The following is a 72089-nucleotide window of genomic DNA, read 5'->3' on the forward strand; positions in this document are numbered from 1 at the left end:
AAGCACAAGATAGACAAAAATCTTATGCAGATGCTCGCAGAACCGATTTACAATTCAAAGCAGGAGACAAAGTCTTTCTGAAAGTATCCCCACCGAAAGGGATAACTAGATTCGGCGTCAAGGGCAAGATAAAACCGCGTTTCATCGGACCTTACGAGATCCTAGAAACAGTCGGCCCTGTGGCGTATAGATTAGCACTCCCTCCAAGCTTCAGGAATGTACACAATGTGTTTCATGTATCACAGTTGAGGAAATATGTGTTTGACCCCAAGCACATAGTACCCAAGAAGAAATGGTGTTAGAACCAGATTTGAGTTATGAAGAAAGCCAGAAGCAATTCTGGACAGAAAAGTGAAAGAATTGAGAAATAAAGCAATTGTAACAGTAAAAGACTTATGGAAGCACCACGACCGCGAAGAGGCGACGTGGGAGCTTGAGGACCAGATGAAAGAGAAATACCCAGTGCTTTTTACCTAACCGAGACAAAATTTCGGGACGAAATTTTTGTTAAGGAGGGTAGAATGTATTAGCCGAGACCTAGATTCTCGAATTATGAAATAAATACTAAAAATTTGATGAAGAATGAAAGAGCTTTTTTTTCTTAGATAAATATCAATATATACAATATGAAGAATTTCAAGCTAATAAGTTACAAAGAAGGACACACCAACTAGTATCGAGTTTTGCATACAAATTGAAAAGAAATTTGTAGGCGCACTACGCTAATACAACTCGAGGTCCCTAGCAACTACGTTGATCTTCATCACTAGGCCGTCTCGGCCCCAGTATCTCAGACAAGCCGAGAGGGCGAGACCGCGAGGAAGGGCAACCTCGGTAGCCAGCCTCTGCTCCTGCCAGAAGCGCACGAAAAGGAGTTGGAAGGCATGTAATAAAATGCAAATTAACATCATATATTGAGAAGGGAAGAGGGACATTACCTTTCAGAAAAGTGAGTAAGAGCTAGGCCGAGAGAAGCAAGTCAGCCAACAGAATTTCACCTCAGTGGCTGCACTCTGCAAGGCTGATCCCCTGCAGCTCGTACCTGCCATATTGTTATGGAGAATCAATCAATTGTGGTGCACCTGCCATAAACCAACAAAAGCAATAAATAAACCCCGAGTACACCTGCAATGTGCCACCAAAATCAGTTAAAAGGATGCTGCAAGGCCAGCCAACATATAACCAACCAAGGACCCATTGTCAGCCAAGCACACCAGCCTTTTCTCAGGCTTTCAGTTAGGCAACAAGCATAAATAGATCCCAGCCCCTTTCTTCCCTCATTATCACAAACAATCGCACAGTGAGTCGAAGAGAGGGAAGGATTGAGGCAGTGAAAGGGACCGGGGCAGTAGGGAAGACTGAAGTTTGAGCCAAGTGATGGAGGTAAGATTTCATTTCCTCTCAAGCTCAAGCAATGACAGTATCATCAGTTCATCATGTAGTATTCATGTACTGAGAAATAGTGATGAATGCCTCACAACACAGTTTATGCACCATTAGAGCCTTACTAGAAACGAAAGAACAGCATCACGCTCGATATGGCAGGGAAATATTCCCTGTCAAGCTAAGACCATTAATCTCCTCTTGTCGCATACACTAATGAACCAAACCAGAGGAAAACCATCGCATAACGAGAGTCGACAACAGTTTAAGGGATAAAAAAATTACCAATCCCACAATCTATCCAAAATTTAATTAAAAGAGAAGAAAAGTGTAAAAGAAGGGGGGGGGGATAAGGGGGACTTACCTGCTGTCAACGGACGGCGGGGCTCGACCAGAACCGGAGCTCGGAGGGAGCAGATGCTCGCTTCCCCTCTGTCGAACGTGATCAGGCGACGGAAGTACAAGCGACGAGAGGCGGCTAACGGTGACAGCGGTTCCACCGGATGAACGACACTTCTCCCTCTGCAACAACGGCGCCGACGCGGCGGGACGATTGCGACAGTGACGCCTCGGCAAACGTCGCCGCTCGTTCCTCCGATCCGGACCCCTTTTTCTTTCGATTATGGTTTGCTCGATTTTGGGGAAAAGAGTATGGATGTGGGGTGAATTAAACGAAGATGGGGGGAGAGTCCGGAAGAGAGTGGCGGAGACCGCCGATAATGACGGGAATGACGGCGGTGACAGGGCTGTTTCCGGCGGTGTCGACGAGATAGAGAGGCGGTATAGGGTGTGTGGTGAATTGTGGAATTTGGGAGAGATTGAGAAGGAGAGAGAGAGGACCGATAGTGTGAAAGGAATTAGATTTTGGACCTTCTCATTCGGGCCATCAGAAATTGTGAGGCATTTGGGCCTTTGCCCATATGTAATTAACCTGGGCCAGTTGGGCCAAAAGAATAAAAAAAAGAAGAGGATGGGTCGAATGATGTCTGGGCCGATTTAATTAAGGAATAAACATTCTGGGCCTGAAAAATTATTTAGTAGGACCATTAATTTGGTTGAAGCCATTATCTTGGATAAATTCAAAAGTGTAATGGAATTAACTCCCTAAGCCACGGAAGAAAAGAATTTTTAAGCTGTGTCAAAATAGTACTCAGTAAATGATTAGATTAGAATTTCATTAGTCGCAGAAAGTGTTTCAAATACTTAAGGAAACTAATCCGGGAATTTATTATACCCGAATAGATCGGCCAGATTCAGAATAAATTAGATCGCCGATTTAATTAAAGATTTAAGACTTCTAAATTTAGAAGGCAAGAAGTAAAATAATAAGAACACGCTTAGGCATGCATACATACAAGATAAATAAATACTTAAAGCCTAATTTAAGTATATTATTTTTGTAAAGGAAAGTCATCGCTCGACGAGTAATCTCAAGTCAGGAAGTACCCGTTTGAAAGAGTTAAGCAAACGAGGTGGGCCTTTCTCTTCTTTATTTTAAAGCGTGTTTTATGTAAAAACATGATTATTTGAATGAGTTGTCATGCCATGTTTTGTTTTTTGATTGCCTATCTGTTGGCTATGCCAAGTAAGTTAAATCGAATTCGGGTCCCAGTAGGTCAGTAAATCCTACTTGGACTAGTGTACACATATGGACCGTGAGCTAGCGCCAGGTTGGCCGGTCCAGGGGTCGTGAGCTAGCGCCAGGTTGGTCGGCCCAGTGGTCGTGGAATGTGGCCACATTCCCGATTCACGCAGTTTGATATGGCATATCATCAGAAGTTTAAATGACTACAGTCTATTTTCATAAAGAAATAACAGATTTTAGTGACCGGGACTTATTTTCAGAAAAAAAAACCCCGCGTTCACTCAGCTTGGCTGACAACTAAAAGAAAACAGTTTTCGGCTTAAGCCCACTGAGTATATCAAGTACTCAGCCCTGCATATTGTTTTCCTTAATGTGCAGGTTGATCGTTGTCGAAGCCGAGGAGGTGTTGGGACAGAAGACTAAATAAGTAGAAGGATAGCCGGTGTAGTATGTCTTCATACATAGTACATCTGTCTTGGTACTCTTCCGTTGCGCAAAAATTTAGAACTTGCTTTTAGCAAAGACAATTGTTCCATAACTACTCTGATTCAGTATGATTTGTACCCTCAACACATTTCAGACAATGTTTCCTTTGATTAAGCATCTTATGATAAGTTGAGACAACTTCAGTAAGTTTTAGTCGCGGTATAGCTAATCTTTCTTTGACTAGGGAGATGTGGTCGTGACAGAGTGGTATCAGAGCGCCTTTCTTTCGCTCTGACCCAAGAACCTTCCTTTTAAGCTTCAGTCCAGAACAGTAGTCCTACGCTAGAAAGTGAACAGAATAATCAGTACAAGATCCCAACACCTCAGCTCGACACGATCAACTGCACCAGAAACAGGGGTCGACGCCCGCTCGTCCAGAAAAGAGTTTTAAAGAAAGAAAATATTTTCCATTTGAGAAGGAAATGAAAATTTTGAGATTTTCAGGAAAAGAAAAGAATTTTCACAGCCCTATATGGGAACGAAAATGTTTATTTGAAAAAGGTTGCAAGATGCAACGTCATAGCTGATACTTTGCATGAGATATGCTTAATGTATCTGTGATTTATGTACAAAGAGCTTGACATGAATGTATAGATGTCATGTGGACTATGTATGCGAACCTAGAGTGCTTTAGAAAAGTACCGTAGGTGAGACATATGCGGCCAAGTGCTAGTATAATGAGAATTTATTACCGCCTTCCAGGGCGATGAAACCAATTAACACCCATCAGTTTGGGAGAGCTTCTAATTCCACGGAATTACGAGAAAGCAACAGCGAACCAGAAAGTACAGTCGTACGACCTATAGACAGCAATGGAAGGAAGTCCATTTCCTTTGAGCACACAGATAGTATATATAAATATACATATATACTAAACGATGAACCAAGAAGTTCCCAGTGACTTTATAAAGACCCAGTCATAACGAAAATAGTGTACCTTCGATCCTGTTCGGGGAATACGTCCCTACACGAAAAGTGATCGTACCCGCGATCTAGTAAAGTGGTCTAAGCTGGCGTAACAGGCCCAAGTGGCTACGTGTCCCAGAAATGATACTTATAGCGTGCTATGAAGCACGATGAAGAATGCAATGTTTTAAAAGAATCAGCGTTCTAAGTTATCGAGAACGATATGAAAGTATGACCTCCAGATACGGTTATCAGTTCAACAGCACGAGAAACCCCATCTTGGAATGTATGGTTTCCTAGAACGCGTTTAACGTGTCAGAGCTCCACAAGAACAGATAAGGGAGTGTCACATAACTAGAACCGATGATTATAATCAATAGTACTTACTTGGATTCCCAATGAAATTCCTTCTAAGAGTCCTCCCACAGGACGGTACCCCCGTCTATTCAGACTTTAGTTGGACTCGCAAGTAACATGTCAGTATTCCTTTTCCTATGTAAGATTTGATTCACTTCCAGTTTTTTGGACTACAGTCCTTGGACTCATCGTTCATAAAGAGTAAAGTTTTGACAGTGTAAGCTCCGGTCATAAACCTTAAATTCTAAAGTTGTTTATATCTATGACCTTCAGAATGAGCTTATTCTTCAGACCTTCTCTGAACCTCCTGGACAACGATGTCCTCTCGTCTATTTAAGACTTGTGATTGACTCACAATTGTTGCAAGAAATACACCACTTTCATTTTTTTTCACGAAAGCGGTGATTCAGTTTCAGTTCCCAAATTTGGGATACTCCTATGTTTCAAGCATCGTTATTTGTTGTTGTCTCTTTTGAGCCACAATATATGAGATTTATATCCCGATTTCTTGGACCCATGCAATGAAATTTCATTCTACGATGCTACGTTTGTGATCTCCAGAATGATCATGACACTTAAACAATTTTCCTCAGGGAATTTCATGTGGTGCTAGAACTTTTGTTCACCTCCCTATTTTGAAACCCTACAGAGGTGGAATTATTCTACCTCAGTTCCAGTACATGTATTATTCCTAGTCTCGGAATTTTTCTGCAACTTGAAGTTAAGGCAAGCATATTGCACTTTTCCCTAACTAGCTTAGCCTAGCTGATTTTTCTGAATAGTTCATTACAGTGTATTGCCTTAATGAACCTATGAAATCATTGATGTGATTTTGTTATTCCATATCAAGATGCCTTTGAAGCATGATCAATGTTCCTTCATTGCAATCGCCTACGTTTCTAAATTTTCGCGTTTGATCATCTTAGGCAGTGACATGTTTGAACCGCTATCCTTGTTGCTCAGATCCTTTCAGTTCAATTGGACAACTGTACTGTCCTATTTGGCAGCTCACTATGGAAATTTGCAGTTAATTCATTTCCGTCCAGTTTTCATGACCTATCTCATGATTATTTCTAGCTCCCACCAGGGGTGAGCCTAAGCTTCTATGAGTTTATCTGAAACCAGTTGAGCTACGTAGTTCTTTGAATGAACTCAGTACTTACCTTCAAGGTCGATTATCGACGAAAATTCATATGAGTTGAACAAGAGATGTTATTCTTGTCTAGTTGGGTATTCAGGAACCCTTCAAATTTTCAGTCATACTCTCTTGTGTGAATAATAATCCAAGTTAAGACTATTAGATTAATCTTCGAGTTCTTGACACAAAATTTGCAGGGAAGACACAGTCTTAATCCCTTTCAGATACGCATGATAAATACGTCTCTATTGAGACACGTGCAGAAGATGAGGCACCAGCCAGAAGCGTCGCATAACCGACGGCACAAAACGTTAAATATTTCACATTTACGTACCGCTTGTAACAAGCTGGTAGAAGATCGAATATTATGTTATGTAGAGAAGTAACTAGCCTTGAGAAGAGAGACATCAAGGAATATACAAGGTTTAAATGACGTTCGATGACGTAAAAACCTATACATATGTATATAACTGTTTAATCGATCGAAATGCTTATTCGAGTAGGATAAGTAAGCCACAAGAACAAAGACTAAGTCATGGTTATGTAAGCAAAGCCATGGAGAAAATGTGAGTACATGCGTAGCTTATGTTTGGCGAAACAGATCCCATCAGCAAGAGGGATTCGTCTGAGAGGTGGCCAGGAAAAGCTAAAGCTGGAGAGACATTCGGGAAGAGGAACGCGTGATAGCACCGCTACCCTCACCATCCCTAGTATGAAGGGGGAAAAAAATCAAAATTTTTCCTTAAAGAGTTGTCGCAAGAGAACGGGTTTAGAGCCCTATAATATAGAACAAGGGCAAACGTTGGCAATAAAATGCGAAGAAGTATTCTATGATATGCCACGCCCCAATTAAGCGGCCCATAAATGAGCTGTCGATAGAGTTTTGTGTTTATCTAGACATGAGATCTAGATCACTTTGGAAAGTCATGCTAGATTATTTCACCACGAATCGCTCAGTCGAACCAAAAGGGCATGGAGACAGTAGGGTTGGGAGAAAGAAGCCATCACCTCCACATGCACTAATCCAGTATTCAAGGGTTAATGCGAGTAGAACAAAGTGTGTGCTAGATCATGACAAAGAATCGCGGTAAGAACAAAAGCATCTTGGAAGCGGTGAAAGTAGACTACCTCAGCTAAGCGAGAGGTTACGAGGTCATTATGCCAGCTTAATGACTACGATTACAATCGATGCAAGCGTTAGAGAACTCAATATCTGACGATGAAATTTGAGATTAGAAATGGCTTCATCAGCCAGATGAAATAAATTACTAAATGAATGACTTGAATCAGTTATATTATCTCAGTCACCATATAGAATGGCGCTTAAGGAATAAGAAGAACTTAAGATCTAGATACGAGAACTACTAGACCTGCGTTATTAGACTCAGTGTGCGACCAGGTGGTACACCAAAATTCTTCGTAAAGTAGGATAGAACGTCGAGAGTTGAACAAGTTAACCCTCAAGAACAAGTACCTTTACCGAGAATTGACGACCTCTTCGACCAGCTGCGAGGAGCTGGGGTCTTCTCGGAGATAGATTTGAGATCGGGTTATCATCAGCTGAGAGTTCGACAGGACGATATACCTAAGACATCATTTCACACCAGATATGACCATTACGAGTTTACTGTAATGCCTTTTGGGTTTACGAACGCTCCAGCTGAGTTCATGGACCTAATGAACCGCGTGTTCCACCCATACTTGGACAAGTTCGTCCTAGTCTTTATAGATGATGTGCTCATCTACTCGAAGAACGAGAAGGAATACGAGGATCATTTGAGGGCCACTTTAGAGATGTTAAGAGCTGGGAGACTCTATGCTAAGTTTAGCAAGTGTGAGTTCTCACTTAACGAAGTGATCTACCTTGGACACATAGTGACAGTAGAAGGGATCCGAGTGGACCCTGCTAAAGTTGAAGCCGTGCAATGTTGGCAGTCACCAACGACGCCCAATGAAATTCGGAGTTTTCTAGGACTGGCAGGATACTACTGAAGATTCATTGAAGGATTTTCTAAGATAGCGAGACCAATGACTTAACAGCTCAAGAAAGGAGTTAAAGTCAGTTGGACCCCAGAATGCGAAGCAAACTTCCAGTTGCTAAAGGAAAAGTTGACCACAGCGCCAGTCCTAGCCGTGCCGAAAGCGGGAGTCGACTATGTGGTGTGTACAAATGCATTGAAAGTCGGACTCGAGTGCGTGCGGATGCAGAAGGGCAAGGTGATTGCATATGCATCACGCCAGCTAAGGCCGCACGACTTGGAATTGACGGCAGTGGTGCATGCTTGGAAAATCTGGAGACATCATCTCTATGGAGTTCGATGTGAGATTTTCACAGATCATAAGAGTCTCAAATACTCGTCGAGCAGAAGGATCTAAATGTGAGACAACGCAGATGGCGAGAATTAGTCAAGGACTACGACTGTGGTATAAATTACCACCCAGGCAAAGCCAACGTGGTAGCAGATGCCTTGAGCAGAAAAACTGCACCTCAAGTGACTACTTTCCTCACACAAGAGGAAGAGCTTATCCGGGAATTCGCCAAGATGCGACTGGAGATAGTAAGAGCCCCGGAAACGGTGGACAGCAGAATTTCCACCATAGTCATAGAACCAGACTTAAAAGTCAGAATCATCGACGCCTAGAGACGCGATGAGGCCCTAGAAAAGACTCGTCTCAAAGTGAGGACCGGCAAAGGGGACAGTTACCGCGAAGAAGTGGATAACGCCCTCACTTTCGAAGGAAGACTATGCGTACCCAACGATGAAGCACTCAGGAACGAGATCATGAGGGAAGCTCATGAGACGCCCTATACTGCCCATCATGGGAGTACGAAGATGTATCAGGACTTGAAGAGGCAATTTTGGTGGGATGGCATGAAGAAAAGCATAGCCTCGTTTGTAGAAAAATGCATGGCTTGTCAGCAAGTGAAGGCATTACATCAACGACCCTATGGGGAGTTGCAGCCTCTCGAGATTCCAGAGTGAAAATGGGAGCAGATAGCAATGGATTTTGTGACAGGATTGCCAAAATCTCAACGAGGAAATACTGCCATCTGGGTGATTATAGATCGCCTCAGCAAGAGTGCTCATTTCATACCAATTTGTATCACATACGGATCAGACAAGTTAGCACAGATCTACGTGCGAGAGATCATACACTTACATGGCGTACCAGTAACGATCACTTCAGATCTAGATTCGAAATTTACTTCTAGATTTCGGATAAGCCTGTAGCGAGAGCTAGGTACTCAGCTGAATTTCAACACAACATTCCATCCACACACGGACGGACAGTCCGAAAGAACAATTTAGACGCTAGAGGATATGTGGACAGCCGTAGTGCTCGACCGTGGGGTAAGCTAGGAGCCAGTACTTCCACTTATAGAGTTTGTGTACAACATTAGTTACTAGGCAACTATCAATATGGCCCCATATGAAGCACTTTACGGGAAGAAATGTAGATCACTGCTTTTCTGGGATGAAGTTGCTGAGAGAAGAATTCTTGGACCAGACTGTGTAGAGGAAATGATAGAAAGTCCGACAGATCCGAGAGAGGATCAAAGAAGCTCAAGATAGACAAAAATCTTGCGCAGATGCTCGCAGAACCGATTTACAGTTCAAAGCAGGAGACAAAGTCTTTCTGAAAGTATCCCCACCGAAAGAGATAACTAGATTCGGCGTCAAGGGCAAGCTAAAACCGCGTTTCATCGGACCTTACGAGATCCTAGAAACAGTCGGCCCTGTGGCGTACAGATTAGCACTCCCGCCAAGCTTCGGAAATGTACACAATGTGTTTCATGTATCACAGTTGAGGAAGTATGTGGTTGACCCCAAGCACATAGTACCCAAGAAGAAATGGTGTTAGAACCAGATTTGAGTTATGAAGAAAAGCCAGAAGCAATTCTGGACAGAAAAGTGAAAGAATTGAGAAATAAAACAATTGTAACAGTGAAAGTCCTATGGAAGCACCACGACCGCGCGAAGGCGACGTGGGAGCTTGAGAACCAGATGAAAGAGAAATACCCAGAGCTTTTTACCTAACCGAGACAAAATTTCGGGATGAAATTTTTTTAAGGAGGGTAGAATGTAATAGTCGAGACCTAGATTCTCGAATTATGAAATAAATACTAAAAATTTGATGAAGAATGAAAGAGCTTTTTATTTCTTAGATAAAAATCAATATATACAATATGAAGAATTTCAAGCTAATAAGTTACAAAGAAGGACAAACCAACTAGTATCTGAGTTTTGCATTCAAATTGAAAAGAAATTTGTAGGTGCACTACACTAATACAACTCGAGGTCCCTAGCAACTACGTTGATCTTCATCACTAGGCCGTCTCGGCCCCAGTATCTCAGACAAGCCGAGAGGGCGAGACCGCGAGGAAGGGCAACCTCGGTAGCCAGCCTCTGCTCCTGCCAGAAGCGCACGAAAAGGAGTTGGAAGGCATGTAATAAAATGCAAATTAACATCATATATTGAGAAGGGAAGAGGGACATTACCTTTCAGAAAAGTGAGTGAGAGCTAGGCCGAGAGAAGCAAGTCAGCCAACAGAATTTCACCTCAGTGGCTGCACTCTGCAAGGCTGATCCCCTGCAGCTCGTACCTGCCATATTGTTATGGAGAATCAGTCAATTGTGGTGCACCTACCATAAACCAACAAAAGCAATAAATAATCCCCGAGTACACCTGCAATGTGCCACCAAAATCAGTTAAAAGGATGCTGCAAGGCCAGCCAACATATAACCAACCAAGGACCCATTGTCAGCCAAGCACACCAGCCTTTTCTCAGGCTTTCAGTTAGGCAACAAGCATAAATAGATCCCAGCCCCTTTCCTCCCTCATTATCACAAACAATCGCACAGTGAGTCGAAGAGAGGGAAGGATTGAGGCAGTGAAAGGGACCGGGGCAGTAGGGAAGACTGAAGTTTGAGCCAAGTGATGGAGGTAAGATTTCATTTCCTCTCAAGCTCAAGCAATGACAGTATCATCAGTTCATCATGTAGTATTCATGTACTGAGAAATAGTGATGAATGCCTCACAACACAGTTTATGCACCATTAGAGCCTTACTAGAAACGAAAGAACAGCATCACGCTCGATATGGCAGGGAAATATTCCCTGTCAAGCTAAGACCATTAATCTCCTCTTGTCGCATACACTAATGAAACCAAACCAGAGGAAAACCATCGCATAACGAGAGTCGACAATAGTTTAAGGGATAAAAAAATCACCAATCCCACAATCTATCCAAAATTTAATTAAAAGAGAAGAAAAGTTTAAAAGAAGAGGGGGATGAGGGGGACTTAGCTACTGTCAACGGACGGCGGGGCTCGACCAGAACCGGAGCTCGGAGGGAGCAGATGCTCGCCTCCCCTCTGTCGAACGTGAACAACGACGACGGAAGTACAAGCGACGGGAGGCGACTAACGGTGACAGCGGTTCCACCGGATGAACGACGCTCCTCCCTCTGCAACAACGGCGCCGACACGGCGGGACGAGTGCCACAGTGGCAGCCTCGGCAAACGTCGCCGCTCGTTCCTCCGATTCGGACTCCTTCTTCTTTCAATTAGGGTTTGCTCGATTTGGGGGAAAAGAGTATGGATGTGGGGTGAATTAATCGAAGATGGGAGGGAGGGAGAATCCGGGAGAGAGAGGTGGAGACCGCCGATAATGACGGGAATGACGGTGGTGACAGGGCTGTTTCCGGCGGCGTCGACGAGATAGAGAGAGGCGGTATAGGGTGTGTGGTGAATTGTGGAATTTGGGAGAGATTGAGAAGGAGAGAGAGAGGTCCGATAGTGTGAAAGGAATTGGATTTTGGGCCTTCTCATTCGGGCCCTTATATTTTAATTCAAGTCTGGGCCATCAGAAATTGTGAGGCATTTGGGCCTTTGCCCATATGTAATTAACCTGGGCCAGTTGGGCCAAAAGAATAAAAAAAAGAAGAGGATGGGTCGAATGATGTTTGAGCCGATTTAATTAAGGAATAAACATTCTGGGCTTGAAAATTATTTAGTAGGACCATTAATTTGGTTGAAGCCATTATCTTGGATAAATTCAAAAGTGTAATGGAATTAATTCCCTAAGCCACGGAAGAAAAGAATTTTTAAGCTGTGTCAAAATAGTACTCAATAAATGATTAGATTAGAATTTCATTAGTCGCAGAAAGTGTTTCAAATACTTAAGGAAAATAATCCGGGAATTTATTATACCCGAATAGACCGGCCAGATTCAGAATAAATTAGATCGCCGATTTAATTAAAGATTTAAGACTTCTAAATTTAGAAGGCAAGAAGTAAAATAATAAGCACACGCTTAGGCATGCATACATGCAAGATAAATAATTACTTAAAGCCTAATTTAAGTATATTATTTTTGTGAAGGAAAGTCGTCGCTCGACGAGTAATCTCAAGTCAGGAAGTACCCGTTTGAAAGAGTTAAGCAAACGAGGTGAGCCTTTCTCTTCTTTCTTTTAAAGCGTGTTTTATGTGAAAACATGATTATTTGAATGAGTTGTCATGCCAAGTTTTGTTTTATGATTGCCTATCTGTTGGCTATGCCAAGCAAGTTAAATCGAATTCGGGTCCCAGTAGGTCAGTAAATCTTACTCGGACTAGTGTACACATATAGACCGTGAGCTAGCACTAGGTTGGCCGGTCCAGGGGTCGTGAGCTAGCGCCAGGTTGGCCGGCCCAGTGGTCGTGGAATGTGGCCACATTCCAGATTCACGCAATTTGATATGGCATATCATCAGAAGTTTAAATGACTGCAGTCTATTTTCGTAAAGAAATAACAGATTTTAGTGACCGGGACTTATTTTTAGAAAAAAAACCCCACGTTCACTCTGCTTGGCTGATAACTAAAAGAAAACAGTTTTCGGCATAAGCCCACTGAGTATATCAAGTACTCAGCCCTGCATATTGTTTTCCTTAATGTGCAGGTTGATCGGTCGAGGTAGAGGAGGTGTTGGGACAGAAGACTAAATAAGTAGAAAGATAGCTGGTGTAGTATGTCTTCATACATATTATATCTGTCTTGGTACTCTTCCGTTGCGCAAATTTAGAACTTTCTTTTAGCAAAGACAATTGTTCCATAACTACTCTGATTCAGTATGATTTGTACCCTCAACACATTTCAGAGAATGTTTCCTTTGATTTAAGCATCTTATGATGAGTTCAGACAGATTCAGTAAGTTTTAGTCGCGATATAGCTACACTTTCTTTGACTAGGGAGATGTGGTCGTGACAATAGCTACCAAACGGGCCCTTAAAATCTTGTTCCACATCGATCGACTTGGTCATGATCCTAGCTTGTCTATATAAGTATGGATAACCCTCCCCCTTATAAGGCCCTTTTAAAGGGTGAGTGACCCATTTCTAATAGACCTCAATGTGCCCTTCGACGACAATCAGAACATCACTGTTAGGGCTAAAGTAACTTGGTGAGTCCGATATAGCTCACGAATGCACTCTCTCCAGGCTTTGGGCGGCCACATGAGGAAGCACTTCGACAAATTGAAACTCGCCGGAAAAGCCACGAACTCTGTCGACGAGGCCGCGCTAAACCAATATTCGACTTGAACCTGCCTCCGCCTCCGGAGTAGGATTATTGTTTAATACTTTAATTTGAATCCTAATTTTGTTTGTAGTTGTTGGAGTTGTAATGCATCGATTATGTTGTTTAACAATGCTATTGAACAGCAATTTTTTGTTCCATATTTAATTCGAACGGCAAATTTGAATGGATTAGTTTGGCAAAGGTTTTGATTTTTAGAATAATACTCCCTCCGTCCCGCTTTAAAAATCTCGGTTGAGTCGGATACATGTTTTAAGAAAGTGTTTGGGTGTTTAATAAATAAATGTTGTAGTGGATGTTGAGACCCACTTTTAATTGTGTGTGTAATAAATATATATGTTGTGGTGGAGGTTGTGACCTACTTTTAATACTTTTTTACTTACTTTATAGGCATTTTTTATTAGTTTATCCCAACCAGGACTCCTAAAGCGAGACGCCTGAAATTGATCAACCGGGACTTCTAAAGCGGAACGGGGGGAGTAATTTTTATTTTTGAATAATTAAAAAATCTAATAAAAATGCTTAATTCGGTCAAAATCGAGCTAAACAGCCGTTGACCGTTACTTTTAGACAGAACTGTCCAAAATGGACTGATTCCAGCCCGAGTTCAAATGTGAGAGATGCAATAATTCAAAATTTAATGTATAGGATCAAAATCCTAAAAGCGGCATATGTTTAGGACCACATTTGGCCTTTAAATTACATAATGATCACAATTGAATTATAAAATCATATTCATGGATTAATTAATAATAAGGATAGATTATAGGGAAACAAAAACTATTCATTAAAAATGATCACAATTGAATTGTAAAATCATATTCGTGGATTCATTTAAAGTTTGAAAATCGATTCTAGAATATTTTATAGAAGACGTGAGTGGGTCTATTTTATCGATAAAGAATTTTAATAATGTTCGTTTAATTCTACATGTAATGTAGTGTATAAATAAATTTTCTAAAAGGGTCTATTTTATCGATAAAGAATTTTAATAATGTTCGTTTAATTCTACATGTAATGTAGTGTATAAATAAATTTTCTAAAATTTAAGGGTGATTCCTCTTTTGTTCAACTCTTTATTATAATAGGTTCTTTATCTCTTATGATTTAATATTGGAATATTATAATTAGTGATTAATTGTTTCATCGTCAAGTCTGAAAGCCAAGACTGGGCAAGAAGAGGGAAAGGATACCTGGATTGAAAACCTCGCTCTTGAAGTGAGTCCTCTTCTCTTAGATTTATTATTGGTTTATATTTTTATGTACATTTTTGTTTAAATTACATAATGTTATTGTTTTTAATTTTATTTAATTAATATGTATCCTGAAATTAATATTTTAAATTTATTTTAGTTCGTGAATAGCACGGGTGTAATACTAGTTGCATTAAAGGGGAGGGGAGAGAATTTTGTAAAAATAAAAAATAAAAAAATTCTGACTTAAGGAAGAGGCACTCGTTATCCCTCACAAAATGTCAGCATATCAATTATGTGTTTCTGCATTAATAATGGTAATGTGGATGGCTACTAATAACACTTAAACTCGCATCGTTTGATTTTATGTTGCATGAGTATAAAAAAATTATTCCACCTTATGATCATCTTGATGTAAATCAAATTATTATCTTTCTTCATGCATTTTAAGGTTAAATTTAAACTTATTTTGGTGTAATTTCAGGGCCAAAACTATAAAACTGAACAGAAGAAGCAAGAGTGAACTAAGAGCATCCACAATAGGGCGGCGAGCCGGCCGCCCCAGAGACGCCGCAGCCACGACGAACTATAGTGGAGAAAGCGTCTGCCCCGGCGTGGACGGATGGGAGGGGGAGGAAGGGCCCTCGCCGAATACATCGCCGAGTATTCGGCGAGGACGCGGCGATGGGGAGCGGCGCGGCGGTTTACTGCGTGGCAATTCGGCGCGGCGGTCCGCCGGGTTTTTTTTATTAATTTTGAAATTTTAATAATTTTTATTATAAATACCCCTCCTCCACACACATCTTCACACCCATTTCACTCTCTATCAACTTTTCACTCTCTAATTTTTCTATCTCTAAAAATGCACTGTGGAGACGAAGAATCACCTGGCACCGACGAATCGGGATATGGCAACTATCCTCCTTCCCAGCCGTGGAGATCGAGTCCAACTCCCCCTCCATCTCAGCTGTGGAGATCTAGTCCCACTCCCCCTCCATTCCAGTCGTGGTCGCCAACATCCCCGATGTGGCAACAGATCCAATTTCGGGGTCAGTCCTCTTTTCAAAGGAATTTGGGTCGATCGGCGTTCGGAGATTACAGACCCAACATAGACGCGGTCAACCATCCGCGATCGGATACCCCTTTCCCCAACCAATCTTCTCTGTCTGATGCAGATAGATTCACACTAGAGCAGATGATGGGTTTGCTGAGTCTGAGCTTACCGGATACTCCGCCAGCACGCTTGGATACGCCGGTTTCGACAAGAATCGGCGGGATCAGTGGGGCGGGCGGAATCGGCGGCGACGGTGGGGGAGGAAGCGGCAGCGGCAGCGGCAGCGACGGGGGCCGCGCCGACAGCGAGGCGGCGATGGCCGACAATCGTCGGTCCACGCACTACACCAAAGCGAAGTCCATTGCTGTGGCAAGGGCCTGAGATGCCATCACATCGGACCCTATAGTTGGTACTGATCAGACCGAGACAAGCTTTTGGAAGCGCGTCCTGTTGGTCTACAACGAGTTCAAGCCGAGAGGTGCCAAACCGTGTGACGCGGAACAGATCCGCAAAAAGTGATCTAGGATTCTGAGAGCCACCAAGAGGTTCGCGGGCATATACCAGAACAACCTGCTCACTGCTGAGAGTGGCCGCAGTGAAGCCGACGTGAAGGATCTGTGTATGTCCCAATTCAACACAGAAGGCTTTCCTAAGTTCACCTGCTGGGAGTCCAGAGCCTTTATCCTAGCGACAAGGAGCTTAGACATTATTGCATGAGGTGCCGAGTTCGAGCCATCTTGACATCAGTTGTAATTTCCTCCTATCTATAGTATAGGAGTTTATTTGTAATTTCCTTCCTTATATAGGAGTTAATTTTTAAAAAAAGTTCACCTGCTGGAAGGAGTATCTCGTTTTCAAGAACTGCCCAAAATTCAAAGGCATCTGTGCGGAGGAGCGGGATGCTCCTGTCGCAAAGCGAACTAGACACAACAGAGCCGAGGACTACAACAGCAGCAGCGGCTCACAATCAATCAACCTCAACGACGCCTTAATGGAGGAGCCCTCCGCTACACACACTAGGCGCCCACGCCCTCTGGGGCAACAAGCCACTATCCGAAATGCTAGAGTGGCTGCAAGTTCCTCCCGCCTCTCGCAGCCCGCTTCTAGATCGCACTCCGTGGGCAGTGGTCTCACTCGGTCTTGAACAAGAACCTGGATGTGCAGTTGATGAAACAATTGCAAGAGGACTGCCGTTTCTACGAGTCCGTAACCGACCCGATCACCAAGACGATATACTACGAGCTCATGTGTAGGATCAGGGAGCAGCTGGGGTGGTCTGGTGCAGCGGCGGAGGCAGCGGGCGACAGAGGTGGAAGCGGTGGAGAAGATGCGGCGGATTCCGACTCCGCCACTGAGTAGACTGTGGCGGTGTTTTTATTTGTGTTTTTTTAAATGTTCGTTGTATAATCTTTCCGTATTCATAATACAACGAATATTTGGTCCCAATACTTTTTTAAAATTTTTGTATTATCTCATTTTCTAATTATTTACAGTCCGATAATTTTAATTATAATTGAATTAAAATATACAAAAAATAAAATATAGTGAAATGTGGCAAAAAAAGTGTCCACTATTGCTGTGGAAACTTTTTTTGTAGCCGCGGACAAATCAGAAGTGGCTGAGGACAAAAAAGTGGCTTGTCTAGGGGAAGTGTCCTCCCTATTCTGGATGCCCGAAGAAAAAGGATGGAGTAGCGCTTCTATGAAAGTGGACCCAGCCGGGTAGAAGAGGGCATAAGTACAGAGAAAGAGACATACTCCACTAGGATTGGTCTTTAAAACCATCCAACAACCAAGTGAAATTGAGCAACAATCCAGAGAGTGCAACTTGGCCGGGTAGGATTATCCTTAAAACCATCTGGCCGGGTGAAAAGTGGTCGACAATACAGAGAGAGATCTGACCTGGTGAATTTGGCATCAAAATGCCAAATAAAATTGAAATGCGGAAAATAAAAGAAACAAAAACTTTATTGACTACATTGTACTCCCTCTGTTTCTTTATAGTTGAATCATTTTTCTAATTTGAGAATTTCTTTTATAGTTGAGTCATATCCAGATATGGTAATAATTAACTCACTTTTTCTTTACTACTCCATTCTCTCTATTTTATACTCACTCCGTCCACGAAAAATATGACACATTGTGAAAGACACGAGTTTTAATGTGGAATTGGTAAAGTGTGAGAGAATGGAAAAAAGTAAGAGAGAAGTAGTGCTAGTGGAATGTGGGGTCCATATTATTAGTAAGAGAGAAGAAAATAAAGTAAGAGAGAAATTGTTGAAAACTTTACTTTTTTAAATGTGCTCCATTTTTCGCGGACAACAATGTGCTCTATTTTTCATGGACGGAGGGAGTATTCTAATTTATTCTGGATCTCTATTTTTTTTCTTTTTCTTTCTTTATATTTTTTTACCTACCCACTTAACACACTAAACATTCATTTCTTAAACTCTATGCAAAAAAAATGTCTCAACTATAAAAAAACAGAGAGAGTATTAGACTTGAACGATTTCTCAAAATGGTTAATTCTAGATATACATGGAAAATATATTCTAATTTCACAAGTATATTCTTGATTTGATTTTTCATAATCTTTAATCAATTTCCTCTTTATTCTTGTTAGCATCCACATCCATGCTCTTGCCAAAGAGTATGGTTGTGGGCCCGAATCCACATTTATTCATTTTTAATTCTCTTCTCTTCCGTAAGAGCACAACACCCACATACATACTCTTCCGTAAGAGCATGCTCTATACTATTCAAGGGTCCCGCCATTTTATTATTCAATTTAAATACTTCAATTACTAAAAATATTTTTACAATATTAAAATACATTCAAAATACCAAAAATAATAGTACTACAAATTACTAAAAAATTAAAAATTACATAATTGATGAATCTTATTGCTTCCTAATTGAAGACACAAGAGCATGCTAATATATATAGGCTACAAAATTGAGAATTGCAACCATAAACATAAACCTATCTATCTAAGTAAAAATTGACATTTGATGATAAAGATTGACTGATATCACTACTATTTGATGTAAAAAAATCAATTTTTTTTAAAAAAAAGGTCGAAAAATGACTTTATTTTTGGGAATCTGATTTTTTTTAGAATTATTTTCAATTTTTTTATGAATTTTTCTTAAAATTTTTTTATCAGAATAAAAACACGTCCAATTGCTCATGGGGCGATTAGGCATCACCGCCCAATGGAACGCTGCCACGTCGCCCTACTCTTCGGCACGATGGAGCTCTTCGGCAAGAGCACGTCCGTGCCGATGGCACGGCACTTGCTCTTCCGCAAGAGTACCGATGCGGATGCTCTAACTTCATCTCTTGTTTTCTTATTCTTCAATTAATTGATTTCTCTATTCCCACCCAAGTGGCTTCCTCGAGAAAAGTAATTCCGACCCTAAAACGGAACACTTAATTAATAAGTGGATTGTGTTTTAGTAAGTTGGTGTAAAAATAACTAAATCAAGTTTTGGAAAGCATACATATTCTGTAAACCAATTGAATGAACTTATTCTAATTTTTGCTCTAAATTATTGTTGTGTTTTCTACACGCAACTGCTATAGGGAATTAATTTTCGATGTCCTTATACTAGAGCAGCTTTCTCACATGATAATTGTAACTCCTCCTCATCATCATCATCTTATGTTTAATTTTACATGTTATATCTTATTAATTGTTAGGATTGGTCATTAAATCCACAGTAAAGGTTGAAATTTTTAATGTGGCATTTCATCAATTTCACACAAATTTGTGCTTTGATTTGATTCGGGTAACGAGTGAATCAGTCATTACAAGCTGAGTAACAAACAGAAGAATATAAGAGTCAATTTTGAAGCATGAAGAAGCTAGTCAAAAACATAGAAACACAGAAACTGATAACAGGTAAATCAGCGGCTCCAATACTCTTGGTTTGCGAAGGCTTTGTCGTTAGATCCGAGCCTCCGTTAGCTCCTCTGCGATCACGAACGACAGCTTCCGCGCTCGTCTGCTGTTTCTCGTTTTTGGAAATTGGTTTCATATCTACATCTGGTGAAAGCAGTTAGCAACGTAGACGGATGTTGGCAATTGAAACTAAAAAATAGAACGCTATATTATAACTATCCCACATCGTTGTACAAAAAGAACTGATATTACTGTATAAGTCTCATGGACCCTCCTCCTATCACCAATTGATTTTAGGATAGAACACATGGATTTCTATCAGACGAACAAAGGAAATAACATACGAAAAGCATTATAACCTGTTTCAGTGGAAATGCACCCCACCAAAGCAATGGCTAAGAAGAAGATGAACAAAAGTGATTGCATCTTCATGTTCTTGAATGGTTGATGCTATTGCTATTGATATTGATATATATAAAAAAAAAGAAAAGTAATGAATGTTGGATGAAGAATAAAGGACAAATGCAATTATAGCACTTGCCATGTTATCTACTTTTAAATGCATGAGAATAAAAGCTTGTTAAAGTAAACAAATAAGTTTACTAATAACTAAACCAAGGTGGAGAGAATCAATTGGAGTTTGTGAAAGCAAACGCATCTTCACTGATTACCACAAGAAATGTTGCACTGAATGCCATCATCTTAACTATTCGAACAAATATAGATATGAATGAAGACTATATATATATCGATTATCAAATAGCATCAAGCTTTTAATGTTAATGCGTTCAAGCTATCCGGCTTTACCAATCAATATGTTCATATTCAATTGGTTGCCAATACTCGATGAACGAAGAATCAAATTAGAGAATGAGGAAAATTTGTCATCTAAAAGGAATAAGTTAAAAATTAGAGAATGAGGATAATGAGTCATCTAAATAAGTTAAAAATTAGAGAATGAGGAAAATTTGTCATCTAAAAGGAATAAGTTAAATAGTAAATGCCAAAATTGATACTGAACATACGACCATTTTATGATTTTGGTCCTAAACTTTATCTTTTGGATTTTTTTTTCCTGTACATTTCAAATCGGATCATAATTGGTCATGGACTAACTGTTCCGTTAAAAACTAACGGTCAACGGGTTTAATCCCGATTTTGACCAAATTAGACTTTTAATTCTGATTTTTACTCCCTAATTAATTCCCTAATTATTTTAGTAAATATTCATTTAAAATCAGAAATATATAATAGATTAGGGTTCTCATTTCATCTTCCTCACATCGCGTTTACTCCTTTTCTTTCATCTTCTTCCTTCCTCTCATCTTTCATCTTCTTCCTTCCTCTTCCTCTCAAACCGTAGTTATGGAGCGATTGACTTTCAGCAAAGGGTCCGGCGGGAGTGGCGGCGGTCAATGTGACCTTTGATTCCGGTACGAGTCTTGCAATTGCAGTCGACTTGCTTCCCTCCGTATTGTCAAAAGCCATGACAAACCTACAAGGGGAAGCTCTACTTGGATTCTGTCGTCTGCCTTGGATTCATCGTCACCGATCGGAGAAGGGTTCCGTCGAAATGAATCCTTGAGAGAGAGAGAGACGTTTTGAGTAAATTTCGTAAGTGTTGAGAGAATTTCCTAAGTGTTGAGAGCAGACGTGTTTTAGTGTGAGCAATTCTATTTCATTTTATTTTTTCATATTATTCATTTCTGATTTTAAATGAATATTTACTAAAATAATTAGGGAGTAAAAAATCAGAATTAAAAGTGTAATTTGGTCAAAATCGGGATTAAACCCGTTGACCGTTAGTTTTTAACGGAACAGTTAGTCCAGGACCAATTGTGATCCGATTTGAAATATACAGGACCAAAAAATCCAAAAGATAAAGTTTATGACCAAAATCATAAAACGACCATATGTTCAGGATCAATTTTGGCCTTTACTCTAAGTTAAATTATGCATTTCAACCTTTATTAATAGGAGTATAGTTTATTATCTAATGATTTAATAGATTATAGTATCATTTATTCAGTTGTGCAATAGTCATCATTAAGACAGCCACAAAATTTTACTACCCATTTATATATGAAATAATGTCTTTTTTTAAAGTTAAAATTAATATTTAAAGGTTAAAGTGGAGAAATCAAAATAGTCAGAAAACCAACGAACCAAAATTTGACAGAAATACCCAGATATCAAAGAGAATTCAAGATCCACATATATGTCACAACCAGTATCTTCCTATAAAGAGAAGAGAGCAAAAAACATAGAGAAAACGAGAACAAAACAAATTTGAAGCAGAAAAGACGGGCTGGCGCGAAACGTGGAACTTCCACGGGCGCCACCACGTGGGATGGTGGCGCGAACCCTCCTCTTGTTTACAAAAACCATCTTCCTCGACCTCAGCAGCAGCGGCAACGCCTCTTTGCTCTCCTGTTGCAAAGATGGGGCAACAGAGATCATGTCATGAGCAGTCGACGTCGGCAGAGGAAAATCAGATGCCACCAATATTACTACTATCACGAGAGAGATTGCACGTTTCATTCTCTTCATACTACTGATAAGATGCAAAAATATTTTTGAATGAGTGTAATATGGAAGGATCTGGTGGTGGAGTTGGTGTATGTGGATAGAGTTCAAGAAATTAAGCAAATGTGGGCCTATACTGATAATGGAAATAATCTAACATGATGGTGGAGGTATTGGATTTCTTTCCAAAGTAGCCAAAATTGACCCACTGCAGTTGCATCTTAACAGTATAATCATCAAAATATTTTCATCAAGATTAAAAATGTAAAGTTTAGTGTGACTTACATCCAATGTTATCAAATAGCGGATATGGCGGCGCCATGGGGCTATGGCATGGCGTTCGGTGGTGGAAACATGGTTGTTAGAGTGGTATAAGTGTTTTAGATGTTATATTTTTAATATTTTTTTTTATTTTTGAATTATATATAAATATATAAGTATTATTTTATTTATTTAATTTTTGACCGCCATACTAATACGCCATATCCCTGTGGCGGTTTTTAGGCAAACTGCCATAAGCCGCCATACGAGGTTGATAACATTGCTTACGTCAACCAAACAATCTACCAAGAGTGTCTGGTTTGAGCATCTGCGGGAAGGGGTCCCAACCAAGAAGTCTGGTCAGCTCTCCAGTCACACGATCCATGTATAGTGTGTATACTGCATTCCTACTCTCCAAGAGCTCCAAAGCTTTTCCAGCACGAAAAACGTATACCACCCAATCTTCCAGAAGCTCTGTATATACAATCCAGTTATAAGAATCGATCTGCACCGCAACAGCTAATTAAAACAAGGAATGCACATACTTGAATCCACGTCTCTCCTAGTTGACCAAGATAGTAAGTAGTCTGAAATCAGAAACTCGATTAGCTGAATCCTGCCATCAACATTAATTAGTTTAGTGCAACATAAATTTGTCCAAGACTCGAACTATTATGGCTTTTCTCAAATATATTGCTCACAGCTGCCCAGTTTAATACACATTTATAAAACTTGAAGATTGTTAATTTAGACTCACATTAGATAAATGGAACTATGCATTTTCGGAAAGGCATTGTCAAATGGATCCATAAAGAGTAAACTTTCTGAAGCCATAGAAATCCTCTGAGAAACTGCAAGAACAATGTGTTGACCGATATAAGGGTCGCTTCCAAGTTTTCGCATCAAATGCTGAATATAGATCCTGAAACTATAGGGAACTGATTCTGGAAAGGTAAAGTGAAAATTCATCAAGATAATTTGATAAAACTAAAATGATGCTAAGGATGGTGAGCAGAAATAATTCATTATTACCATGATCAACCAACAGCTTACCATCATTTTGTGATCCATTACACATCATTTGCATCAGCCGCATGATCAAACAACTCACAATGCTTTTCGTGGTTTCATCCAACTTTTCACCAAGTGACAAATCCTTCAATGCAGCTTCAAGATATCATCTAGTAAGTTAAGTTAGTATACTGTAAAAAATGAATTTCCAGCCAAAATCAATAGAGGACTGCAAGCTCCCCACATATCATGGCCCAAAAAGGGTCCATACCATTACCATGAGAAGATAAACTCATTAGTAAAGGATATTTTGAGTTGGTACTGCTACAGGATTAAAAGAAAATGAGAAGTGTAGTCATTCAAAATAACTAAGGGATGATCAGAAGGTTGTTTCAATACAAAATCGTACTAGTGTTTATTAAGCAGCAGTTCACATGCCTAATATTATCCTTTATGATGTTTCCAACACATCGACACCGAAAGCAATATTCTGATGAGATTTCAACGATGGTTATTAATTAATAAACCAAGGTTAAATGACTGGCCGCCTAATTTGCATTTATAAAAAATATATTATCAACTTTACAGCAGCAAAATTGAGATTCATCTTGATTTGGCATACCAAGAATAAAGTCAGCAGCCTGGTGCGACCAATTTTTGAAATTAGATTCCTCTGCCTGCAAAAATTATGAGTTCACGAACTTAATAATTTGTGATCAAGCACTTAATAAATTGTGATCAAGGTTGTCCCACGCACTCCGGTAGCAGAGGAAGTCTCACAAAGCTCCACGAGAAAATCAACTGAAGCTTTCAATTGCTCCAATTCATTTTCAACAGCCCTATCTGTGACCAATAAGAAGCATTACTATACCAATAGCAGCTATGAAGCAATGAAGTGGCAATAGGAACGTCTCTCATTGGTTTAATCTCCCTTTATTTTATAATCCTTGCCTCTTGGACTCCAATTTTTACAAGGAAGAAAGCAACAGGTAATAAACAGCATGCATGAAACAATGAGATCTTCACATACTTAACAAAATCTTGTTAATTTCTGTGCATACTTTATAAAGTCGCGTGCATATGCTCCTCTTGCTAGAGTTCATCTCATAAAACAGAAAAAACTTCATGCAACTGCCATCAGAAAAGCTGGAAATTGAACAATCATTTCTCCTGACACTATAAAAACACAAAATCTTATTATTTCAGAGACTTTTCAAACCGTAATGCAGCTTTACCTGATATATAAGGTTGCAGCAACAAGCCATTATGTCTTCTCTTCTTCCTCTTAGCTAATCTCACTGTGATTAACCAAGATCATTGAATGTTAAGAAAGAAGGAGACCTGTGAAACCGAACGATCTAGAACTTAAGAGTACCTTGTCTCAGAAATCTACGGTGAAACACATCATTAATCCTGTCCTGGTAGGATCCGTGACTAGGACTTAGCTGCCCCAAGTTATCATAGAAATAGCATTTGCACGAATTATTTTGGGGAAATAGATCATGTTGCATCCCTTCTAATGTGAAAAATCAGCAAAGCAAAATAACCAGCAAGAGTTAGCTCAAATCCGAGGAGATAAATCCTGTTATATGACTTCATACAGATTTTCACATTAACACGAACATGTAGAAGTAAAGTATAATAGTTAATTTTAAAAATCATATGCAGAATTAACGGAGAATCAAGAGGAATGGAACTCGCCTTCCGCAATCTTCAGATCTTCTTTCAGCTTACGAATTTCTCCTTTCCTCTGTTTGGCCTAAAATGTCCAAATTCAAAAAATAAATCTAAATCAATTCAGCTGATGCACACGAACACGATAAACTAGAGACATGTGAGAGTATGAAACCTTATTTTTCCATTTGATCACATCAGCCTCGGAATTGTCACCGGATTTCGCTCGAGAATCGTCGTGGTGAGCAGATGTAGTAGTGGCGGAGGGAGGAAGTCCCTGCCGGCGCCTGGAATGAGCTAGGGCCATCGCTATAGCAAGTTTGAGAGATGGATCCAACTCTATTGTTGAATTTTCCATTAGTTAGCTAGAAGAATTTGATGGAGCGAGGGAATTAGCGCTGATATTTGAATTTGGATATTTAAGAGAGGGATTGAAGAAGAAGAAGAGGAATGGAGTTAACGATTGGGCCAATTGGCCTCCACTATATATTTGTGGATAAAAAAGTGCTAACTTAGCTCTGGGCGAGAGATGGTGGGGCGACGAGCATGAGCAATGGATGCGTACTCTTCTTAACTCTTCACTCTCTCTATCTCTTTCATATTCATTTAAGAGTGACGAGAAATGGATTCCAACGATCTTTTCTACAACTACTATCGACGACATGAGATGGACGAATTTGTCGACACCAAAGGTTGGGAAGTCATCTCAAATACTGTTTCGCCTCATCGGTTCACGAGACGGATCTCCTAAGGCATAACCTCAGGTTGGTCGTATGGTACGGAATCGGGGTCATCGATGATAGGAACGACGACCGGAATTGTACCAACACGAAAGGAACTATGAGAAGGAGACGAGAGTGAAGAAGAAGTAGCAACTTGCATTAATATGAATGAATGAGAGCTACAAATGAAGGAGCTACAGCTTATATAGCTGTGAGCTACTACTAACTATGTAACTAACTTGAAATGGAAGTTATAACTAACTCCTAACTAACTAAGCTTCACGCCACGTGTCCATCTTCTCCAAGCTTCTCTCGTGTGCATGCGTCCATGCACACGTGTTATTCCAGCTCGTCTTCGACGTTTATTCTTTATCCTATTATTTCCATTTTCATGCATCAAATCTCCCCCCCTTCAATTAACCTTGTCCTCAAGGTTTAGTATCTGCATATTTCCTTCAACAAAAGGTTGAAACATGCCTCTGAAAACCCGAAAGACGCGCTCCGTGCGATGCTTCGGTTCTTCAATCTTATGCGGAGCTGATTCAATTTCCCCATTCATACGATTCCCAAATTCGAGAACGACCTCCGGAAGCTTGAAGAATAGTCTTCTGTGGAGCAACTTCGAACAATCCGCCATGGAATTACCCCAGCTAGTAGATTTATTACCCCTCATACATCTCAAATAAATTCCCCAGCACCTGCTAACCATCTCAATTTGTCCATCCAATTGAGGGTGGCATGCGGTGGACATATGCAGCTCTTCTCCTTGGAGTGGGAAGAAGTCAGACCAACAACTGCTCATGAGAGCTTGAGCAACAGAGAGAACTTGCTCATCCTTACTGAGTCTGTCTTCAACATCTCGTATAGTTGATATTCTCTGAGATAATGGAAAGCCCTCGACAAAATCAAGAATAAGCAATCCAAGGTAAGCATTGTTATCACTCTTGAACCCTTGACAGATATCACCTTCCTTTACAAGCATTGCTGACTTCCTCTTCATCTCTGTAGCCATGGGTAAGATTGAATCAGTAAAGAAATTCAAACGAGCACCAACAATATACTGTTTCAGGATCGGAAACAGCCATAGATTGCTCTCAGATAGATCTGGAACACCCAAATTAAGAGGTAGAAGACTAAAAAATTTCTCAGGTCCCACAGCGCCAAGAGCAGTTCCCACACACTCATGCAACTCTTTCTTGAAACCAAAGTCTCCATCTAATTTTTCAAACATGGTAGAAACAATCTGAAACGATATATCCCAGACTGCTTCATATTGATAATCAAGCAGGCTCTCAATTGTTGCACATATTTTTTCTATTAAAGTTGGGCCAGATTTCCTGCTGACTGAATTGGCACCCGCAGTAATCTGTTCAACACCCTGTTTGATCATGTTCTCATCTATACACGAATGTATTAAGCTCTTCAATGTTGTCACAGCTGCTACCAAGCAGAAGTAACACAATCCACAAAGGAGCAATGCAACCACATAAATCCGGTCCTTCTCGGCCTTAGCCAATACCCCTTGCACATTGCCCACGTTATCCATCTCTTCATCAAGTTGAGCCATGAATTTCAGCTTCACCATAGGCCTCGGAAACCACTTGAGCAGCCACGACAGTGATAAACTATAACCGGCTGAGATAGGTAAAACCACAGACAACTCCCGCACTGGGGCATTTTGTCGAGCATGAGATAGACATTCATTTCCCTTGACATCAGCTGTTGCTGCTGCTACTACGCCGTCGCCCTCACTTTGATCAGCCTTGACCTCATCTTTCTTCTCTTCCTTCAATTCCACATTCTTGATCTCTTCTTCTTTGATCTCTTGCACAACCTCAATGGCTGCAGGGATTTCTTGCTCCACCACTTCAGGCTTAACCTCCTTAGATTCCTCATCAAACTCCAGATTCAGCACCCCAGCATCAATTCCTAACAAGTACAGTTGCTTCGCATCACAACCATAACACACCCCGCGAGCTCTCTTATCAGCCATTCCTTCCTCCGTTATTAGTCTCCTCTGTGTCACCGCCGGCATAGAGGGGGTGGGAAGTAATGGTGTAGTAGGGTAAGAAGGCTCAGAATCAGCCGCCACAAACCTTTTAGAACTAGAACCCTGAGAATTCCCCTCCCGAGGGGAAGTAGATAGATCCTGCAATCGAGCCAGAGCATACGCATGCACCAATGTTTGAGGCATAAACATGCGCACTGCTTTTTGAACAATTGGTTTTAAGCCGTTTATGAAATGATTAATAGCATAGGATTCAGAGAGGGACACACGACCAAACAGCAATTCAAAACGATCGCGATAATCGGCAAACGAACCTGTTTGTTTGAGGGCCAATAGCTCAGTCATCGGATCACCAAATCTCCCCTCGAGTGCCTGAAGAAACAGCGGCCACGAAGTAGACATCGCACGATCCTGGCATTTGGACCAGATCCGGAACCATTGAAGTGCGCGGCCTTCAAAGTTGATCACCGCCAAGCGCACTTTAGCTTCTTCCGGTGTTAGATCCAACGTGAAGAATTGATCGCAGCGTAGAATCCAACCAGCCAGATCCTCCCCACTGAAAATCGGAAATCCGACCTTCGATTGACAAGTGGCGAAGTACAGTGGACGCGGTGGAGCACTGCCAGCCATCGGTCCAGTCGGAACACCATTCGTCGCCGGAACAAAGCGAGACATAATCTCGTTCTGCTGCATCTGAATGGCGAGGAGGTCCTCACGCAGCTCCTTGATTGAATCAACCTTAGATCCGGTCGAAACAGCCGCAGAATTGCCTCCATTACCAGCCTTAAACTTCACCATCAACGCAGAGTTTTGGACTTGAAGAGCAACGAAACCATCCCGCAGCTCCTTAAAGGTTTGATCGTAAGTGCGAGCAGCTTGATCACGCCTCCGATTGGACTCGTCGAGCCTCGAGAACAAATCGCCCATGGTCTTGCGTATTGTCTCCTCCATCCGCAGCAGATCTGCCGATGGATTTTGGATCGACATCTTCATAGTCGGATCGCGATTGCCATCAGATGTATTCCGCAATTTATCGATCTCCTCCTGCCGACGATCAGAATCGGCGGTATTGAAGAACTCATCAGAATCGCGCGCGTCATCAGAATCGGCGAACTCAGCTATGGCAGACGTGAAAGGCTCCTCCAGTCGGCGCAGATCGCCGGAGCGGGTTTCCACCATCACAGGTGATGGATCGTGAAGTCTGATACCACTTGGTACGGAATCGGGGTCATCGATGATAGGAACGACGACCGGAATTGTACCAACACGAAAGGAACTATGAGAAGGAGACGAGAGTGAAGAAGAAGTAGCAACTTGCATTAATATGAATGAATGAGAGCTACAAATGAAGGAGCTACAGCTTATATAGCTGTGAGCTACTACTAACTATGTAACTAACTTGAAATGGAAGTTATAACTAACTCCTAACTAACTAAGCTTCACGCCACGTGTCCATCTTCTCCAAGCTTTTCTCGTGTGCATGCGTCCATGCACACGTGTTATTCCAGCTCGTCTTCGACGTTTATTCTTTATCCTATTATTTCCATTTTCATGCATCATCGTACTCACCAAGAGGCTCCCGTCCAATATCAATTGAGTATTTTCCCTTTTCAAATTTAAGATTGGTAACTTTTAGAATTCTTCTTGTTATTAATGAATTAATATACTCCCTTCGTGCTCAATAGATGTCCCATATTTGATTGGTGTGTTTTAAAATAGGGCTGTGAAAATATACTGAAATACCGCACTTACTGTACCGAAAAAATACTGAAAATATTTAATTTTTGGTATACCTTACTTTTCGGTACGGTATCATACCATACCGACAGTTTTAGGTACGGTAAAGGTATGCATTTTGTATATACCGCGGTATACCGCAATTACGGTATATACCGCAAATAACACGGTATACCGCAAATACGGTATATACCGCAATTGAGGTATATACCGGAAATCACGGTATACCGCGGTATACCGCATATTGCGGTATACCGAAATCACGGTACGGTATACCGACAAAAGCGTTACGGTAAAGATATCTAAATTTTGGTATACCGAACAAAAGCGATACGGTAAAGGTATGGTTTTTGGTCATACCGCACGGTACGGTACGGTACGGTATGCGGTATGACTATTTCGGCGCGGTATACCGTACCATTCCAACCCTATTTTAAGAATTTTTTTGACTTTGCAGAGAAAAGTGATCATAAAAAACTAGTGGAATGTGTGTCCTATTTTTATATATTAATTTTATAATAATTATAAGTAGATTGAATTAGTGTAATGTGAGACCCACTTATTAAAAATAGTAAAAATAAAATAAAATATTTATCATGATCCTTCTAAAAACGGAAATATGAGACGGTCAGGAAGGAGTCTTTTCACTGTATTTCAGTTTTACAACTAAAATACTCCCTCCGTCCCCCAAAATTCGTCACCATTTGACCTGACACGGGTTTTAAGAAATATAATAGAAAGTGGATTGAAAAAGTTGGTGGCATGTGGGTCCTACTTTTATATATTAGTTTTATAATAAAATGTGAGTGTGAATGAGTTAGTGGAATGTAGGGTCCACTACCAAAAATGGTAAAAGTGAAAGATGACAAATTTTTAGGGTCGGACGAAAAAGGAAATAGGTGACAAATTTTCAGGGACGGAGGGAGTAATGAACAATGTAAATTTATGTGAGAAGATTGGGAAAAGTCGTTACATCCTAGAAAAGTCTTCCTTCCAAGATAAATTTTATACTACGTATTTTTAGATCTACGACAACAAATATGACGCTCTTTTCCATTTGAAATGTCCATAAAAATGAATTAGTTTAATTTTTTGATAAGATTCCTCTCTCCAGATGAAATGTTTTAGAGCATCCATATCCGTGCTCTTACCAACGAGCACGGATGTGGGCCAGGACCCACTTTTACTCTCTACTCTTAGGCAAAAGCACAACACCCACATTCGTGCTCTTTCGCAAGGAAATGCTCAAGAGTCCCACCATTTTATTATTCATTTTAAATAAAAAATATTTCCACAATATTAAAATGCATTAAAAATAACTGGAATTAAAAATTACATAATTAAAATCATAAAAATTAAAATTTTCTTCATTAAAATCTTAAAAATTAAAAATTACATAATTTAAATCCTAAAAATTAAAAATTACATAATTAAATTCATAAAATTAAAAAAAAAACCACTACCCGTGGCCTAATTTCGCCCAAATGGATGATGAATGTGTATATTTATAGATGATTTTGGGATTAATTTTTTTTACAAAAATTTCAAAAAAATGGTAATAAAATCTGTATATTTTTTAGAATCCAAAAATATATATATTTTTTAATTTTTGGTATTATTTTTGATTTAAAAAAAAGAAAAAAAAATGTCAACGGCCAATAGAAACGCGTCACGTCACCCTGCTTGTTGGCACGGACGTGCTCTTAGCTAAGAGCATCTGCAACGGTGGACGGACGCCATCCGTCCGTCCGTCTGTGCCAGCGGCACGGAGGAGGTCGTCCGCCCGTGCGCTCCTGCCGCTAGCACGGCGCTGCTCGATGCATCGAGCATGTCCGTGCCAGCGAGCAGGTGACGTGGCGGCACGCGATTGGGCAACGGCATAGCCATTGCCTTTGAATATTTTTATTTTTATTTTTAAAAAAATTCGGTATTTAATTTTAAAAACCGATAAAAAAAATATATTTTTCAAATCTAAAAAATATGGCCGTTTTTTTTTTCTCTTCAAAATCATCTATAAATACACACATTCACCATCCATTTATCACATCAAATCATCTCTCATTCATCTCTCATTCATAATTCTCATACAACCTATCTACACCTTCATCTCTCACTCAAAACCTCAAATGGATTTCACCCATCTTATGGCGGAAGCGGAGCGCGAAGAACAAGAATACTACGAACAACATCGTGCCGCTTATGAAGCATATGTCGCAGCGAATACCCCCGCTCCTCCTCCTCAACGAACTAGATCAACTCGCCGCTACATCCATCTTGACCGGGAGGGAGCCCACGAAAGGCTCGTTGCCGACTATTTTGCCGACCAGCCGCGGTTTCCGGCAGATTACTTCAGGCGCCGTTTTTGCATGTCAAAGCGCTTGTTTATGCGAATTGTCAACACATTGTCCGCACGTGTTGAATTCTTCCAAACAAGTCCAGATGCAGCCGGTCGGCAAAGTATCACGCCGTTGCAGAAGTGTACGTGTGCCATCCGACCACTCGCTACTGGGCAAACGGCCGACCTATTCGACGAGTATTTGCATGTCAGTGAGTCCACTGGAATCCTTTGTCTAAAATTTTTTTGCGAGGGCGTTCGTTCAGCTTTCGATGATGAATTCCTTCGGGTACCCACCACCGATGATTGCCAACGGTTGCTTCGTCTTCACGAATCAGTCCATGGCTTTCCCGGAATGCTTGGCAGCATTGACTGCATGCATTGGAGGGGGAAGAATTGCCCGACTGCTTGGAAGGGGCAACACTTAAGCGGTCACAAAGGCGGCGGCCCAACACTTATCCTTGAGGCTGTCGCCGACTACCACCTATGGATTTGACATGCATATTTCGGCGTTGCCGGATCCAACAACGACTTGAACGTGCTCTATTCTTCACCACTCTTCAATGATGTGATGAATGATGTAGCACCGGCGATCGACTTCACCATCAACGGAAATACATACCACATGGGTTACTGTCTCGCCGATGGTATCTACCCAAGGTGGTCGACTTTCGTGAAGACGCTCAGCAACCCGCGAGACCCGAGACGGGTTCTTTTTGCTCAGCGTCAAGAGTCCGAGCGGAAAGACGTCTAAAGAGCCTTTGGGGTCCTTCAAGCCCGATTCAACATTGTGAAGGCTCCGGCTCGGCTCTGGTACGTGAATACTATCGCCGACATCATGTACACGTGTATTATCTTACACAACATGATTATAGCCGACGAAGGACCGGGGGCGGCTAGCTTCTACGACGAGGATGAAACCGGAAGCTCAACCGCGAGGCCCCCCCCACGCCGAGGTGTGCATACGACGGTGGGGGAGAGGCTCGAAACAAGGCACACAATGCGCGATATCCGAACCCACATTGAGCTACAAGAAGACTTAATCAAACACATGTGGGTGAAATTCGGCAACGAGTAGTGGATTTTTTTAATTTTACGAATTTAATTATGTATTTTTTTATTTTTAGGATTTTAATTATGTAATTTTTAATTTTTTGGATTTTAATTATGTCTTTTTTTTATTTTATTTGTATCTTGTAATATTACTTCATTTTTTTAATGAATTTTAATATTATGGAAATGTTTTTGTTTAATTGAATTTTAAATTGAATTGTGCTTGTCCTTGAGTAAGAGCACAACTGTGGGTGTTGTGCTCTTGCCGAAGAGCAGGCAGAAAAAGTGGGGCCGGACCCACAACCGTGCTCGCTGGCAAGAGCACGGTTGTAGGTGCTCTAAGAGCAGCGCCGTGCCAGCAGCAAGAGCGCAGCAGCAGACAACGATGAGCACACCGCTGTGGATGCTCTTATCTTCATTAATAATACTACAATCATTTTTTTTCTATATCACTTTTTACTTTTACCAATTTTACATTTATGTATTTTACAACAGCTAACTAGCACACGATTGAAGTAAAATGGAGAAAGACTGATTGAAATCATAAGGCAACATGCATTCAGGATAATTATATTCTAGAATGAAACAGAACAGTATTTAACAAAATTATCCCAACAATTTTGAGTTCTACAACAAAAATCTCTTTGAAGTTAAAAAATCAACCAGACAAATAAAAAGGCTCCAGATACATCAAAACAAATATACCGAGACATATTTCTTTTTTCCTTAGCACAGTATCAATGACTCACAAATCTGACGAAATTTAATAGGTCGACAAATAATAAATTAAAAACTAAATAAATACAAAAAAATAAAAAATAAAAACAAGTTGGAGCAACCCTGGCATCATCATCCCTTAAGCCACCCCAGAAACAAAATTTGCTGTTTACATTTTTTATTTTATTTTATCATTTTTGTTCATTTTCATCATCTTTTAATGAACACTGTAACACGACACTTCAATGAAGTATAATATACAAGGCACCAACATCACCTGCTTCAAGCAGCTCCACCACGGTAACAACGTAGCCTCCCTCCATGGAGCGATTAGAAGTGAATCGCTCTTACAACAACGAGCGAGCTCTAAAATTGGCTCTCACATGCTGTCACATCAGAAGCCTGAGAATCAAGCAACTTCTTCCCAGAATGGCTGTCGCCAATGGTCTTGATAACAGCAGTAAATACGGCCTTCTTGTAATAGTCATCACCCACCTTTGCCAGAATGTCTCTTACTACCTTGAAGTCCAAGTATCCGGCCACAACTAGGGCACCAATGATCTCGCCAAAATTGGCAGGCGCTTTTGGAAAATCAATGGCGAGATCATCAAGTGACGCAGCATATAGGAGGCAGCCAGTAGCTACATCCTTTGAATCAAGGACCTTTTTCGCACACAAGTATTCTAGGAGTTTCCCAGTAGGTTCGACACAAGGTGGGCTCTTCTCCAAACCAAGTGATATCGCCTCTTTGACAACCTCAGGGTGATAGGCAGGGGACTTCAATTCTTCAACGCTCTGCAATGCCTCGTCCAAAAGCCTGACACTGAAGTATTCCTCTTAAGCTCACCGAGATTTGATTTTGTAGTTGGAGCTGATGGTTTTTCAGTAACTGGAGTAACAGAGGGAGCTGGAGGCTGCCTGGACGGAGCAGCAACTTCAGGCTTCTGCTATGCAGCATATCCTCCAGGTGATGGCCCGCTGCCTTGCAAGAGGGCACTAATCCCACCGCTCATGAAACCACCACCACCCTGAGGAAGAAGTCTCTTGTTCACTGAAGGCGACTTGGCTATAAGCGGAGACTGACCACACCCGGTATGAACATTAGAAGCATCACCTCTTGGCATAGTTCAAGATCTAGGAACTTCCCAATTGTCATTATCTATTCCAGGCATCCCAGGCATCTTCCTCGCTCCCGGCATCCCAGGCATCATACCACCTGTACCAGGACGATTCATTGGGAAACCAGCAGGACTAATACTTCCTTGAGCCCCACAAGCATTTGCTCGACTATTCCTAATGCCAGCAGTAGCACCTGGACGTAACCCCAGATTTTTCTCTGCTTCCGAGTGGATCTCATTGATGGTCTTAGCTTTTACCTGGTAAATTAGTACAGAGAATTTCAAAATTAACTTTGGAAATAAATTAATGAAGTATAAAAACACGGTCATAAGCTACGAATTTTACCTCTTCTCTCCTCGGAACCCAGTTATTGGCACGCAGATCAAGGACATCACGGACCATGAACCTGAGTCTTACAGCCAGCTGAGGGTTGGTTGACAAATCTTTTAAGCGATTGAAGTACATGTCATTAATACACTTTGATTTTTGATTCTCATCAAGCTGTTTGCCGATAGTTTTGAAGAGATGACATATGGCCTCATTCTCCTCCTCAGGAACACTCTTGGTATCTTGACCTAATAGTTCCTGTTCAGAATCAAGGACATCTCATCAATGATAAAGGGACAAATATAAGTTACCCACATAAAAAAAAGACAACGCATCTAATTATCAGCAGATAGATGAAGAGTAAAGGAGTATTAACCTGAACAATGTGATGAACAATCTTTTCTGGAACCATTTTCTGCTTAAGAAGTTCTCCGATAAGGCGGATGTTCCCAAGTGTGCGGATTTTGATAAGCTGTTCCTTATCTCCTCTCTGATTCTTGCTCCGGAGCGGTCATCTGCCGAACCTCTTCCCTCAACTTATCAGCACCTTCAAAAGCCTCTTGGCAGTTATTCAAGAGTACACACTTGAATGTGATTTCTTTCTCTCCAGGCTCATCTGATGGGAACGGAGGAAGCTTTTCATTTAAATCTGAACATAGCAACGCATACATGGGGCAAAAGGTTGGCTCCAATACGGCCGTATCAAATATCAAAGAAATAACATCCTACAAAAAGCATAAAAAGACCATGTCAGATCTAGGGAAAGGGACACAGCATAAGTAAGAAATAAGACCAATAAATAAAAAGAAGAAATGAGAAATGGGGAGGGGGAATACAAAACTTGAGTATTACATAAGCATGTAAATACCTTCAAAATATCTGCTGTTGTGATTCCAGAGTCAATCAATTGGCCCTTTAAAATATCAAATTTCTCAGGTGTCGACTTATTAAGTATGCTGCAAGAAACATATTTAAATTAGCATAATATCATTCAAACAAGGCCACCTCCAACCAAAAATATAACTGTGGGTAAAATTAATCTATCCAACATGTTCAGTCAGAAAGTCCAAAAGCCCAATAACACATAGGCCATACGGATTAGAGCCTTAGAGGTGAGGGGTGAGGCACATAAAATACACAAAAAATTAGTAACACATACCCCTTGACAGTTTTCAAAACACGATCTTTCTCAGAAAGACTTCCTCTCCCAGCGGACCATGGCACCTCAGCCTTAATTAAAGCAGGTGCAACCTGTTCCATAGAGTAAATTGTAAGAACCCATGGGAAGAAATAATTATATGAACATGCTACCTATTTTAAGTTGAGATGAACACAGCACAAAGCTATAAACATTAGCCGAAAAAAATACCCCTTGGTTGGAAGAATTTTGTGCTCTTGATAACTGAAAGTTCAGCTGCTCCTGCTTATTGTATTGATTCACATCTTGCTGCCTAGAATCAAACCGCCCACCAGATTGAGCAGAGTGATTGCACCAGTCACAGTTGTCTGGTTCAGAATAATGATTCTGAGTCTGAGTTGGCAGCTGGAGAGAGCGAAGGAAAGAACATCCTTAGTTGTCAACCAAACATTTCAATAAGTAAAGAAAAATTAATAGTAATAATCCTTTGAAAGAGGTTTACAGATGATGTTCTGAACCAAAGAATAAAAGTCAGGCTTGTAAATCATCTTGGTAGAACAATGGCAAAAGTCAAAACACATTATAAGGATGAGGACAAACTAGAGCTTACAGTGGTTTCTGCTCGACCCCAGGTAGGATCCGCGCCAAAAAATTCAGCTTCGACTTCTTGTTTAACTTTTAGAATGTCATCAGGGATGCTGATCACCTACAAAAGATTACCAAATATAGAAAAAAACAATTAAAATGTATCCAAAAGCTATGAAACACAATACAGAAGGATATTCAAGTAATTCAACTGTGATCAATAATCAACTATAAATGATAAACAGGAATATCAGCTAAAAATTAATGAAGCTAATTAACAGGCTCTCTCTTCATCCATTATTAGCAACAACCCAGTCAACTATTAAGGTTGAAGGTAACAAGTAGAATCTGGAGCATGGTGATCCTAGAAGAATGTCAAGTTCTGTTTATTGCTAGAGCAGTATCCAACTATCCATGATGCCAAGCCCAAGACCCACATTTAATGTCCAATGAGAAAAGGCAGACTTGATTAAATAAAACCAATAAATGACTTTTATACATGCAAATATGCAATGCATACAACAAAATCAAGCCTTACCTCTCTTAACTGCAGAAGCTGGTCTCTAGTATAACGGATCCGTTCATGCCCATCAAATCAAGATTCTCCAGTCTGTTATGTTAAAAATATAATAAAAGGTTAGCAACATGAAAAAATAAAAGAATGTATGAGCCTAGGAGTGTAGGTTACATGTTATGAATCATATTTTCCAGATAATAAGGGGATTATTATTTCAAATTTAAGGATAGAATATTAAGTTTCATGAAACAGCAAGGTTCCAAGATATGAAGATGAAGTCAAAGTGGTAATATGTATCATGCAGACATAAGAAGGGTGTGAAATAATTGAAGATGCCAAAAAGTGAAAAAGCTAGAATATGTGACCAAATAAGAATTCAAGAACCATATACTGAAATGCTATTTAGGGCTGATAAAAAATAGGAGACTGCAGACACTTAGTCAAATTTTCCATAAGCATAAATATAGCACATAAAGAAACAAACACAAAATCAGCTAAGAAATCATTATTTCCAAGAGCAGCCTCAATTGAGGCTAAACAGAAGCTAAACCTCAATGGACACAAATTCAGCAAAGAAATCATTATTGCAAGCTATACCCCAAATATCATATCTGCAGATTTCTTTATGGGCATGCAGTTCTTATTGCTCACACACCTGAAGCCTATATAGTGCTTTATGTACATATTTTACAGTCAACACACTTCTAAGGGCAAGAAATGGGACAATAATTTCAAGCAACCTACCAAGTATCATATCCATAGGTTTCTTTATGGACATGCAGGTCTTCTTGCAGACCCACCTAAAGCTTATATATTGCTTTACGTCCACATTTTACAGAAAATACACTTCTTAAGTGTACTGCCAAGAATTAGGACTCATATCAAGCTAAACACCAACTATCAGATACGTAGGTTCCTTTATGGACACGCAGTTCTTCTTGCACATCCACCTAAAGCCTACATATTGCTTTACGTCCATATTTACAGCAAATACACTACTCAAGTGCACTGCCAAGAATTAGGACGGGAAATGAGGCCAACCAGAAGCTAAACCTCAATAAACAAAAATTCAGCTAAGAAGTCATTATTGCAAGCTAAACCCCAAATATCATTTTCACATATTTCTTTAAGGGCATGCAGTTCTTATTGCACACAGACCTAAGGCATATATATTGCTTTATGTCCACATTTTACAGCAAATACACTTCTAAGAGAAATGGGACAATAATTCCAACCTAAATACCAAGTATCATATCCATAGGTTTCTTTATGGACATGCAGATCTTCTTGCACACCTACCTAAAGGCTATGTATTGCTTTACGTCCACATTTCCAGCAAATACACTTCTTATGTGTACTGCCAAGAATTAGGACACAAATTTCAAGGTAAACACCAATTATCATATAAGTAGGTTTCTTCATGCACGTGCAGTTCTTCTTGCACATCCATCTAAAGCCTACATATTTCTTTACGTCCATTTTTACAGCAAATACACTACTCAAGTGTACTGCCAAGAATTAGGACACAAACTTCAAGCTTAACACCAATTATCATATAAGTAGGTTTCTTTATGGGCATGCAGTTCTTCTTGCACATCCACCTAAAGCCTACATATTGCTTTACGTCCATATTTACAGCAAATACACTACTCAAGTACACTGCCAAGAATTAGGACGGGAAATGAGGCCAACCAGAAGCTAAACCTCAATAAACAAAAATTCAGCTAAGAAGTCATTATTGCAAGCTAAACCCCAAATATCATTTTCACATATTTCTTTAAGGGCATGCAGTTCTTATTGCACACAGACCTAAGGCCTATATATTGCTTTATGTCCACATTTTACAGCAAATACACTTCTAAGAGAAATGGGACAATAATTCCAAGCTAAATACCAAGTATCATATCCATAGGTTTCTTTATGGACATGCAGATCTTCTTGCACACCCACCTAAAGGCTATGTATTGCTTTACGTCCACATTTACAGCAAATAAACTTCTTATGTGTACTGCCAAGAATTAGGACACAAATTTCAAGGTAAACACCAATTATCGTATAAGTAGGTTTCTTTATGCACGTGCAGTTCTTCTTGCACATCCACCTAAAGCCTACATATTTCTTTACGTCCATTTTTACAGCAAATACACTACTCAAGTGTACTGCCAAGAATTAGGACACAAACTTCAAGCTTAACACCAATTATCATATAAGTAGGTTTCTTTATGGACATGCAGTTCTTCTTGAACATCCACCTAAAGCCTACATATTGCTTTATGTCCATATTTACATCAAATACAATACTCAAGTGCACTGCCAAGAATTAGGACAGCAATTTTAATAGATTTTCAACCATGTAAACAAGACTGTTGGTCTGATACTACAAGACTGATAAGGTGTTTACTTATGTTTAGGTGTATATAAACTCTATTAAACTCACCTAGATGTCACGAAAACAAAAAAGTGTAATTTCAACGATGATGTGCAGCTCAAACACCAAAAATTTCAAAGGATTAGCAATGTAACATTGCAACTTTATGTACATCTCTAAGGAGATAACTTCGCATGCTACAGTGGTAATCTTAAAGACGTAATAAGGTGGATAACTAACATAAAAATTATGCAAAGAATCACTTCGAAACTTACTGTCGCACAATAGTAAAAATTATTAACCTAACAAATCAGTTCAGTAAGCAGATTCATCAATCGAAAAGTCTTAGCTCTACAGAAATACCGTGTCTACCAATTCAGAAACATCTGCATAATTATATAATTAACTAAATCCAAGACTGATAACGTAAAACAATTTTTTTCGAAAGATACCTTAAGAACAGACATAAAAAAAACCCTAGATCTGAGAAAGATTAATAAAAAGCCCGACCTTGAGGGAAGTGAGCGAGGATGCAGCGTGGGGATGCAGCAGGGGACGATCAGAGCTCGTCGCCGAGGAATCAAAGCGGGAGCCGAATACTCTGCTTCCACCGCGAGTGCCGCCACCTGGTCTCAAGCTCAATACCGTCTGATCAGCCTGCATAACTCACAAATCGAAAACTATGTGTTGTTCGATCGCCGCAATAATCTCTTACGGGGAAAATCGGGTTTATAGGGTACTTTACGTTTTTAACGTAAATGTACCCATTTTGTTATCTCTTCCATATATGGGAAAAACGTCAACCGCATTGGCGTGTTTATAAATGAAGACGCCAACATAGTGGGCGTTTTATAATTTCGTCGTACAGCTAAGTTAAGACACGCCAATATCGTTGGCGTTTTCAATTTGAAAAACGCCAATGACGTTAGCGTTTTTAACTTAGGAAGTATAAAACGCCAACGCGGTTGGCGTTTTTAATTAAACACGCCAACGAGATTGGCGTTTTTAATTAAACACGCCAACGAGATTGGCGTCTCTTATAAACACGCCAACGTGAGTGGCGAGTCAATAAAGAATGGGTGTTTTTAACAATGGCGACGAAAATATCAAAGTATAAAACGCCAATGCCATTGGCATTTTTAAAATGGGTCTCTGGCTGACAAAGCAGCTCATCGTTTAAGGAAGGATTTGATTTATGGGAATTCAGGGAAAGATGGCGAGGCATCATTGCTTCATGGAGAAGACGTCGCCTTTTCAGAGAAGATGGATACGCCTTTTTTTTTTAAAATTGCATCGCCGTAGTGTCCCACTTGCGTGCTTCCATGGGGAGTATGCATGCATTAAATGCAAAGGCATGCATTACCTCTTCAATTGTGAGGAGTTCCGAAAATCAAGGCTGCACACTCATGAGGATTCTCCCACCAACTCTATCAAAAATGCCATGCCTACTGCCATGTGGAATGGGAATGCATTTAATGCAAAGGCTACATCCTCTTCATTCCCTCTAAGTACCGAGAATAAAGCTACCAACCCTCCCTCTTTTATGGAAATTGTGCAGCAGCATGTTGAATTAGAGGATGTGCAAACGGCTAATGTGAAGGGAATCTCGGCAATTTACGAGAAATTAAATGCGCCGCCTCCTCTGATTAATGATGTTACACAAATTAATGAAGGAAAATATACTTCAACTATGGAGGATAAAGACACCACTGGGGTTGGCGTTTTTCAATAAAACACGCCACTGGTGTTGGCGTCTCTTCTTTAAAAATACCAATGTGGACAGCGTTTTTAACTTGAAACACACCAGCGGTGAAGACGTTTTTAACAAATACTGTATTTCAATACAATACAGCGTCATACGGTTCGAACTTGTAAAACGCCAATGTAGGTGGTGTCTTCACTTAAAAAACGCCAATATGGGTGGCGTCTTCACTTATAAAAATGCCAATATGGGTGGCGTTTTTCCCATATATGGAATAGATAAGAAAATAGGTACATTTTCGTTATTTTTAACGTAAACTAGCCTAGAAACCCGATTTTCCCCTCTTACAGGTATATAAGTATATTGATCTATATATTTTACAAATGACTAAAGTCTCAATTTGGTCTTAACATATTGCAAATTTTTTTTATTTTGGTCCAAAACATTATCTTTTGAATTATTCGGTTCCTCACATTTGAAATCGGATCACATTTGGTCCATTTTGGACGGTTCCGTCAAATTTTTGACGGTTTTATTTACCGGGTCACAAATCCATCACTAACTGGGAGAAACTGATCCGTCACAAATCCGTCACAAATTTGGTGAAATATTTTAATATAATCACAAATTATTTGACTGAAAATTCATTTTTTTGAGTGTTGTGTGGAACATTCAAAGAATATTAAATTTGGTGAAATATTTTAATATAATCACAAATTCATTGCCCGATCTTTCGCCCTCTCTTCGGCATCAACAACCTTTATCCACCATATGCACCTCCGTAGGGCGCCGGCGACGAAGAACCGTCAAAATAACCACCTCCGCCGCCATAATTGGAATAACCATTATTGTAATTATACATAGGATAAGAAGTGTTTGAGTTGTGATTGATGGAATAATTAGGATTGGGATAGTATAAGGAAGAAGATTCACCCGTATACATAGTTTCCGGATTCATCGGGCGCTGCGTGTACACCACAGACGGCGCCGTATGCTTCTTCATGTAATTCACATTCATAAAGCCACCGCCGCCGTTGGGGATATTCAGATTGAGATTCTCATAGCCCGGGAAATAGCCTCTGGCGCCGTAGGGGAGCTGTTCCTACTGCTGGTGGAGGTGGTGCAGCGGCGAGATGACATCATGGTGATGCAGCGAGTCCAAGTCGGAGCCGCGGCTGCCGCCGTCGTCGTCTTCGTCCTCCGAATCATCGGAATGGAAGTGCAGATGGGAGCCGGAGTCGGAGCGGGAAGGAAGGTGGTGGTGAATTTTATCCGGCGGCGAGGGAGAATCCCCCTTTCTGTGCGCCGGGAGGTTGAAAACCGGCGAGGGCGGGGAGTGGAAGGAGGCTTCGAGATCCTGACTGAAGAAGCGGTCGAGAGAGACGCCGACCTCCTTGAGGGTGTGGAGATAAGCCATGTGAGCCTCGGCGAAGGCGAAACGCTGCCGTACGACTTCGTCGAGGAAGCAGCAGCGCTCCCGGTATAGAAGCACCGCCGGAGAATCGGCGGGCTTGGAGGTGGCGCAGCCCATGGATTGGTGAGTGGATTTGAGACTAAAAAAAGAAGAAATTGGAGGTAAAATCAGGCGATTTTGATTAAAGCATGGTTGATGAGGGAGAAATTTAGGGTTGGGGGAAAAGGGGAAAGGGAAGAAATCTTTTCTCCCAGTGACGGATTAGTGACAGATTTTGTGACGGATTAGTGACGGATCAGTTTCTCCGAATTAGTGATGGATTTGTGACCCGGTAATTAAAACCGTCAAATATTTGACGGAACCGTCCAAAATGGACCAAATGTGATCCGATTTTAAATGTGAGGGACCGAATAATTCAAAAGATAATGTTTTGGACAAAAAAAACGCAATATGTGAAGGACCATTTTGGGACTTTAGTCTTTACAAATATATATTGAATTATTGATTGATGCTAGTTAAAAAAAATAGGATAAGGGGAATAAAGACATGAGAGGGTAGAATTTTAGAGAGAGACATAAACTCAATTCCTCTCTCTACTGTGAGAATGAGAGAAGGCCAATGGCATTGAAGAGAGAGAAAAACCCTTTTTTTTTGGTGAATCAAAGAATGGAATATAAAGGCGAAAAGTAAAGTACAAGCAGGACACCGGCATACCTGAGGGATACATGCCTAAAAGCCGAAGCTATGTAGGCCGGGGGGGGGAGTAAACTCTTGGGAAACGCAGCCCTAAGAGATGGTAAAACAAACCGAAGAGCAATACATAATATCAATACATCAACAAATACAACATAAGACTTTACTTCGGCTAGGGTCTTCAAGATGGGATCCACTCCAAAAGGTTCGGTATATCGTACCATGAATGTGTGCTTGTACTCGTTACTTCCGTCCAGGTTACCCCGATGGAGGTAGGGTAGGGCCTCGTTAAAACCTCCTAGAGATAAAACCCCGTGGGAAAAAATCCCTAGGAGGAAAAAGAGTACTCTCGTGGCCGAGAGCAACGCTAGACTCCCAAGTGCTCGGTCACTTGATCATGCGGATAAAGGGAGTATAAGACTGCGTATGTTACCTTCTTCACTTCAAACACCAGGTGCTTTGGTTCGAATGTTGATCCGTCGAATATCAAGGCATTCCTGCCTCGCCAGATCAGGCTGACCATTGCAATGAGGGCTACTAGCCTTGCCCATAATTGCCTCACCGCTTCTTTCCTTGAGCATCCACTTGATGGCACTCGGGATAGTAGTGATGTTCCTCCTAAGTCCCAGCCAGGCTTTGATCTCCTTCCAAACTGCCCAAGTCTTGTGGCATTTGAAGAAAAGATGGTCCACGGACTCCGTATGCGCCGTGCACAAGGGGCAACGTTGGTCGATGTTCTTGTAGCCCAGTCTGTCCCTCGTTGGAAGTCATCCTCTGAGGGCTTGCCAAGTAGTGAAGGAGTACTTTGGCGGGACAAAGTCCGTCCACACGAATCGGTGCCACAGTCGCCGTTCACAGTGAATCCTTCTTCACGTGAATGTTCCACAAGTTCCTCGCGAGTAGAGCCTTGTTCCATGCCCCAAGGTCCCGAAAGCCGAGTCCCCCTTCATCCTTCGGTAGGCAGAGATCATTCCAAGACACCGGGGGGAATTTCGTACCCCAAAGGAACTCTCGGCAAATGTATATAACCCGATCCCTCATGTTCGCCGGCAGGGGAAACACTTGTAGCCAGTAGCACTCGACTCCCTGCAAAACAGAGCGCACAAGTTCAGTTTTACCGGCATATGAAAGATTCTTACCTGTCCACTTTTTGGTGAGGGATGCAATCTTGTCGATTAGCGGCATGTAGTGCATGATGTTGAGCTTGCTCGACGCGAGGGGCACTCCCAAGTACTTCACCGGCAAGGAACCCAACGGGAAGCAAAAAATGCTCTTGATCTCCTCCAAGTCCCTTGTTGGCAGCTTGCCACCTGAAAAAAAGGTTAGACTTGTCCTTGTTGATCTCCAATCCCGAGCAGCCCGAGAACTCCTCCATAGCATCCGCCAAGATCTCCATGGACATGTAGTCGCCCCTACTAAAAAGCATAAGGTCATCTGCAAAGGCCAAGAGAGTAATCTTTTCTCCTGTACACTTTGCATGGAAATTAAAGTTAGAGTTCGTCGTTCTAGCTGCAAGTAGACGAGATAAATATTCCATGCAAAAGATAAAGAGAGTAGGGGACATAGGATCTCCCTGTCAAAGTCCCCTTTTGCCGGGGAGGAATCCGTGCGGGCTCCCGTTGATCGCGATCGAGAACCTAGGCGTCGTGACACACTGCATCACCCAATAGACGAACTTAGGGTGGAAGTTCAGTCCGTGTAGGATGGCCCTGAGGAAGTCCCAATCCACAGTGTCATACGCCTTTCGGAGATCGATCTTGACTGTACAGTTAGAAGCATTCTTCTTGTCCGCATACCCTCGCATGAGCTCCTGGGCGAGGTGGATGTTGTCCATGATGTGTCTCCCCGGTATGAACGCCGATTGTGCTTTGTCCACAAGCTTGTTCATTAATGGCGCCATCCTCCTCAAAAGGATCTTCGTGATGATCTTGTAGAAAACATTGCAGTAGGAGATAGGCCTGTAGTCGCCCACCGTTGGGTTGATTGAAGTCTTCGGAATCAAAGAGATCACCGTTGTGTTGAAGTTCTTCAACAACTGGCCCGTCTCAAAGAATTCCTTGACTGCATCGACCACGTCTTTGCCAACTCTCTCCCATTGCTTCTTGAAGAATGCCGAGTAGTAGCCATCGGGCCCTGGAGCCTTGTCGTTCCCTATGTCAAACAAGGCTTCTTTGATCTCCTCCACCGTGATGGCTAGCTCCAAGTCCCTACTGTCCTCCTCGCTCACAAGGGGGCCTTGCCTAATGATGTCCACGTTGATGGGCTCTGGCTCCTTCTTGGTACCTAATAGAGTCGAGTAGAACTCCACGAACTCGCTGATTATTTCCTCCTGATCCCTCGTGATAGTGCCATCTCTCCTGTAGAGGAATGCAATATAATTGCGTGAATTGTTCCTATTAACAAGAGAGTGGAAGAAAGAAGTACTGCGGTCACTAAGGAGTAAGTGCTTGAATTTAGCTTTTTGCTTAAAATACTCCCTTTCAGAATTCTCAAGGTAGGCAGTCTTCTTCTTCTGATTGATGATCTGGACCCGCAGTGCAAGGTCTGAAGTGTCCCTGTCCGCCTGTTTTTGCATCGCCTCGAGCTTATCCCCGGCCTCCTTGGCCCTCTTTGAGAGCTCACTGAATTCCTTGAAGTTGAACTCCTTGAGATGCTTCTTGAATTCCTTCCCTCGTTCGGCGAGTACGTATTGAGCCTTCCCTTGGATGTTGGTGGCCCAATTATCTTCCACGAGCTTGTTGAAGCCTGCATGCTTGAGCCAGAAGTTAAAGAATTTAAATGGCTTAGGGTACGAGACGATGTTACCAAAGATGGTAATGACAGCCGGTGAGTGGTCCGTGTACGGTCCCGATGGCAAAAACTCCGTACTAGCCAAGTATCCTTTGGTGAACCAAGCGTCATTGATCATGGCCCTATCAATCTTGCTCGATATAGCTTGGTTCGTCCACGTGTACTTGCATCCCGTAGACATGATGTCTTCCAAACCGAGCAAGGCACACGTGTCCACCATGTTCTTTATCTCATATTCGGTTGGAACGGTGCCCCCTACTCTCTCATCATCTGCGAGCACATTGTTGAAGTCCCCGCTAACAAGTGTCGGTTCATCCTGCATCACAAGCTCCACTAACGAGTCCCAAAGGGGTCGTCTATCCACTATAGTGTGTAAACCATAAACCAAAACAAAATGAAACGAGTTATTGGAAGTCAAGCACCTGATTTTGGCGTAGATGGCTTGTTCTTCCACTCTGATCGGCTCGAGTTCCACTCTGCTTGGATTCCAGATTAGAAGCATTCGGCTATTTTCGATCATCTCGACTTTCCAATCTCTGAAGTTGTTCTTAAGGAAGAAAGTGTAGTTCTCATTCGTTAACTTTGTTTCCAAAAGACCCATTACGTCGATCTTATGTGTTCTCACAAAGTCGACGATAGCAGCTTGGGTGGGGAGTTGCTGCAATCCCCTTATGTTCCATGTGGCGATGATCATTGGGACACCCCGGGATCAGCATCTAATCCATCCTCCCAATGGGGGGGTGACGTCCCTCTTCCTTGATCTGGATCGGGACTTGGATTTACGTGTACTGCCGGGTTTCCGTCCCTATCGGCACGGCTCTGACGGGTATCGGGTGCCGGTATCGGTGGGATGGCCTCGTCCGTCGGCCGAAGCCTTCGGTACGCAGTCAGTCTCGGTCTCTGACACCAAGGCATTCTCGACCGTGTCGTCCGTCGGTGGCTGGGAATCCGAAGCACCTCTAGGATGCTTCTTTTGCTTCTTCTTGTTCCCTGCCTCCCTTTTGGTTGTAACGATGTTCTGATCAGGTTGATCCGCCGAGGGCTCAACTTCCTCAACCTGACATACAACTTCATTCTCGTTGCACAAGGTGAGCTTAGGATTGTCATCCACACCTGTACCTCTGTCATCATCAGATACTGCCCCATTATCATTGTTATCCGTTTGAGCCTTCTCCCGCTGGATTCTCGGGTCACGGCTACGGCTTCGGCTGCTCCAAAGGTGCGCTCCCCGCTAAGGCTGCTAAGATAGGCGGTAAAACGACTGCTAGGATGTCGTTTGCCAGGCTCAGATGAGCTTCCATCGAAGCCTCCGCATTCTCGCACGGGCCGGAGCTGGTCACCTCGGCCAAGGGTGCAAACTTATTCGGGGATGCCGAGATCTTAGGAACGGCAAGCCTTCCCCTCGGATCATCCCGCATTTTGTCCCTAGGCATCACAGTTCTCATATCGATCGGGTAGACTGTACCCGTTGGCTACCATTGCTGCTGAGGACGCGTTCTGGACCTGGAGCACTCTCGACCGCCTGTACTGGCTACCTGCCCCGTGCTCTGATCTCGGTCAACCGGTGCATTCATCCTTGGCTGCTGAGCAGGGTGTTGCGGCCTGTTCGGTTGCTGTCGTGGGTTCCTTAGGACGTTGTCCTCCCCTCCTCGGCTCCTCGGTCGTTGAAAGGCTTCAAATCTCTGCGCCTGGTCCCCTGCCTCCTGTCTGCCCCGACATTCATCCGAAAAATGTCCGTAAGTTTTGCATGCTTTGCAGAATTTCGGGATGAACTCGTACTCAATTTTCTGCTCCACATAATCACCGCTTGGACGCCGAATTGTAAGGGACACCTTCGGTCGTTTTGCTGTATCGATGATTACTTGGATGCGAGGGGCATCCAAAGTCTCGTGCCTCGAGGTACTGAAATCTGTAGAGAGCGGGGTCCCTATGCATGAGGCGATCTTGCTCACTGCCGTAAGATTCCATAGTTCCAGGGGCAAGTCCACCAGCCTCAGCCAGATTGGAACCATGACTTCGGGTTCCATGTCCGGATCAAACTTCTTCGGCAAAGGTTGAAGCACCAAGGGTATCCCGAAGATATCAAACGGACTTTGCTGGCGGATCTTTTCCATCACTTCGTCGTTTCCAAACTGGAACCAGAGCCACCCCTTCCGGTGAAAGGTACCTCGTGATTTGCACTTCCATCGCCTCATTAGGTCGAATATAGCCTCCTTGTCGGGGAACCGACCAGCGAACCTGCCAATTAAACAAGAGCCCCATCCGCGAAGGACGGGGGTGACATCAGGTTCGTCAAGAATGAGGAGGTCAGAATTAATCATTTCATAATTGATAAGGGTTAGATCCTCTTTTTGGAATCTCGAGTCCACGTCGAACTGAGCGGCCCTCTTGAGCCATGCGTGAAATGCCGGGAGTACTTCCACGGATCGCTCGTCACCCGCTGATGTCTCCCCCTCCTGGTAGTGCGATTCGTCGGGTGCGATCAGCGGCTCGTCAGGTGTCTCTGGTACACAATCCGCTTCGTCATGGTCACTGATGTCGTCCGTCCCGCCTTTGTTCGTATGGAGGTAGTCGGCGTATTGTTGTCGCATAGCCGCTTTAATCACTTCATCGTTCTCCTTCTTCTTGTTTTTCTTGGAGACGACCTCGCTCAAGCTCTTGTCCTGCGGGGCCATTGGAGAAGTGAATGGAATTAAGGAAAAAATGGAAAGGTAACGGGAACTTCCTGGGTAGCCGTGAAATGGCTAAGTATAGAGCGTCGGGTCTCGGAGCTCCGGCGTTGCGCGCCTAGCCGCAGGGGTCGGCTGAGAGTGGACGCTTGGCGGGTGGCCGAGAGTGAACGCTTGACGGGTGGCCGAGAGTGAACGCCTGACTAACCGAGAAAAGGCTAAGAGTAGAGCGTCCGTTCTCGGTAGGTCGACTTGCGCGTCTGGCCGAATGGGACGGCCGAGGGTAAGCGCTAGCCGGGTAGCGGTGACTAGGGAATATTTGCGCGCGTCGCGGCCGGGACAAGGCTGGCGTGGCGAGCGAAAACCGTCTGTCGTGGACGATGACACAAACTGATGTGGCTGCTGAGTCACGCCAATGTGGAAGAAGAGTCAGGCTGAAGTGGATGCTGAGTCACTTCCAACGTGGAGGATGAGTCAAGCTGACGTGTATGCTGAGTCACGTCTAGAGAGGGTGGTGAGACACGGCTGGTGTGGCTGGTGCGTCGTCTACGCGGATGATGATTCTTGGTGAAAAGGTCACTGAGTCACGAGGTGCGTGGCTACAAAGTAGGTGGCCACGTGTAAAATGAATCACGGGTGCTCTCCAAATCCAAGGTGCCAACCACAGGAGGTGACTCTACTAATTCCAATGCAGCCGCCCAAAAAGTGGATCCTCCACAGGCCCCAATGCAGCCGCCAAAATTATTTAAATTAAATTCCTCCAGAATCCAAGGAGTCAACCGCCAAGATTAATGACTTAGCAACTTCCAAGATAAACACCGACTCCCCAGACGGTTCTTCTAAGATTTATTATTCTCGAAAAATTCTAAGTATGCAGCCGCTAATGAGAAAGGAGCTCCTCGAATTCTCAACAACTTAGCCGCCCAAGTAAGATATTCCTTGAGATTCAATGCAACCGCCACGGATTTAAAAATTCTCCAGCTCCCAAGGTGTCCAGTCGACACACTAAATACTCCAACAGTTTTCAAGGAGCCAGCCGCCTCCTAGAAAATATACTTAGCAAATTTCAAGGTTTACACCACCTTCCCAAGTAACCTTTCCAAAGCTCAATGTAGCAGCCGCCAAATTTGAAATTCAAATTTGAATTGTTGGGCAGTTGGACTGTCGACGGTGGTGGGTGGCTGAGAAGATGACGGAGCAGTCGTTGGCGCCGGAGACCTTGCCGGAAAATTCCGAAACTTTCCCAACGTTTTGACCTGTGTCAAGAATGCTAATCTAATCTGGATTGCTAAATCGCACGACAAAATTAAGGACAGAATCTCGGCCAAAACACGGCCAAGATGAAGGGAAGGAATAAATTCGATCAACACACAACCAATAATGCCTCAAACGGATAGAAACAACACCTAAAGTTCTCAGTTTGGGTAGCTTAAACTGAATTATTTGAACTGTAATCGAAAACACTCAATGGAATAGTAAGTAACGCTCAATTGAAAACAAAATCGCAGTGTAAAAAGGTATGGGATACTTATCGTGAAAATACTCCGACGACCTAGCAGCCCTCCCCTATAGGATTCGATGGTCGTCGCTGATGTGGTACTCCGCCGCTCGACGCAGCAGTCAGGGCAAAGCTCCCTGCTTTGTTTCCGACTGTGACTGAGAGTACTCTGTGCCAGAAGTACAATAACTCCACCACCACTGGAAAAACAAGTTCCACCGATTGAAATGATATATAATGGATAGCTCTCGGTTAGATTGAGTGTTGAAATGGTGTGGAATAGGGGGAAAGTCGCCGGAAATGAAGTAAACTTCACGCCGGAGCTACTGCCGAAAATACAACACTCCACCGCTGCCAGAAATACCAACCTCCACCGATTGAGATGATGTTCAATGGAATGCTCTCGGTTAGAGGAAGTGTTTAATCGGAGTGGAATGGGGAGAAAATTGCCGGAAAGTGAAGAAAAGCTAGAGAGAGAGAGTGAGGCGCTAGGAAATTTCTAGAGAGAAGGAGGAGAAAAATCCTAGTGAGAGAAATTCTCAAACCAAACTACTGAGAGCTCTGAGAAAAACCATTATTTAGGAGGGATGAAGGTGGTGAAAAATAACGGGTATTGTTATAGAAATATGGAAAGATGAAACTTTGCCTAGAGCATCCACAACTTTTAAATTATCCATTCAGATCTCTTTTAATCATTTGTTAATACACTTTGTTGGTGTTTAGATTTCAAGATAAAATAATACCAAGATACAATCTATGATTGAGTTGTGAGATTATTTTAGTCATAAAGGGTTAGTTGTGACTAATTATTCCATGATTATCCATCTAGAATTGAGTTGTAGGGTTGAATCTCATGAACCAAACGCACTATAAATTTAATTCCGGATACAATCTTGCAAACCGAATGCTAAAATTACAATTAATTGAAAGCGAGATTTTCGTGAAATCACCTACTCGTTGCCAAATATCACCCAAATATTTGATTATATCTTCTTGGAGTTGGACATGGGCGGCAGCAATGCGCACAAGTGCTTGACGGCGTATGCACTCGCTTAATGGTTCGGCGCACTCTGACGTGGGGGACTGCTTGCGGTTGAGCTTCCGGAGGTATCATCGTCGAACCAATTTGTCGCAACTAGCCCTTCGTCTTCAACAATCATGTTGTGTAGGACAATAAATGCATAAATGTTGTCGGTTAGATTGTTTACGTACCACATTCGACCCAGGGCCTTGACAATGTTGAATTGTGCTTGAAGAACCCCGAACGCTCTTTCGACATCTTTTCGACATGTCTCTTATAGCTGTGCAAAAAAAACTGTTTGAGTTCTTGTAGCATGTTGAGTGTTTTCACGAATGTTAGCCACTTCGGGTGATAGTACCCCATGTTGTATTGTCGGTGGTTGACCGTGAAGGATATCGCCGGTGCTCTACCATTCAACTCCTGGTGGAAGAGATCGGAGGAGTTGAGCACGTTGAGATCATTGTTCAATTCGACCGCACCGAAATATGCATGCCAAATCTGTAAGTGGTAGTCAGCAGCCGCCTCTACGATGAGCATCAGGTGGGTGCCTTTTTGGCCGCTTGTGTACGCCTAGACGTGCCCACTGTTCCGGAACCGGCGGTTACGGTTCGGAATCGTCGGTTCTGGTTTTAAAAATTTCGGAACTGGAACCGAACCGCGAGGGTGTTTTGCAGTTACGGTTCCAAAACCGCCGATTTCAGTTTCAGTTTTCCAGCGTTTTTTTACGATTTTTCACGGTTCCTAATCGTTGATTTTTTGTGGTTTTTTTGCGATTTCGACTTGGTTTCACGGTTTTCCGGTGGTTTTTTGCGGTTCCGGTTTTTTTGGCGGTTCTAGCACGGTTTCAGTTCAAAAATTTTTGAACCTGAATCGAACCGAACCACCATTCAAAAATTGATGATTTCAGTTCGGGTAAATTTTCAGGGTTTCGGTTCGGAATTGTAACCGGCGGTTACGGTTTTGGTTTTAACCGCCAGTTCGGTAAACTTTGGGCAGGTCTATGTACGTCCCTCTCCATGTTGTGAGACATTTCTTCCATTGTCAATGCATGCAGTCAACGCTGCAAAAAACTTGACTCAACTTATTTTAACACAAGTGATACCCGCAAGTGTACGGGGCTAGTGTAGCAATTAGTAAGCAAGAGTATCGTATCCCACAGAGACAATTTTATATCAACTTAACTACCACGAACAAAAATCAACTACTATCTAGACAATCAAGAAAAGTTTGGTTTGTTCTAACAACTAATAAAAGCATATAGTAAGCAAGTAACAATTAAGAACAAGGAAACACGGTGTAAAAAGGAAGTGGAAAGATAAAATAGAGAAAATTGCAGAACTCAAGGATCCGATGCACAATTCCAAGCTCTTATCCAATCGATTTGCCTTACCTTTTGGTGTCTCTAGAGTTACTAAGCCGACCACAATTATAGATTAAACCCCCTCCCGAGGTGAGAAACCTGTAGATTAGGGGCTAGATCGAAGTCCCCTTCTAATCCTAAACTCCTAACTCCCAAAAGCTCGATTAGGTCAATGACCTCACTTAAAACCTCAACTCTCCCGAGTTCTATTGTATTAAGGTGTGCATTATTCTTATTTCCAAATTAATTATTTCATCTCCCGATTAATCTAATTAATCCTACACAAGCAATTGGTGATCAAGCAATTGAAAGGAATAAACCCAAGAATAATCAAATAACTACAAGAGCAAGGCAAGAACAAAATCAATCAGATAAAAACTATGAAATCAGTGCATCATCACCAAGAATTCTACAAGAGATGTTTATATACTCATGTTCTTCATAAAAACCATGTTTGAAACAAAAGATTCTACGAAATACATGAAGAAAAGATTAAGATACTCCTGTAAGAATGAATCTAAGGAATGGCAACTTCAATCTTCCGATTGGAAGTCTTCAATCTTCAATTCTCTCTCTCAAAGTGTTCTTCGGGGTGTGTGTGAGTGTTGGAGGCGATAGGTGTAGAATGCTTGAACCCTATGCTTTTTCTCCTTTTAATCCCCATCAAAAAACCGCATTTTTGGCATAAAAATACGCCAAAACAACGTACCCGGCCGGGTGGAATTATAAAGGGTAAAAATCACCCAGCCGGGTGATGATTTTCGATCAGTTTCTGACGAATTTGCGACACCCGGCCGGGTAGAATTATAGGGTAATAATTCACCCGGCCGCGTGAAATTTTTTTGGACAGCGCGGCTTTCGTAGATCGGCCATATCTCTCTCATCCGAACTCCGATTGGGGCGTGTGAGGTACCCACGTGAAGATCTTTCGATGATGAAGACAATGTTAGTCTGAAAGTAAGATTTGGACCCCATCATGATATGCAGATTAACGTTTGAAGTAGACCTCAGCCTCGTCTTGGCTCATTTTGACCCTTTTTTACCTATTTTAACTTCAAACACTAGATAAACTCATCAAAGCACATTTATAGTGAAATATGGATATAAACTCTAAGATAATACAATGAAAGCACACAAAAGATCATGTTTAAAGTCCAATAAAACAGTTAAAATTCGAGTTTATCAGCTGCAAAGCATGTCGGGGAAGCCGTGGCGTTGTTCATAGAGATTAAGCAATTGTTGACAATTGGCGATGGTGGGTTTCCGTATATTCCGCACCAAACGCTTTGCGAATGCATCTATAAAAGTCTTTCAAGCTTCGCGGCCAATGGTTTCCGCAACGTTCAAGTACTTGTCAAAAAGATTCGACATTTGTCTAGTAGCAAGTTGTCGGATTGCGAACATACACTTTTGCAAAGTCATAATACTTTGCCGACCGGTGCAATCAAATCCTTCTTGGAAGAACTCCTCACGAGCCTCCAATGTATTTGCGATGTTCAAAAATAAGCTCTAGCGCATACGAAAATGACAATGGAAGTAACCATCCGGGAACTACGGTTGCTCACAAAAATAATAATGAACGAGCTTTTAGGCGACTTCCTTCCGATCACGTCGGATGTAGCGATGGGTTCACAACGGCTTAGGTTGGCCTAATACTGTTGGTAGTATTCTTGTGTTGTTGTTCTTGCTCTGCTTACTCAATCAAACGAGCAATTTGTTCTAGATCCATTTCTTCATTGAGAATGCAAATGAAAAATTTAGGAGAGCTAAATGAGAGTAAAATGAGTGATGGATAGTGATACAAGCATTTATTCATTTAGTTTGTTTAGATATTTTAGGGATTACTATATCTTTTCTTTATGCTTGGATATGATTTAATTTGTATCCACACATATTTATACTAATTATAAATATGTGTGGAGTCCTCCTTAATCAATTAATCAATGAAATCATATATTTTGCCTTATCATTTGTTTCTTCATTTTTATGCAAAACTGCTCTTCATTCCGGCTGATCGACGAGGTAATCGTGACTCCGATTTATCTTCCATATCTCCTTAGGGGAATTGGTGCTTTCATCGTGAGCTCATCCCCCGCCATGGATGTCAATTTAGCCCAACCCCGATGTGCTATCCCGAATAGCCCGCTAAATTTACAGGGTTAGGGATGGAAATCTATAAACCGATAGTAAATCGGGCTTGCCCGATCGGGCTACCGGGCTAGGTGTTGGTTTTCGCAACAGAATAAACAAAAAACTATTTAGTTTGATCGAAAGATCTACATCGAAACATGCTTTTATCAGATTGTACACTAGAAAACATGTTCATATAAGCATATAATCACAAAACAATTTGAATATATGCAATTAAAATCATAAGATTTACCGTATGAATTCAAGTTATTGAATTCGAACTTTTTCTTCAATCGATCTCTACCATAGATCTTCTGATATGTTCCCTTTAACTCGGAATTGACCTTTGTGTGGGCAAAGCTTGTCAAATCCTCAAAACCTAGAGAAGAATTGAAGACCGAACTATGGAACCCTAAATTTTGAAATTTTCACTCTCTCTCAAAATGCAGAGATTGAAATTAAAATGACTAATTACGTCTGTCTTCTCTTCTTCTCCCTTTTATATTAAGTTAATTATTTTGGGCCAGACTAGGGATCCGTGGAGGACTAGATTAGGCCACAGTTCAGGCTTTCACTAATTAAATTAAAACTAATTTAATTCAAGCCCAATCCTAAATATTATTATCATCCACTATAGATATACTCCAACTGCCCGTCCAAACCGAAATTACGAGTATTCCGGGACTTCCTCTTTAATCAAATCATTTCCCGTGTTTAAAATCTAAATATCAATTAATTAATATTAAGTCTGCTATCTGACTTGTATTGATTAATTTCTTTTTCCAAGAGTGGTCTAGTTTAGAAACATTATTTATTATTCATAGAATAAATTCCAACTGGTCAGTTTTCTGAATAATAAACATTTTTCTAAACACCTCTTGATGATATTATCATACTGGTCTCTCCCAATACACGATTCATTGCAATAACAATACTAGCACCACTTAGACATTAATAATCATTACCCAATCTATCAGGATTCTTGGGGAACGAAATGCCCTCACCATTTGATAAGTCAAAGTAGTTTTCAATTAATATCGTATGCTCAATGTTACGTTAACAATGATTAAGAAACGACAATCACCGAGACCTCGTCTTTCAGTAAATATCCAAGAAAGACTTATCTCACTGTTTGATCCTTTCAGTGCTATACCACACATACGTCGTTCATTTCCTTAGGTAAGGAAACTTTCGGACATATAGGTAGTCAAATCCTATCTAGGTTGAGAAACAGTTTACCTTCTGCAAGAACCGACAAGTTACCTACCGTGAAAGCCGCTAACAATTCGTCTACTATTGGCGAAGGGAGATTTCGCGTGTGGATCAAGTTATATGGGAAGATAACTGAACTGGGTTGATCAGTTTGCAATAGTCGTTGCCACTTGATCAAGGCGCTCTCTCTTTCACGAAAACATTTATAACTCCCAAACATGCACTACTTTAACAGTAAAGCGGCAAGTACGGGGTCGATCCCACAGGGAAGCTGGTGCGTTGAGTGTGTTTAGTGAACAGGGTTCGGCTGCTGCCACACTTTAAATTGAGAGTTTTAAACTACTGGATTACGCTAGGCAGAAAATAGACTAACTACTTGATCAAGGGACTCATCATGCTGACAACAAATAACGGACCAAGTAAACAACAGGCTGAAATAAGGACTTAACTACCTAATCATGCTACGAAACCACAAACCATTTTGTCATTCAACATAATGAACAAACACTCGATTAGGGATATTAGAACTAAACTAAGTTGGAACAGTAAACAAGAATTCCGAAAGCAAACGACTTTGATTTTTATACTCAGAACTCTAAACAGTGCTGTGAACTTGCGAAATACAAACCAAGAACTGTTCTTTAACTACGCAACAAAACTAAATTTAACTAAGCTAACAGATTCAGGAAACAAGGAAAGCGAATAAAGCCAAGAAATCCTCGGTTGGAAACTTGAGACGGCGTCGAACAGGTACTGATTTCTCTGTCGCGCTCCCTTCAGTAGCTCTCATTCTAACTGACCATTTCTACTATTTAACTAGACTATTTTGGAACTAGGGAAGAACTTGGAACCAGGAATAGGCAGAAAACTAAACTAAAGGCGAGGAAAAGGAAGAAGATAAAAGTCCTCACTATGGCGCTGCATCGTCTATTTATAGGCGCTTCACACAACCTCCAGCTACGATAGCAACTTTGGCAGTGAATATTCGTTTCAGCTGGGATCGAGCGTCTCATCTGCTGATACGTGCCCTCCTTCTAGAATGTAGTGGTTCTTCAATAACCGAATGAGGATTCACCTTCGTCCTTGCGCAGCTTACTCACCAATACGTGTCCCATTCTAGAATGTAGTCCTTGATAACTGATTGGGATCGCTTTCCAATGCATCAGCCTCACGTGTCTTCCTTCTGGAATGCAGCGGTCCCCCGGCTAACTGCTTGATCACCACCTTGATTAACCCACAAAGTTTTGGCCTTTTTCCGCCTTCTGTGCCATCGTGATCAGTTTGGCCTTGTTGCCTTTGGTCAAGTGGCATTCCTGCACAATCAGCACTCGCCTTGCGCGATAAACTGATCGAGTTGCCTATATTTTACCCCCCAAACCGATGCATGAAATAGGCCTTATCAACTATGCAGAAGACTTAGAATCATTTTGCTTAAACTATGTATTTAAATGGAAAACACATTTCAACGTCTCATAAATACATAAACAATACATAAGCAAAACACATTGTAACAAAATATTCTTTCTCATTAAATGGTAAAAATGGATAAAAGAGTTATTACATACACAAGCATTCAAAAGCTGCTTTCAGTATACTAAACTCTAACAATCTCCCACTAATACTCAAAACAGCTTTCGAGTATACCAAAACTGCAAAATCCTCCTACTTATACTGAAAGCAGGTTTAGATCAATCGAACACCTAATCCTTTCACGACGTTCAAAGGTCCTGGCTGGAAGTGCCTTTGTGAATGGATCTGCCATGTTGTTTTCTGATGCGATCTTGACCACTTCAATGTCTCATCTCCGCACTATATCACGAATAATGTGATATTTCCTTTCTATGTGTTTGCTTGCCTTGTGGGCACGCGGTTCCCTTGAGTTTGCCACAACACCAGAGTTATCACAATAAACAGTGATGCTCTTGGGAATACTCGGAATCACATTCAAATCAATAAGAAAGTTTCTGAACTATACTGCTTCCTTTGCGGCTTCTGATGCTGCCACATATCCAGCTTCCATGGTAGAGTCCGCGATGCATTTCTGCTTCACACTCTTCCAAATTACGGCTCCATCTCCTAAAGTAAACACATATCCAGAGGTTGAGTTCCTCGAATCCCAATCAGCCTGAAAGTCTGAATTGGTGTAACACAAAGGATACATCTCGGATGCCTGGTAAACTAGAGAATACTGTTTAGTTCTTCTCAGACACTTGAGTATTTTCTTTACCGCAATCCAGTGTCCTTGACCAGAGTTAGACTGATACCTTGCTACCATACCCACGACAAAGCAAATATCGGGCCTTGTGCATAACATAGCATACATGAGAAACCTAACTGCTGATGCATAAAGGATCCTTCTCCTAGCTTCTATCTCAATAGATGTTTTAGGACACATATCCTGAGACAAAGTGATTCCATGGCTAAAAGGCAGAAAATCTTTCTTGGAATCTTGCATGCTAAAACGTTTAACTATCGTATCAATGTAAGATTCTTGAGATAGGCACAACATCCTTTCTGGCCGTTCCTTAGAACTTTAATGCCTAGGATGTGTCCAGCTTCTCCCATATCTATCATTTCAAATTGACTTGATAGCCAATCTCTCACGCCTGACAACATTTTCTTACTGTTTCCAATCAACAGTATGTCATCTACGTAGAGTACCATAAACACTACATTCTTACCTTCAACTTTCTTGTACACACAACTCTCATCTAGGCACTGCTCAAAGCCAAAAGACTTGACAGTTTGGTCGAGACACATGTTCCATGATCGAGATGCTTGCTTGAGGCCATAAATGACCTTCTTAAGCTTCCACACCATGTGTTCTTTGCCCTTGACTACATATAACTCAGGTTGTTCCATGTAGATGGTCTCCTCAAAACTTCCATTTAGGAAAGCTGTCTTGACGTCCATATGTCATACCTCCCAATCCATGTAGGCTGCGATAGACAAAAGAATTCAGATTAACTTGAGCATGCCTACTGGCGAAAAGGTCTCATCGTAATCGATACATTCTCGCTGGGTATAACCCTTAACTACTAGTCTTGGTTTGAAGACTTTAACTCGTCCGTCAGGTCCTCGTTTATGTTTGTAAATCCATTTGCTCCCAATGGCAGTACAACCTTAAGGTAGGACTAACAAATCATAAACATCATTGTCTATCATTGATTATAGTTCAGAATCCGTTCCTTCTTTCCAGGAATGACTATCTGAATCTGCCATCACCTCTTTGAAGTTCCACAGGTCTGATACATTGCCGTCTAGGTCTAAATCAGATGACTCACCCAAACCAATGTACCTTTCTGGTTCACGAGGATCCCTCCCACTACGACGAGGCTCTACAATTTGTGGTACAGAAGTTGATATCTCAGGTATAGATTGTACTTCTGTTATTGCTTCTTTGTTTGTGGAAACTGAAGTGTCTCTCTGTTCCTCAAGAGCTACTTCACTGCTGGGGTTATGATTCATCACAGAGTCTTCTTCAAAGAACTTAGCATTTGTGCTAACAAATACCTTCTTATCTCGAAGACTATAGAATACATAGTCTTTCGTTCCACTGGGATACCCTACAAACAAGCATACCTCAGTACGAGACTCCAACTTCGTTGGATCTTTCTCCAACACGTGTGCTGGACAACCCCACACTCTGAGATATCTTACACTAGATTTTCGTCCAGTCCATAACTCATGTGGTGTTGTAGGTACTGATTTAGATGCTAAGTTGTTCAAGGTATAGCTTGCTGTGAGCAATGCGTGTCCCCAGAACGAAATAGGTAACTTAACATAACTCATCATCGATAGAACCATTTCTAAGAGGGTTCTATTCATTCGTTCAGATACGCCGTTCTGCTGGGGTGTGCCAGGCGCAGTCAATTGGGATTCAATTCCCGCCTCTGATAAGTAGTCCAAGAACTCACTACTGAGGTACTCACCTCCACGGTCAGACCGTAGAGACTTAATTGTCTTACCATGTCGCGTCTCTACAAGTGCCCTGAATTCTTTGAACTTTTCAAAAGATTCTGACTTATGACGCATCAAATAGACATATCCAACTTTCGAGTAGTCATCAATGAAAGTGATTGATAAGTCGTATTCTAGGCCTTGGTTACTGGTCAGTATAATGTGCATAATTGGAATATATTCTGCAAAACAGTTGCTAAAGTGTGCAGGGAAGTATTCTAGCCAGTATGGGAATGTTCGGAGAATTCAGGTGAAAAGGGCGTCGGGATGTTGTTATCCTGACCAGTATGCATGCCAAAAAGGCTCGAGATGGAGACGAAGGATAGCTGGGAAGATCAGCCGCAAGCAAGGGGGCAAAAGAGTCATTTTATGTTTGAAGTCTACCCTAAAAATCAAGGGAGGCCTCCCTATAAAAGGAAGCCACTTGGAGAGAGAATCATCATCAATTAGTTAGTTAACTCCTACGCTTAGTTAGCAATCTCTCTTCGGTAGATCACTCCTTCAGCATTATACTTCGTAATTCTCGTTCCTCGCCACAGCCATGGTCACTTGAAGATCATCAGTTCGCCGGAGTTCCATTCCCTTGTTCCAGTCAGCGTGTCTCGTAGTGTCAACAGTTTCATCGCCCGGAGTGGCAAACAATCTTTGTTGCTTTCTTAGTTAATCGCATTCTGTTTTCTTACGATTGGATTTGTTGCACTTTAAATATTTGCTTACTTTGAAGTCTTAGTTGTGATCCAAACATTTAATTGAGTATGAAGTTGTTTTCCAGCATCGGTTCATGTTTAATTTCGCTTCTTTTTGCCTAGATAGCTTAGATCTAGCTGTTACGGTAATTTCCAGTGTGGAATCACATGTTTTAACTTCTGTAGTTAATTTCTCTGAGTTTGCAAGTCTAGATAGCTGTTAAATTTTAGATCTGAATTCGTTAAGTGCGAAAACCTAGTTTACATGATTTCTGCCACCCTGCATGTTGACCAGTAATCATAATTGCAGTTTCAATGTTCGATCTTTTGATTCGAAGTTTTAATTGTAGATCTGTGTTCTTGAAGTTGTTAATCTGTGTTTCTTATGGTGATGAATCTGGTTTTGCTGATCTGATTTGATTTATGTTGAAGAAGACAACATCTCCATCCAAGTTTGGGACCACTTTTGTTTTTTTAACAACTTTTTACTTTTGTCCTTACTTTTCAGCGGTTACTTTTCAGATCTGCAGGTCTAGTCACCTAATTACCTCTTTTTCTCTGATATTCCGTTTAGCCTTTTATAGTAAACTCGTACCTTCCACATTTATCAGCCAAACATCATGTTCCCCACTCACACGTACACAGCCGTCTGTTTAACATCTCTCCCGCCTCCTAGTCAGTAGAGTACCACCTTAAATTCCAGCCTAGATAAGTCTCAACCCAAAGCGTGGTAGCTAACCAAACCTTCCAGAATATCACAATAATTCCCAAAAGGCATTCATCTCTGTGGGATTCGACCCCTACCTTCACTATACTACCCAGTAGAAGAGGGTTGAGAAATTATTGATACCAGGTTCAGGATTAGCTGGGGCTTGTTTTATCCTGATCAGTAGGATACACCTGGGCTTGAACGACACCTGACACAAACCTGCTCTTTCAAATGGCGCCGTTGCCATGGATGAATGGCGTTATTAATTGTTATTGTGTGTATAATGACACCAGGGATGAATGGCGTTATTAATTATCCACAATATATTGTGGATAATTTTTTCTCTTTCTTTTTATTTCAGTTTATGAGAAGCAATTCGGCTCCTGACCAGTGGAGACCGAAGATACTTCAGCGAGGATCTATACTCATAACCACTCGATCCGGCCTGTCGATGGCTTTGTCTGACTTAGGTTCGAGTAGTGACGAGGAGCAATACACCATAGAAGGGTCAATACCAGAAGAGATACCACTGTTGGAAGGCAACCCAAGGGAGATAGCTGCCAACGTAGATGATGATCTAGAGATCGGAACGCTGAACGCACATACCGAGGGAGAACCACCTCAAGCCATAGTTGTGACCCCAGGGCAAACTGCCTGTGATGTGAAGCCTCATGTGATCGCAATTCTGCCTACATACTGCGGGAAGAGTTACGAAGGGCCGTATGAGTTCCTTCATGAGTTTTGTAAAATTTGTAGGGCACAGAAAAGGCCAGCAGGAGCGACTGAGGATGATTATAGACTGAAGGCCTTGTCATTCGTACTAAAAGGGGAGGCTAACACCTGGTTCATGCGCCTGCCCCCCGACTCCATTGAGAGTTGGGCTGATTTCAAGTCAGTATTCCTAGGCGAGTTTTTCCCGTCATCCAAGACAAGCGCGCTGAAAAAGGAAATAACTAGTGTGAAGCAAGGGTACGATGAACCTTTGAGCGATTATTGGGCGAGGTATATGGGCCTTTTAGATGCATGTCCCAATCATCGCATGGCGGACATTGAGATACATCATACCTTCTATGAGGAGATGAACATAACAACCAAGGACCTGGCCAATTCGTCGTCGGGAGGAAGCTTCACGCAGTTACGGGTCAGCGAAGCGAAGAGGGTCCTAAGGAAACTACTGAGTGCGAAGAAGGAGTATGACCATTCAAGGGATGGATACAACCGAGAAAGGGTTGCAAGTGCCTCGTCTACTGACCAGGAGTAGACATGCACAAACCGAACCGGCCCGGCGGTTAACCGCCGGTTCGGGCCCGCCGGTTCATGAACCGGAACCGGAACCAGAACCGGCGGTTTGAACCGTCCGGAGGGTTGCTGGTTAACACGGGCCGGTTTAGTGTCGGCGAATTGTGAACCGTGAACCAGCGGTTCGGCGGTTTGAACCGCCGGTTCAACCGAATTTTTTTAAAATAATTATTTATAAAAATTGATTTTTATATTTAAAATCAATATTTACAAATAAATGAATACAAGAAATTCGTAATGGCCCATATATATTTGATGGGCTTGCGAATTTATGAAACCATTCTTGGTTGTTTCTCTTTTATAGAGACATTCTTGAATGTTTTATGTTCCACTTTCGATGTGGGACAAACTCATTCTTGGTTGTTTCTCTTTTATAGAGACATCCTTGAATGTTTTATGTTCCACTTTCGATGTGGAACAAAATCATTCTTGGTTGTTTCTCTTTTATAGAGACATCCTTGAATGTTTTATGTTCCACTTTCAATGTGGGACAAACTCATTCTTGGTTGTTTCTATTTTATAGAGACATCCTTGAATGTTTTATGTTCCACTTTCGATGTGGGACAAACTCATTCTTGGTTGTTTCTATTTTATAGAGACATCCTTGAATGTTTTATGTTCTACTTTCGATGTGGGACAAACTATGTTGAAGTACTTTCTTTTATAACTACATGTTTAGAGCATTCATTCATCTTTTTCTAATGTGAGATACAAAACTTTCTTTTGTCTTCTACTTTTCTTCATCTTTTGTATGATATATATAAATAAAATTATTATTCAAATATATTCTTGATTGATAAAAATATAGAATTATTAAGAAATATGATTTGTATATAGAAAATATTTATTTGTATAATAATTATTGTTAGGTTTATACAACTTGTATAAGAATTATTCTGTCAATGTGTATAATATTATTTATTAGTTAACATATACATAAATTTATAAACATAAGCAAATCATTAATGATAAATAAATAATGAATAATAGTTTATGTAATAATATTTGTTATTATTTCATAAACTATTATGTCCTATTAAGTATTGATATTTTATCTTCCAATCAAGGGCCAACCGATTCCTATGAATAGAATAATTTGCTTTGATCATCAACCATTTGGATTTTTGTGATCACTGTAGTGGATATCACTATATATATTTTTTCTTTGTATATATGCGGTATGTCCAATATTATTTATGTATTTATAAACTATTATGTCCAATATTATTCTATAATAAATTTATTTATTTATGGTCAAAGCAAATTATTCTATTTCATTAGTTATTTATGTATATGTTTATAAAATATCAATACTTAATATTGGACATAATAGTTTATATAATAATAACAAATATTATTACATAAATTATTATTCATTAGTTATTTATCATTAATGATTTGCTTATGTTTATAAATTTATGTATATGTTAACTAATAAATAATATTATACACATTAAAAGAATAATTCTTATACAAATTGTATAAACCTAACCAATAATATTATACAAATAAATATTTTCTATATACAAATCATATTTCTCAATAATTCATTATTTTTATCAATCAAGAATATATTTGAATAATAATTTTATTTATATATATTATACAAAACATGAAGAAAAATAGAAGACAAAAGAAAGTTTTGTATCCTACATTGGAAAAAGATGAATGAATGCTCTAAACATGTAGTTATAAAAGAAAATACTTCAATATATTTTGTCCTACATCAAAAGTGAAACATAAAACATTCAAGGATGTCTCTATAAAAGAGAAACATCCAAGAGAAACATCCAAGAATGATTTTGTCCCACATCGAAAGTGAAACATAAAACATTCAAGGATGTCTCTATAAAAGAGAAACAACCAAGAATGATTTTGTCCCACATCGAAAGTGGAACATAAAACATACAAGGATGTCTCTATAAAAGAGAAACAACCAAGAATGATTTTGTCCCACATCGAAAGTGGAACATAAAACATTAAAGGATGTCTCTATAAAAGAGAAACAACCAAGAATGATTTTGTCCCACATCGAAAGTGGAACATAAAACATTCAAGGATGTCTCTATAAAAGAGAAACAACCAAGAATGATTTTGTCCCACATCGAAAGTGGAACATAAAACATTCAAGGATGTCTCTATAAAAGAGAAACAACCAAGAATGATTTTGTCCCACATCGAAAGTGGAACATAAAATATTCAATGAAGTCTCTATAAAAGAAAAACAACCAAGAATTAGTTTGTCCCACATCGAAAGTGGAAAATAAAACATTCAAGGATGTCTCTATAAAAGAGAAACAACCAAGAATGGTTTCTTAAATTCGCAATCCCATCAAATATATATGGGCTATTACGAATTTCTTGTATTCATTTGTTTGTAAAAATTGATTTTAAATATAAAAATCAATTTTTATAAATAAAAAATATATATTTTTTAATTTCGGTTGAACCGCCGGTTCATGAACCGGAACCGGCTGTTCAGGCCAAAAACCGGCGGTTTTGAACCGCCTGGTGAACCGGCGGTTTTTGAACCGGAACCGGAACCGCCGGGACCCTTGGCGGGCTGGTTCCAGTTCATGCGTATGATGAACCGTGAACCGCCGGTTCATGAACAGGAACCGGCGGTTCGGAACCGTTGTGCATGCCTAACTAGGAGCAGAAGCTTGAACAGAAGATGAATTTGAAGATGGATGAGCTGAAGAAGTCACTCCTGAGGGCAATCGAGAAGAATACACCGCCGACTTCCCCAGTTGGGAACTACAAGGGTGCAGAACAGGGAAACCAAGAACCGAGCTATGATCAGCCAAACGACTCGGTCAGTATGGAGCAGGCTAATGCTGCCGGGTATTTTAACTCAAATGGGAATTGGATCCAGGGGAGACAACGGGACGCACCATGGAGGGATCACCCAAATTTTCGATGGGGAGATGAGAACCAAAATCAAAACCAAGGTCAAGGTCAGAACCAATATAACCCCCACTCGAACCAAAACCCCAACCGTGGGCCAGCAAACCCGGACCACCAGTTCAACTGGCCAGGAAGGAACCAACAATCCCAAAACCAAAACCCATAACACCAAAACCCAAACCCTGTCTACATACCACCCCACCAGAGAAACTTCCAAAATTACCAAAATCAGCCGAATCAAGCACCCCAACACCATCAGAACCAAAATCATTTCCAAAACCAGAACCAGAACCAATATCACCAAGACCAGTATAACCCTCCTGGCCAGTATAACCAATACCCACCTAACCAGAACCAGCAAAACTTCCAAAATTTCCAGCCCAACCAAAGTTCCCAGTATAACCAGCACCAAGGCCCAAATCAGGCACAATATTCCAACAGGACCAGACGATCCATGGAGGACATGATGGGAGAATTGCTCGTGTCACAACAAGGTATCAAGGGCGAGTTGCAATCCCGCAACGAAGTAGTGCAGGGGATGCAAAATGCCCAGAAGGAACATAAAGCGAACATGGATATGATTAATAGGCAGTTGGCCCAGCTGGCCAGTGCGGTGGGTGATTTGAAAGGAAATGCAGGGAAACTCCCATCTACAGTCCAAATACCCGAAAAGGCGAATGTGAGTAAGGTTACATTGAGGTCAGGAACTACTTATGATAGCCCTCGACCGAAACAACCAAGTGGAGAGCCAAGTGGAACGAAGATAGGGGGCGACACAATCTCAGTGGAAGAGCTTAATAGATCCATACCTCGGATGCAGGACCCATTTTTCTTGGGGGAGATGCCATGTGGAGGAGGTGAACCCGAGAACGTACTGGTCAGGAAGGAACCCCATCAAGAAGTAGAATCCAGAACGGAGGCTCAGTTCCAGAATTTGCCCAAGGAAGATTCTAAGGAGGTTGCTGAGGGACCGGTAGAGGAGAGAAAGTGGGAGAAACCATTCCCTTTCCGCTTTGTTACAAAAAGAAAGAAGGAGAACCCGGTGGATTACTTGTCGATTTTTGGGAAATTGGATGTCACCATACCATTCCTCCAAGCCGTAAAGCTACCCTCTCTTGGGAAATTCATTAAGGAGTTCATAGCTGGGAAAGCCCAGGAGGATGGGAAGATCATGGTGGAAGGGATAGCGTCGGCGATTGTGCAGGAAAAACTACCACCCAAGAGAGCCGACCCAGGTATGTTCACTCTACCCATAACTGTAGGAGATGTAAAAGTCGAGCATGCAATGTGTGACTTGGGGGCATCTATAAATGTTATGCCATTGTCAATCTATAACCGATTGAAGGGAGTTAGATTGTCGAGTACTAGGGTGTTGATCCAACTGGCTGATAGGTCATGCATAAGTCCTGAGGGTGTTTTAGACAATGTGTTGGTTAGAGTGCATGATTTTACCTACCCTGCTGACTTTTATGTGATTAAAATGAGTGAGTCCGAGGCTAGGGAATCTAGTGGCATATTGTTAAGGAGACCATTTTTGAGAACGGCCAAGACAATAGTAGACATGGCTGAGGGGACAATTTGCATTGATTTCCATGGGGAGAAATTTACTTTTGATATCAATGAGGCCATGAAGAAGCCTATTGATTTTGAAAACTTATGCTATGTTGATGTGATTGACCCCTTAGTCCATGATTTTCTTGAGACCGAACTATTGTAGGAGAAACTTCAAGCTTTAGATGTGTATGAGCAGGCTGACGTAGATGTTGCTGCATGGTGCGATCTGATCAGTAGCCAAGGGTTGACTGATGAAGAAATAGAAGGAGCGATCAAGGAATTTTGCCAGAAATTAGAGTTCATTAGAGCCACAGGGGCTCAGCTACCAGCTAGTATAGAGGAACCCCCAGGGGGAGAATTAGAAAAAGAAGGAGAAGCTGAAAGAAACCCTCTACCCGAAGACACACTTCCACCCCAAGTTGAGCTGAAGAAACTGCCATCGAATCTGAAGTATGCTTTCCTCGGAGAGGAGAACTCATATCCAGTGATCATCAGCAGCAGCCTTACAAAGGAACAAGAGGCGAGGCTACTGACTGTGCTGTGCAAGAACGAGAAAGCGATTGGATGGAGTCTTACAAATTTGGTGGGGATAAGCCCCGACGTCTGCATGCACCATATTAGGCTGGAGGAAGGAGCAAAAGCGCATCGAGATGCTCAAAGGAAGGTAAACCCTAACATGCGAGAAGAAATATTGAAGGAAATCTTGAAATTGTTGTCGCTAGGGATTATCTATTCAGTGCCGGACAGTGAGTGGGTCAGCCCGATCCACATGGTTCCAAAGAAGTCGGGAATCCAAGTCGTTCAAAATGAGAGGAATGAGCTGATCCCAACAAGGCTAGTCACGGGTTGGCGAATGTGCATCGATTACCGAAAGCTGAACAATGCAACGAGGAAGGACCATTTCCCTTTGCCTTTCATCGACCAAATGTTGGAAAGACTAGCTGGTAAGAAGTACTTTTGCTTTTTGAATGGATATAGCGGATATTTCCAAATTTACGTGGATCCTGACGACCAGGACAAGACTACATTCACTTGCCCATTCGGAACCTATGCATACAGACGCATGCCTTTCGGCCTATGCAACGCTCCAGGTACGTTTCAAAGATGTATGATGAGCTTATTCACCGATCTAATTGAGGACTGTATAGAAATATTTATGGATGACTTTACGGTCTACGGAGATTCTTTCGACTCATGCCTTCATCACTTAGACATAGTTCTCGAAAGGTGTCAAGCAAAGAGTTTGGTTTTGAACTTTGAGAAGTGTCATTTTATGGTCACCGAGGGGATTGTTCTAGGACACGTGGTCTCAGAGAGAGGAATCCAGGTGGATCGAGCCAAGGTGGACGTTATATCCAAATTGCCGTTTCCTACTGATCAGAAGGGGATAAGGGGCTTTCTGGGGCACGCCGAATTTTATCGAAGATTTATCAAGGATTTCTCCAAGATCGCCCTACCCCTTACCCGACTTCTTCAGAATGAAATGGAGTTCGTTTTTGATGAGCAATGCAAGGCTGCTTTCAACCTTCTCAAGGAAAAGTTGATATCCACACCTATTATACGGGCTCCTGACTGGGACTATCCTTTCGAAGTAATGTGTTACGCCAGCGACTATGCAGTGGGTGCCGTACTGGGTCAGAAGATCGATGGGAAGAGGTACGTAATTTTTTATGCATCTAAGGCTCTGAATCAAGCCCAGCGGAATTACGATACCACTAAAAAGGAGATGCTGGCAGTGGTGTATTCTTCCGAGAAGTTCCTGAAGGGGCTGGCAGCGGAAGCATGCGTTCAAAACGGATCACATGAATTTGATCTATTTAGCAGATTATTTAGACAAAATCTATTCGCGTAATTATCACATGTATCATGCTCATAACTTGAATTAAAACATGCTTTAGCACATAAAATCCCTAAAACATGCTTACTACGGAATTAGCCAATTTACCTTGTTGATTCAATCAAGAATCGATGATGGCTTGCTCCGTCTCCACGTGAAGATCTTCAATACAAGACCTCGGATCTTCTGACTGGTGTCCCGGACTATACGCTGATATTTGTGTGGGCAAATCTCACCAACGTACTAGGACTCGAATAATGGAAGGCAGAACTCAGCTCACGGAGGAGGCACAAATTTCGAGCTCTCTCTTTAGAGGGGGACGAAAATTTTGATAATAAATTGTTATGTTTTCTGTCTCTTTTATTCTCCTATTTATATAAGTCACATATTGGGCACAGTCAGGGATCTAAGGAAGAATTTGGAACATGCCTCACCCAATTAGCTTTTTACTAATTAAATTGAACCCACAATTTAATATAAGCTTATATTGGAATATTACGAGCAGCCACTACAGAAGTAATATTGCGCTGCCTTCCAAATCCGAAATTACAAGTATTTCGGGTTTCCTTTAATTACATTTGATTCATTTCCCGCGCTTAAGATGGAAACATCCATTAATTAATTAATGTCTGCTATAGACTTAATTAATTAACATATTTCGAATTCCATGAGTGGACTAAGCAAGAAACTCTTATTTATTATTCATAGAGTAATCAAACTCCAACTAGCTAGGTTCCGAATAATAAAACCTCGTTTCGAGCTCCTCTTGTGAATGTTATCAAACGAGACTCTCCTCGCGCACGTTTCAACATAATAGCAATCCTAGCACCTCTAGATAATGATCACCACTACCCAATATACCTGGATCGTTGGGTTACGAAAAACCCGCACCTTTGGTAAGTCAAAGTAGTGGATCCTCAATATCGTATGCTCAATGCTAACGTACATTGATTAAGAAATCAATTTTCAAGACCTCGTCTTTCAGTAGATAGCATAAAGACTCGTCTCGCTGTTAGATCCATTCAGTGCTATACCACACCAACGTCATCTTATTTCAATAAGGTTTAGAAATAATCAGACTGACATTGCAACCTTTCGTGATAGGTAGTCTAGGCCTATCTAGGTTGTGAAATTCTTATTTTTCTTTGTTTAGAACTGACTGTGTTACCTTAAATTGGACGACGCTCACAACCGGTCTACTAAAACAAATACTTAGACTTTGTTACGTTTGCTCATACATTTAAATATATAATAAACAACCATTAAATGTAAAACATAACAACATTATGATAAAAATAATCTGTTGCATTTATTGGAAATAACCATTAGAGTTTTACAGTATCCAATCACTCGAAAGGTGATTTCTAGTATACAAAACCCTAACAATCTCCCACTTATACTCAAAACAGCTTTCGAGTATACAAAATAGTAGTGCACACGTCTACATTTCTCCCACTTATACTGAAAGCGAGTTGAGGTCTTGAATGAGTCGAACTCCCATCCCTTCAACGTGGCACTCGAACGGTTTTACCACCAAAGCCTTTGTAAAAGGATCTTCCAGGTTGTTCTCTGACGCAATCTTGACCACTTTTATGTCTCCTCTCTGCACTATATCTCTAATGACATGATACTTCCGCTCTATGTGTTTGCTCGCTTTGTGAGCTCTTGGTTCTTTCGAGTTTGCCACAGCACCAGAATTGTCAATATAAATGGTGATGCTCTTGGGCAGATTTGAAACCACACCTAAATCCATAAGGAAGTTCTTGAACCATACAGCCTCTTTTGCAGCCTCCGAAGCGGCCACATACTCGGCTTCCATGTTCGAGTCCGCGATGCATTTCTGTTTCACACTCTTCCAAATTACGGCTCCACCTCCTAAGGTGAACACATATCCTGAAGTAGATTTTCTCGAGTCCTGATCAGCTTGAAAGTCTGAGTCAGTATATCCCAAAGGACAGAGCTCGGCTGCATTGTAAACTAGAGCATAGTCCTTAGTCCGTTTAAGGTACTTGAGTATGTTCTTTACGGCAGTCCAATGTCCTTGGCCCGGATTCGACTGATATCTTGCCACCATGCCAACAACAAAGCAAATATCTGGTCTAGTACAAAGCATAGCATACATGAGACTTCCAACTGCCGAAGCATAAGGAATCCTTCTCATTGCTTGTATCTCAGACGACGTTTTAGGGCACATCTCTTGAGATAAATGGATGCCATGTCTAAAAGGTAAGAAACCTTTCTTGGCGTCCAGCATGCTGTTTCGATGTAAGATTCTTGAGATAAGCACAACATCTTCTTCTCTCGATTCCGAAGAACCTTGATCCCGAGGATGTGTCCCGCGTCTCCCATATCCTTCATCTCGAACTGGTTTGATAACCATGTTCGAACTGATGACAACATCTTTTTATTGTTTCCAATTAGAAGAATGTCATCTACATATAAAACTAAGAACACCACATTCCCCTTATCAACTTTCTTATACACGCAGCTTTCACTTGGGCACTTTTCGAATCCAAACTTGCAAACAGTTTGATCGAAACATTGGTTCCACAATCTGGATGCTTGCTTGAGGCCATAAATGGCCTTCTTAAGCTTCCAAACCATGTGTTCTTTGCCCTTTATGGCATATCCTTCGGGTTGTTCCATGTAGATGGTCTCCTCAAGACTGCCGTTTAGAAACGCAATCTTAACGTCCATCTGCCATACATCCCAATGCATATAAGCTGCAATAGACAACAGTATCCGGATCGATTTGAGCATGGCCACTGGGGAGAAGGTCACATCATAATCGATGCCTTTCTTTTCGGTATACCCCTTGGCCACTAGTCTTGCTTTGAAGACTTTAACTCGTCCATCGGGTCCATGTTTACGTTTATATATCCACTTTCTCCCAATGGCAGTACAACCTTCGGGTAGGACGGAAAAATCGTAGACGTCTTTGTCTATCATAGATTGTAGTTCTGAATC

The 72089-nt window shown here is 41.4% G+C and overlaps 1 protein-coding gene, 1 long non-coding RNA gene, 8 other non-coding genes and 1 pseudogene across 17 annotated transcripts; all 11 read right to left on the bottom strand.

The window, feature by feature from the left end:
• Positions 1-19408: 19408 nt before the first annotated feature.
• On the bottom strand, positions 19409-20414 carry LOC121794600. Its single transcript, XR_006049322.1, has 2 exons — positions 19943-20414; positions 19409-19727 (listed from the first exon to the last, which is right to left on the bottom strand). It is a non-coding gene; the product is annotated as an uncharacterized LOC121794600 (long non-coding RNA).
• Positions 20415-21741: 1327 nt separating this feature from the next.
• On the bottom strand, positions 21742-25836 carry LOC121795717 (protein MULTIPOLAR SPINDLE 1-like). 8 transcript variants are annotated; one of them, XM_042194300.1, is made up of 11 exons: positions 25231-25836; positions 25083-25140; positions 24757-24897; positions 24617-24679; positions 24139-24224; positions 24004-24058; positions 23424-23537; positions 23128-23314; positions 22916-22986; positions 22719-22844; positions 21742-22013 (listed from the first exon to the last, which is right to left on the bottom strand). In XM_042194300.1, the coding sequence occupies exons 1-11, from the start codon at positions 25411-25413 to the stop codon at positions 21805-21807; spliced, it is 1293 nt and encodes a 430-aa protein (XP_042050234.1). In that variant the 5' UTR covers positions 25414-25836; the 3' UTR covers positions 21742-21804. The 8 variants fall into 8 exon arrangements, with proteins under 8 accessions (XP_042050234.1, XP_042050233.1, XP_042050236.1 ...); XM_042194299.1 differs by having other exon boundaries at positions 22677-22844; positions 25231-25834; XM_042194302.1 differs by having other exon boundaries at positions 22677-22844; positions 23128-23221; positions 25231-25833.
• A 7655-nt stretch (positions 25837-33491) lies between these two features.
• Positions 33492-40408, bottom strand: LOC121797353 (annotated as a pseudogene).
• LOC121797504 lies at positions 38064-38169 on the bottom strand. The gene has a single exon (XR_006049869.1). It is a non-coding gene; the product is annotated as a small nucleolar RNA snoR103 (small nucleolar RNA).
• LOC121797499 lies at positions 38214-38318 on the bottom strand. The gene has a single exon (XR_006049865.1). It is a non-coding gene; the product is annotated as a small nucleolar RNA snoR103 (small nucleolar RNA).
• LOC121797506 lies at positions 38563-38667 on the bottom strand. The gene has a single exon (XR_006049871.1). It is a non-coding gene; the product is annotated as a small nucleolar RNA snoR103 (small nucleolar RNA).
• On the bottom strand, positions 38714-38818 carry LOC121797501. The gene has a single exon (XR_006049867.1). It is a non-coding gene; the product is annotated as a small nucleolar RNA snoR103 (small nucleolar RNA).
• LOC121797498 lies at positions 38865-38969 on the bottom strand. The gene has a single exon (XR_006049864.1). It is a non-coding gene; the product is annotated as a small nucleolar RNA snoR103 (small nucleolar RNA).
• LOC121797502 lies at positions 39214-39318 on the bottom strand. Its single transcript, XR_006049868.1, has one exon. It is a non-coding gene; the product is annotated as a small nucleolar RNA snoR103 (small nucleolar RNA).
• LOC121797500 lies at positions 39365-39469 on the bottom strand. The gene has a single exon (XR_006049866.1). It is a non-coding gene; the product is annotated as a small nucleolar RNA snoR103 (small nucleolar RNA).
• On the bottom strand, positions 39516-39620 carry LOC121797497. The gene has a single exon (XR_006049863.1). It is a non-coding gene; the product is annotated as a small nucleolar RNA snoR103 (small nucleolar RNA).
• Positions 40409-72089: the final 31681 nt, after the last annotated feature.

This window comes from Salvia splendens, chromosome 3 (genome assembly GCF_004379255.2).
Source record: "Salvia splendens isolate huo1 chromosome 3, SspV2, whole genome shotgun sequence".
Classification (NCBI taxonomy): Eukaryota; Viridiplantae; Streptophyta; class Magnoliopsida; order Lamiales; family Lamiaceae; genus Salvia; species Salvia splendens.

Excerpts from the sequence above, each read along its gene's own strand:
- LOC121795717 (XM_042194299.1), bottom strand. The coding sequence starts at position 25,413 with ATGGAAAATTCAACAATAGAGTTGGATCCATCTCTCAAACTTGCTATA. Across the intron at positions 24,680-24,756 it reads CCGTAGATTTCTGAGACAAG|TGAGATTAGCTAAGAGGAAG; the intron begins GTACTCTTAAGT and ends GGTTAATCACAG. Across the intron at positions 23,315-23,423 it reads TAATGGATCACAAAATGATG|AATCAGTTCCCTATAGTTTC; the intron begins GTAAGCTGTTGG and ends TTACCTTTCCAG.